The 72089-nt window shown below is 44.5% G+C and overlaps 1 protein-coding gene and 1 non-coding gene across 5 annotated transcripts; both read right to left on the bottom strand.

The window, feature by feature from the left end:
- Window positions 1-18852: 18852 nt before the first annotated feature.
- LOC141048111 (P2R1A-PPP2R2A-interacting phosphatase regulator 1-like) lies at window positions 18853-51804 on the bottom strand. 4 transcript variants are annotated; one of them, XM_073543519.1, is made up of 10 exons: window positions 51394-51804; window positions 50021-50099; window positions 38639-38695; window positions 35480-35523; window positions 27233-27287; window positions 26492-26584; window positions 26035-26123; window positions 25113-25171; window positions 24562-24655; window positions 18853-23512 (listed from the first exon to the last, which is right to left on the bottom strand). In XM_073543519.1, the coding sequence occupies exons 1-10, from the start codon at window positions 51486-51488 to the stop codon at window positions 23368-23370; spliced, it is 810 nt and encodes a 269-aa protein (XP_073399620.1). In that variant the 5' UTR covers window positions 51489-51804; the 3' UTR covers window positions 18853-23367. The 4 variants fall into 4 exon arrangements, with proteins under 4 accessions (XP_073399620.1, XP_073399619.1, XP_073399617.1 ...); XM_073543518.1 differs by having other exon boundaries at window positions 25113-25174; window positions 51394-51803; XM_073543516.1 differs by lacking the exon at window positions 51394-51804 and adding an exon at window positions 50738-51157.
- Window positions 24848-24983, bottom strand: LOC141048238 (small nucleolar RNA U109). The gene has a single exon (XR_012220010.1). It is a non-coding gene; the product is annotated as a small nucleolar RNA U109 (small nucleolar RNA).
- Window positions 51805-72089: the final 20285 nt, after the last annotated feature.

Raw genomic sequence — 72089 nt, forward strand, 5'->3', positions numbered from 1 at the left:
TCCGTGTACCAGTAAGAGAAAATGACATGCTGCGGATTTGAAACCCGCACCGTGGGTCAGTTTATGATGCATTTAAAAGAGGCACAGTGGGCAGGAGATCTCTGTAAATCTCATCCACTTTGCTGGAACTATAACTGCTTTTTGATGCAGCAAAAATATGTAGCGTCAAAAACTCCCCAAAAACTCAAGAACTCATTGTGGGAGTGTAAGGAGGAGAACCGGGTTGTGGGTACCTGTCCTATGCCGGGTCCGGAACTGTCGGGGCTGTCAACTCTGTTGTCCAGGGAAAGGAGTAAGAGATCGGACAGACCTTTGCACTCAGAAACAGGGGGTGTGGCTAAGCGGCAAGAGCTACAGCGCATGCAGAAGCAGTCAGTCTTGGCAGGAAGAGGCAGCGCGCTAGAGAGAAAAGTGCTCCGTCCCTTGAGCACCGGGACTGCGCCGGCCCCGTCACCAGTTGGGATTGCAGAGAGCGAAATGCAGCGTGCCTGGTAACTGGCAGAGAGCGAGTTTCCGGGCGCTTTGTGACCGTGAGTACAGCGCACGTTCCGCATAGAGAGAACCGGACAGACTTTTGTGGCCCACCTCTCCGGCATATCCCTGCCCGCCCTCGATGGACCCTGATAGTGCTGCGGCCTTGATTGTTCCGGCCGCATATGCTCATCGACTAGGGGCTCAGTGAAAGGTGCCGGAGACCGACCGCTGCCGCCAGAAGACGGACTGCTGTTGCCAATACAATCTCCTTGGACCAACACCTCACCAGCCGTTGCATGTGTAACCAACCCCAAGTAATACCTGCAGTCTGAAGAACTCCTGACACGATAAGTGCACCAAAGAACTGCTGTCACTTTGTTTATTAACCCTTCATATCCTTTGCAATTGGACTGCTATTCTTCCATTTAACCCTTCACCTCTCTGCTAGGAGTTAACCCCCTGTTAAATTAAAACTGTTAAATTTGTTAACCCTTGCTCTGCATTGTCTGCCACTGCATCCTGCAACCTGCTTTCTGTCACAATGGCCTTACTGCTGCATATATTGAGGGTGAATACACATCCATTTATGTTGCGGATATTTTGTGCAGTATGTGGTGGAGATTTGTTAAAATTTCTTGCACAATTCCAGGTACTGTAAATCGCAGCCGTTCTTCAGGATGGAAAATCCGCTGCATTAACACTACATGGGAAAATACCCTAAGGCCATGTTCACATGTGTTTTTGCAGCCTCTTTTTCTGCAGTCAAAACCCGATCTCTTGGACGTAAAGAAGCTGCTTATGAAAAGCAGGTTTTGCTGTGTGTTTTGCTGGAGTTTTTCTGGTGCGTTTTTTTGGTTGCAAATTAAATGTGTTATTTATCTATAGTACATGTTTTAATAGAGTTCGATTTATTCACCAAGAACACAGCAAAAACACGATCACTTTTCTTGCAGCGTTCTTGCACTTTCTCATTACTTTCTATAGGTGAAAAAAAAAGTTCAAAAAACACTGAAGGAATTGACATGCTACAGATTTAAAAAACAATGCAGTTTTCCAATTCAGTCAGGAACAAAAAACAAGTTTGTGTATGAGATTTCCGAAATCTCATAGATTTTTCTAACTTTCAATTTGCATTAAAAAAAGGTGCAAAAATGCAAAGTGTGAACACAACCTTAGGGTATGTTAACACTGTTTGTTTTTTGCAGTATTATTTTTTCACATGAAAAATGCAGAGCACTGGCAGGAAAACTGCTGAACACGTTCTTCACTTTTTTTGCATTTCTTTTTCAGTCAATTTTTCTGCATTTTTCTGCATTCAGTTGAATAGATAAAGAAACTGAATAAAAAAAGCGCTGAAATAATTGATATTCTGCCCTTTTAAAAACAATTGTAGGTCAGGTTCAGACAGTTGTACTAAACTCCGGAATGGCTCAGTGTGCTGTCTGCTGAGCATATAGACAATGGAGTTGAGCGAATTTCTTCAGTTCCCCGCTTATTTGACAAGCTGTAGTGCTTGACGAATAAGCTACAGCGGGAACCTGGCTTCCTGGATCGCGCTGGCTGAACAGCTGATCGCCGCCACAGCTGCATGTGTTGCGGCTGCATCACTGTCACAGCACATGCATGGAGAGCCCAACCCACAGTCCTTCATAGTCTTCCATATAGATTAATGCACCGCACAGTCTTCCATATAGTATAATACCTTATAGTCCTCCATATAGTACAATACACGTCCCATAGTCCTCCATATAGTATAATACACTCCCTCTAGTTCTCCATAGAGTACAATGCATTCTCAATAGCCCTCCATATAGTATAATACACTCTCCATAGTCCTCCATATAATATAATGCACTCTCCAAAGCCCTCCATATAGTATAATGCACTCTCCATAGTCCTCCATACAGTATAAGGCACATAGTCATCTATATAGTATAATGCACTCTCCATAGTCCTCCATATAGTATAATGCAATCCCCATAGAGTATAATTCAGACCCCATAGAGTACATATAGTATAATGCACATCCCATAGTCCTCTAGAATTATGGCCACCACAATGTACTTACTGATTTAAAAATAAATTCAATACTCACCTCTCCTCGTTCCCCCAAAGCTCTGGTCTCTGCAACGCTTCTACTCAGCAGCTCCTCCGCCCAGCACAGTGTGGTACACTATGAAGTGATGTCATCACACCCTCTGCATCAGAAGCAGAGAGGGAATGATGGGAGAGGCAGTGTCACCTGACGCTTTCTCCTCCATGATTAACTTCAACTGCCAATACAGTTCAATGCGCGATGCGGGGACGTCCGGAGCTGGCGCTGGCACTGGGCCCCTCTGACTCATGGGCCCCATAGCGGCCACTGGCTGAGGGCCCCCGAGGGAGTGGGGGGCCCTAGACAAAAGCCTAGTTTGCCTTTCCCTACGGCGGGCCCTGCACCCTTGGCATTGCTAAGAGCTTAGTGCACCACTACACCCCTTCAATTAATATTTTGACGACTTTGATTGTCAGTGTTAGCTTCCTGAGAGCAAGCACTGCCTGAACTCAGTCTGCGTGTCTGTGCAAGTGCACTGACACTGCTGCACACACAGTGTCAGTGCACACATAGTGTAGGTGCTCATGTTCTTTCCTTGGATACCACTAGCTATCTTTCTGGGTTTATCAGTGTAGCAAGTGGTGGTTGCAATGAAGAGCCAAGGAGGAGAACACGACCGCCCATCTACATATACAATGCTAGTATAATTTTTCTATGGGCTAAGTCCCTCAACAGCATTGTACAGCTAGTTTAACATGCATTTTGGGGTAAAAGACTCCTTTTAAAAATGTAAGTGATGGATTTTGACAGGTTCTCTAATCTAACAAAACCCAAGACAGATTAGGACCATCTCAAATGTGGTACACTGTTATGAATGGGTCACCGAGGAGGATGGCAAGAACAGGCTAAGCCACCAGAAGACCAGAGAGGTTGGTAACTAAGCGGATTGCAGACCCTTGATCCTATCCACACAACTAGCAGTAGCTGTGGGGCGTACCTACGATGTCCTAGATGCCTCGGCACAGCCAGAGAACTAACTAAGCCTAAAGCCAGAAAGGTGAAATGTAAACTGCCCCGGAGCAGATCCCCAAAGGAATAGACAGCCCCCAAACATATATTGTCTGTGAGACAAGATAAGACACAAACACAGGCAGAGAACAGACTGAGCAAACGGTGGGGCCTAAGCTGTCTAGACAGGACAGGACAGAAAAGATACTGTCTGCAATCACGCACAAAACCCTAAAAAAGTCCAACACTTCTGATATACAAAAAACCTGAGATCACACGACCTCACCCCCGCTAGATCAGCACTCTGGTATAAACTGGAAGCAAAGCAAAAAGATACTAACATAACGGGGGACTGAACAAGCTGCAACATATGAAGCAGGGCCCAGCGCTGCCCCCTGCAGGGAGCACGCTGAACCCTAGCAACAAAGCAGAAAGCAAAAAAAAGGCAAAACCAGATTAGATGCAAAGGATTAGCAAAAGAATCACTTAGCTGAACAATGGAGATCAGGCAGGGGACAAAAGAACACCAAATGCACAGGGAGGAAATCACCAGCAACCTCCAAGAGCAGCCAGATCAATTATATGCACCTAGCCAGTAATCCCAGGCTTCCAATTATCATCGTCAGGTGGGGAACTTCCATCCACCTGGCCAGCTCCACTACTCTCAGTAACCACCAGAGGGAGCAGAGGGAGCTTTGGCTCAGAACTTCGAGCAAGAGAATTCACAACAGTACCCTCCCTTGAGGAGGGGTTACCAAACCCTCATCCATGCCACCAGGCCGATCAGGATGGGCCCGGCGAAAGGCACAAATCAATCTCTTGGCATGGATGTCAGAAGCAGAGACCCAAGAATTATCCTCCTGGCCATAACCCTTCCACTTGACCAAGTACTGAAGTCTCTGTCTAGCCAGACGAGAATCCAATATCTTCTCTACCTCATACTCCAAATTACCCTTAACCAGTACAGGGTCAGGGGGCGCTGCCATGGGAACGACTGGCTCCACAAACCTTTTCAACAAAGATTTATGAAAGACGTTATGAATCTTAAACATAACTGGAAGAGCCAAACGAAAAGAAATGGGGTTAAGGATTTCCAAAATCTTATAAGGTACAATAAACCTTGGCTCGAATTTTGGAGATGCAACCTTCATGGGAATATTTTTTGAGGGCAACCAAACCATATCACCCACTTTAAACCGGGGACCAATGGTCCTATGACAGTTGAATAACCGTTGAGCCTTTTCCTGAGAGTGGGAGAGGCAGAAGCTTCTACCTGCCCCGAAGAGAATTGAGGATGAAACCCAAAGTTACAAAAGAAAGGAGACATCAAAGTGGCAGAGCTAGCCCTATTGTTTAGCGTGAATTCGGCCAAGGGCAAAAATGAGACCCAATCATCTTGATCAGCAGATATGAAACATCTCAAATAGGACTCCAAAGTCTGGTTTGTTCTCTCAGTCTGCCCATTAGTCTGAGGATAAAATGCAGAGGAGAAAGACAACTGAACTCCCAGTTTGGAACAAAAAGCCCTCCAAAATCTGGAAACAAACTGGACCCCTCTGTCTGACACAATGCTCTCAGGAATCCCGTGCAAACGAACCACTTGTTGTAAAAACAAGGGCGCCAACTCAGAAGAAGATGGCAACTTTGGGAGTGGTACAAGATGGACCATCTTAGAAAATCTATCACAGATCACTCAAATAACAGACATTCTCTGAGAGACAGGGAGATCAGAGATAAAATCCATTGAGATATGGGTCCATGGCCTCCTGGGCACCGGCAGAGGCATAAACAAACCACTAGCACGAGAACAGGGCTTAGACCGAGAACAAGTCCTACAGGACTGCACAAAATTCCTGGCATCATGAGATAAGGCAGGCCACCAAAAAGACTGACTCACCAAATCTCTGGTACCAAAGATACCTGGATGACCAGCCAACACGGAGCAATGAATTAAAGACATTACTCTTTTCCTCCACTGGTCAGGGACATACAATTTTCCTATAGGGCATCATTCAGGTTTATCCTCCTGAAATTCCTCCAGGGCACGTCTCAAATCAGGGGAGATGGCGGAAAGAACTACACCCTCATTTAGAATGGTCGTAGGCTCGATCACGTCAAGAGAATCCGCAAAGAAACTCCTAGAAGGGCGTCCGCCTTAACATTCTTAGTGCCCGGAAGAAAGGAGACCACAAAATTAAAACGCGTGAAAAACAAGGCCAACCTAGCCTGTCTAGAATTCAAGCACTTGGCTGATTCAAGATAAATCAAATTCTTGTGATCGGTGAGGACCACAACTTGATGTCTAGCTCCCTCCAACCAATGTCTCCACTCTTCAAATGCCCACTTCCTGGCCAATAATTCCAGATTCCCCAAGTCATAGTTACGTTCAGATGGAGAAAATTTTCGAGAAAAGAAGGCACAGGGATTCATCTTAGAGGTTACCGGATCTCTTTGAGACAAAATGGCTCCTGCATCAATCTCAGAAGCATCTATCTCCACCTGAAATGGGAGTGAAGCATCAGGTTGCCGTAGAACCGGAGCAGAAGTGAATCTCTGCTTAAGCTCCTGAAATGCCGAGACTGCCTCTGGAGACTATTTCACCACATCAGCGCCCTTTTAGGTCAAATCTGTCAGAGGTTTAACAATACCAGAAAAATTACTTATAAATTTACAGTAGAAATTAGCAAAACCCAAAAACTTCTGAAGAGCCTTCAGAGAAGTGGGCTGAACCCAATCATTAATGGCCTGTACCTTGAACGGGTCCATTTCAATAGCAGACGGGGACAAAATGAATCCCAAAAACAAAATCCTCTGTACACCAAAAAGACATTTCGATCACTTAACATACAGAGTATTTTCCCTCAAAATCCGGAACACAGTCCGGACATGTTCCAAATGAGAATCCCAATCACTGGAAAATAAATCAGAAATCAGGGGTAACGGTTACTGATATTTAACAGTGATTTTGTTAAGGGAACGATAGTCAATATATGGCCTTAATGAGCCATCTTTCTTGGCCACAAAGAAAAAAACAGCACCCAAAGGCGAAGAGGATGGTCTGATATAACCCTTCTCCAATGATTCCTTGATATAAGATTGCATAGCATCATGTTCAGGTACAGATAAGTTGAAAAGCCGACCCTTCGGAAATTTACAACCGGCCTTAAATCAATTGCGTAGTCATAACTCCTATGAGGAGGCAAAGACGCAAACTTACTCTCACTAAATACATCAGAAAAATCAGCCAAATAGTCAGGAACGTCCTGAGACTGGGGAGAGGTGGAGAAAACAGGAGTGTCACTAAGAACACACTGTCAACCCCAACTCACCACAGACAGAGATTTCCAAAACAGGATTATGGGTTTGCAACCAAAGAAAACCAGTACAATAGTATCATGTAAATTGTGCAACACCAAAAATTTACAATTCTCTTGATGGTCCGGGGCGACCTGCATTACCACCTCAGTCGAAAACTGGGGTTTATTCTCCGCCAAAGGGGTAGCATCAATCCCCCTCAAGGGAATAGGGGTTCTCAGGGGCACCATGGGCAAAACCACAACGCTTGGCAAAGTCAAGATCCATCAGATTCAAAGCTGCTCCTGAATCAACAAAGGCCTTAGCAGAAAAAGTAGACAAGGAGTAGATCAAGGTAACTGCCAACAGGAACTTAGGCTGTACACTGCCCACCACAAATGCGTGAGCAAAACGTTTTTCTCGTTTAGGGCAGACAGTAACAACATGAGAGGTGTCCCCACAAAAGAAGCATACTTATTACGCCTCCTGAAATCTTGACGTTGCGCCATAGACAAAACCCTATCACATTGCATGGGTTCAGAAGTTTGTTCAAAAGGCAGCATCGCCTCTTGCGTACTTTTACGCTCACGTAAACGTCAATCAATTTGAATGGCTAATGGAGTCGTTAAGACCAGAGGGGACAGGAAATCCCACCATAATATCTTTTACGGTTTCTGCCAGACCTTTCCGAAAGAGCTGATAGGGCATCATCATTCCATTTAGTAAGGACATCTGTTATGAATGGGTCACCGAGCAGGAACAGGCTAAGCCACCAGAAGAACAAAGAGAGGTTGGTAAGTGGATTGCAGACCCCGGATCCTATCCATATAACTAGCAGTAGCCGTGGGGCGTACCTACGATGCCCTAGACGCCTTGGCACAGCCAGAGAACTAACTAAGCCTAAAGCCAGAAAGGTGAAATCTAAACTGCCCCGGAGCAGATCCCCAAAGGAATAGACAGCCCCCAAACATATATTGTCGGTGAGACAAGATGAGACACAAACACAGGCAGAGAACAGACTGAGCAAACGGTGGGGCCCAAGCTGTCTAGACAGGACAGGAAAGAAAAGATACTGTCTGTAATAATGCACAAAACCCTAAAAAAGTCCGACACTTCTGATATACAAAAAACCTGAGGTCACACGACCTCACCCCCGGTAGATCAGCACTCTGGTATAAACTGGAAGCAAAGCAAAAAGATACTAACCTAACAGGGGACTGAACAAGCTGCAACATATGAAGCAGGTCCCAGCACTGCCCCCAGCAGGGAGCACGCTGAACCCTAGCAACAAAGCAGAAAGCAAAAAAAAGGCAAAACCAGATTAGTTGCAAAGGATTAGCAAAAGAATCACTTAGTTTAACAATGCAGATCAGGCAGGGGACAAAAGAACTCCAAAATGCACAGGGAGGAAATCACCAGCAACCTCCAAGAGCAGCCAGATCAATTATATGCTCCCAGCCAGTAATGCCAGGTTTCTGATTTTCGTCGTCAGGTGGGGAACTTCCATCCACCTGGCCAGCTTCACTACTTTCAGTAACCACCAGAAGGAGCAGAGGGAGCTTCGGCTCAGAACTTCGAGCAAGAGAATTCACAACAGTACACCTTGACGTGTTGGAATGGCTTTTACACTTTTTGTTATAAAAAAAATACAGCATTTATTAAGTACCCTATGCTATCCATATGCACTATTGCTTTTCATTTACAGCAGGGTATGTTTTCATTTTGCTCATGTCTTAGGTTTTGTCTGTTTAATGGCCAATGTGAACATGCTCCTAATTTGCATGTATACCAACTTATACTCCAGTTCATTTTTTTTTTTTTCGGTTTAGTTTCAGGTGTCTGCATTTAGTGCAGGTAAGCATGTGGCCTCCCTTTCTTTGAGCTGGACAAAATGTATAAAGCAAGAGGAAGAAAAAAAAAAAAGTGATCCAGCTGGAGACGGAGGCGGCTGCAATTTACAAAGCTTTATTGGACAACTTAAAAATATGTTGATTCTTTAAAAAAATGTTATAGCAAACACCAAGCACACCAGTTTTTTTCTTCCTCTTGCTCCTAATTCACGTGGATGCTCACCACAGTCCGTGCTGGGCGTTGGCAGGCTTGCGGATTGCTTTGCAAACGGGTAAGCTGACTACAACTTTTTTTTTTTTTTTTTTTAACTTATTCAAAATGTATAAAGCCTCTCATTTGCTGGGTATCGATTTGGGACCCAGTCCCTTATTCACACTGACGTCACTATGACGCATGGTAAGGTTTTAATAGTAGAGGTTAGGACCATCCCAAATTTGGCTACACCTTGACGCTGGTGGGATGGCTTTTACGCTTTTTTATCAAAAGCGGTGTTCACTAACTACACTATGTTATCTATATGCCCTATTGCTTTTATTTATTTACTTCCAGCAGGATGTAGTGTATTTTCTTTTCATCTTGGCTTTTGTCTGTTTTATGGCCAGTGTGAACATGCTCCTATTTTGCATGCATGCCAACTTATACTCCACTTAATTTTTTTTGCTTAAGTTTCAGGTTCTCTAATCTGCAGCATCCTTTATCTGTTGTAGAAATCCTGCAGATTTTCCCCAGAATAAAACATATCTATAATCCCGCGGCCAGATTCTGATTTATATTGACTGCGGTTCAGGCAGCATGGATCTACTTATAGGTTTCCTACATTGTAATGGGAAAGCTGTATATCTTTGTACCGTGTTAGCCAGTAGGTAGAAGAATATTTAGAATTGAGAGTCGTCAGTGGTTGATACCTTTTAATGGCTAACTGAAAAGATGGTAACAAATTGCAAGCTTCCGAGACTACTCAGGTCTCTTCATCAGGCTAGACTAGACTTCTTCAGATTTTGTATTAGTCTACGCCTGATGAAGAGACCTGAGTAGTCTGGAAAGCTTGCAATGTATTACCATCTCTTCAGTTAGCCATTAAAAGGTATCAACTACTGAGGACTCTCAATCCTGAATATTCTTCTACATTGTAATGAAACTTCTAAAATGCCTTGATCAGGTTTTCTTACCCACTATATTGCTGCACAAACTTATAAGTATAACCAGAAAAATTGTAAAGTGAAGCAGCGTTACTGAACGCCGTGAGCAGCTCCACAATGACATCTGCAGGCAGATCTGCTAATGAACCCTATTCTTTTCCCCTCTTGTTACTATACACACTGACAGAAGGAAGGAAACAGCAGGGGCTGCAGGTGCAGCCGGGCTCTGAGCGCTTGGCGGCTGCAAGGCTCCATTGTTATACCCATGGCTTTGTTTCTGATTTTTTTTTTTTAAGAAGTCCTGGGGGCTACAGGGGAGATTGACGGCAGCAACTGTAAAGTGATGAAGATGAACTGATAAATATTTAATTAATTTTTCCTATCTACCGTATAATGTTTGTAATCGTATAGAAACAGGTCCATAATCATATAAAAAGATATATGTAAAACCGTTTCAGACAAGTGTATAAAATATGGTGATTCCTACAGAAAAAAATCAGAGAATTTTTCACCCATATTTGGCTTTTTTTTTACATTCCTATATTTTACATAAACAAAAAATACACATCCTATATAATTACTGCTATAGGTCCATTAAGAATGGTTGCCCTACAGATGGTGACCGTAAACCACTAAGTTTAACAACAAAGTTAGATCAGAAAAAAACAGATGAGAATAGATCATGCCTTTGGTCCCTGTGTAGTCCCTTCGGCACACGGACAGTGTAGGCGCCACAAAGTCTATGGATGCTAAAGGTACTGTCACACTTAGCGATGCACCAGCGATATGACGCGGTCAGGATCGCTGGTGCATTGCTAGGTGGTCGCTAGTGAGCTGCCACACAGGCAGATCTCACCAGCGACATCGCAGGGGTCGGGGGTCGCTACTTACCTGTCAGACGAGGCAATCCTGACGTCCTCCCGCCCGGCTCCACGCTCGTCGCTCGTCTCTCCACAGGAAGCGCCGCAGGAAGCTGACGACGAGAAACAGTCCTGGAGGTTCTCGCACGATCAGCAATAATCAGCGGGGGAGCGGTTGGCGGTAAGTATCAGACTTGGCGATATTGCTAGCGATATCGCTTAGTGTGACAGGCCCTTAATGTACATGTGGATTTCCTGAAAGAACAGAAAAAAAGATTTAGTGGCCGGTGTAAAAATTCCAATATTTGTAACAAAAATTGCAAAATTGGAAACAAAAACTAAAAAAAATAAATAAAAATAATACATTTAACACAAAAACTTGATTGAAGCAGTAGGTCATTTTCTGATCACAGTTTTCCTTTAAAAGACAGAAATACCAGTATTCTACATTTTTTCAAAACTAGTGCAAAGGAAAGTGAAGTAGTATCCTGTCATTTGATCAGCTGGTTGGTTTCTTTTTTTGTACTGGTTAGTCTGCCTTTAAAAACACATCTACATATCTTACATGTGATTTTTCATGCTCCACGTGGAAACCGATAGGGAAACAATGTACCAAATAAAAGCAGAATTCAACCGCGGACGACAAACATCCTATATGCAAAGCACTAGGAAAGTTTGGTGTGTACTGGCAATGGGGGTCCCTTAGAATAAGTTTATCTAGTTTACAAGCGCTCCTTACTTATTCTTTTACTTCTTGGCTGCTCAGCTAGTGTGCACCCACTGGTGGATATTCACGTGAACAATGCTGCAACTGGACTAGAAAGAGCACTGATGGGTTATTATGAAGGGTTAACTAATCTACTCTATAATGAGGCCTCATCAGCTCCAACCCCTCTAAAGACAGTAGCTAAAGTGTGGGCAATAGCACAGAATATATCGGGGGGCTCACATACGCTACCCGGTGTTATCCAGGGTGCCCCCTTGGTTTAATCCTCACCTATCACATTTATAATCTTTACCTCATGTGGTAGTCTGGACGAGGTATGGTGGCAAATTTGCCTTTCATATTTTCTCAGATACCTCAGAATTGTTTACCTTTGAAGATTTCCAAGCTAGCTATGGGGTTCCTAAGATATCTTCCCCTGTTCTGCCGCTGTTATTTAATGTATAGAAAAAAAAAACCCTTTATACTTACCAGGGACAAACATAGAAGTCATGGGGCCCCATAGCAGAAATATGAGGCACTCCCCATAGTCCTACTTATAGTATAATGCACCCCCCATAGTCCTCCATATAGTATAATGCACCCCCCATAGTCCTCCATATAGTATAATGAGCCCCCTCATAGTCCTCCATATAGTATAATGAGCCCCATAGTCCTCCATACAGTACAATGCACAGCCCATAGCCATACATGTAGCATAATGCACAGCCCATAGCCATACATGTAGTATAATGCACAGCCTATAGCCATACACGTAGAATAACGCACAGCCCATAGCCATATATGTGTAGGGTGGGCCATTTATATATGAATCATAGAATCGTAGAGTTGGAAGGGACCTCCTGGGCCATCTGGTCCAACCCCCTGCTCAAAGCAGGATTCGCTAAATCATCCCAGTCAGATGTCTGTCCAGCCTCTGTTTGAAGACTTCCATTGAAGGAGAACTCACCACTTCTCGTGGCAGCTTGTTCCACTCATTGATCACTCTAACTTTCAAAAAGTTTTTTCTAATATCTAATCTGTGTCTCCTCCCATTCAGTTTCATCCCATTGCTTCTAGTCTTTCCTTGTGCAAATGAGAATAAAGTTGATCCTTCTACAATGTGACAGCCCTTTAGATATTTGTAGACAGCTATTAAGTCTCCTCTCAGTCTTCTCTTTTGCAAACTAAACATTCCCAAATCCTGCAACCTTTCCTCATAAGACAGGGTTTGCAGACCAGTCACCATTCTGGTCGCTCTTTTCTGAACTTGCTCCAGTTTGTTGATGTCTTTTTTAAAATGTGGTGCCCAAAACTGGACACAATATTCCAGATGAGGTCTGACCAAAGAGGAGTAGAGGGAAATAATGACTTCACGTGATCTAGACTGTATGCTTCTGTTAATACATCCTAGAATTGCATTTGCCTTTTTTGCTGCTGCATCACACTGTTGACTCATATTCAGTCTGTGATCTATTAGTATACCCAAGTCTTTTTCACATGTGCTGTTGCTTAGCCCTATTCCTCCCATTCTGTATATGCTTTTTTCATTTTTATTGCCCAGATGTAGTACTTTGCATTTTTCCCTGTTAAAAACCATTCTGTTAGTTGCTGCCCACTTCTCCAGTTTATTTATATCTTTTTGAATCCTCTCTCTCTCTTCTCTAGTATTAGCTATCCCTCCTAGCTTTGTGTCATCAGCAAATTTAATCAGTTTACCCTCAATTCCTTCATCTAAATCATTGATAAAGATGTTGAACAATACAGGGCCCAGGACAGAGCCCTGTAGTACCCCACTTGAGACATTCTTCCAACTGAATGTGCAGCCATTTACGACCACTCTTTGGGTCCGATCACTAATCCACCTAACAGTTGCCTTGTCCATTCCATACTTAGTCATTTTTTCAATAAGGATTGTATGAGATACTTTGTCAAATGCTTTGCTGAAGTCAAGATATACTATATCTACAGCATTTCCTTGATCCACCCAATCAGTGATTCCGTCATAGAAGGAAATTAAGTTAGTCTGACATGACTTATTAGTTACAAACCCATGCTGACTCTGTTTAATCACTTCATTCTTATCCAGGTACTGACATACATGTTGTTTAATAATTTGTTCAAAGATCTGTCCTGGTATAGAAGTCAGACTCACCGGCCTATAGTTGCCTGGGTCCACCTTCTTCCCCTTTTTGAAGATAGGAACAACATTTGCTCTTCTCCAGTCTTCTGGGACTTCTCCTGTTCTCCAAGAATTTTCAAAGATTATGGAGAGGGGTTCAAAAATTTCTTCTGCCATCTCCTTCAGTACTCTGGGGTGTAATTCATCTGGACCTGGAGACTTGAATTCATTTAGGTTAGCTAAGTGTTTCCTCACTATCTTTCTGTTTATAGATATCCTGGATTCTTCTATACCCTTAATAGGACAGTGAAGAACAGTTGATGTTACGTTTCCTTTCTGAGAGAAAACAGATGCAAAATAGGAATTTAAAAGTTCGGTCTTCTCAACATCCTGTCTTACCATTTCATCATTTTCATCCTGTAAAAATCCTATAGCATCTTTGACTTTTCTTTTACTTTTGACATATCCCCAAAATCCTTTATTACTGCTTTTGACATCTCTTGCAAGCCTCAATTCATTTTCAGCTTTAGTAATCTGATTTGTGCCCTGCAGGTTCTGCAGACAGCATTATATTCTTCTTTAGATATGCCTCCCTCTTTCCATTTTATAAACATTTTTTTCTTCCTTTTTAGCATGTGCTTAAGTTCTGTGTTCATCCATCCTGGTTTCCTTAAATGCTTCCTATTCTTCCCTCTTTTCGGAATTGTTAACAATTGTGCTTTGAGAATTTCATTTTTCAAGATTTCCCATCCTTCCTGGACATTTTTGTCTTTAAGGATATCCAGCCATTGGATCCCTCCAATTCTCTTTCTGAATCCCTTAAAATCTGCCTTTCTGAAATCTAACCTTGACGTCTGAGTCTTCACAGGTCTTCCTCCTCTAGTTATCCAAAATTCTAAAATAGCATGGTCGCTACCTCCTAGGGTCCCAGCCACTTTTACCTCCTCAACCATTTCCTCCCTGTTTATAAGGATTAGATCCAAGGTAGCAGTTCCCCTTGTTTTCTCCCCTACCTTTTGGAAGATAAAGTTGTCAGCAAGAGAGGATAAGAATTTCCTTGACCTGTTAGTTTTGCCTGAGAGAGATTCCCAACAAATGTCATGGGAGATTTCAACTATCTAGACAACTATGTCATATTTTTTGGAGAACTTGGCCATTTGATGCATAAAGAGTTCATCCATATCTTCAGCTTGCACAGGCGGCCTGTAGTAAATGCCTACAATGGTGTCCCTTCCATTGTTCTGTCCTTGTATTCTTACCCAAACAGTTTCCACAGAACTCCCAGTCTCTGAAGCTTCAATCTCTGTGCAGATATACGCGTTTCTAACATACAATGCGACACCTCCTCCTCGTTTATCAAGTCTGTTTCTTGCAAATAAGTTGTATCCTTCTAGTCTTGTATTCCAATCATGTGTATCGTCCCACCAAGTTTCAGTGATTCCAATGACATCATATTTCTTTTCCAGTGTTAGTAGTTCCAATTCTCCTTGTTTGTTGCCCATGCTTTGTGCATTAGTATAGAAACATTTTAGTTTGTGATTGGTTTCTCTTTCTCCAATTTTTTTATTAATTAGATTCTTTTGTCTTTGTTCTTCCTTTCCACTTCTAATAGCAGAGTTCTCAGTAGCATTTGTCAGGTGTATGTCTTTTTCTGGTCTTTTGCTTCCCTTCCCACGTTGTTCTATACACCTAAATAAAATGGGAATAGTTGGTGATATCAACTTCCTGTTTGGGGCACATTAGTATATGGGAGGGGGAATCTTTTCAAGATGGATGGTGACCATGGCGGCCATTTTGTAGTCTGCCATTTTGGATCCAACTTTATTTTTTTCAATGGGAAGAGGGTCATGTGACACATCAAACTTATTCTGAATTTCACAGGAAAAACAATGGTGTGCTTGGTTTTAACGTAACTTTATTCTTTCATGAGTTATTTACAAGTTTATGACCACTTATAAAACGTGTTCAAAGTGCTGCCCATTGTGTTGGATTGTCAATGCAACCCTCTTCTCCCACTCTTGACACACTGATAGATATTTCTCCAATGTGCTATATTGGGTGCTATCACCTCAATATATGGGATACTGAGGGACATATTAGGCCCTTCAGGGAAGGGCAAAATATTTCACAAATGGGAAAAACATACATGATGAAGAACTTGAGCATAAGATTCTGCGGGGCTGGGAATTGGTAAGAAAGCATATCATCAATGAACAATGGAGAGATAGTTCAGAATAATGCATAAAACAATATGTGGCTTCAATATACCTCCGACTCCGCAGAATCCTGAATAGGCAGACAAGTTGCCCAAAATGTACAATGCCCAAAACAGACACAGAACATGGATTGTGGTCATGTCCCAGGACACAAGAACTCTGGTTAAAAGTCCAGGATATGTATCTGAAGATATGTGGGATATGGGTAGAAGTAGATCCATTATGTTGGCTGTTTCACTTTACCACGGGTAAAACAAGAGGGGGACAGCTACATGACTTGTTTCACACCATTGCAATGTTGATAAAATGTCTAATTCTGCAACACTGGCTAGCTAAAACACTCCCAGGGATAAAAGAGATCAAGAAAGGTTTAATATCGGTCTTAAGCCCGTTACACACTGCGATATCACTAGCAATATCGCTGTAAAGTCACTGATTTTGTGACGTTATAGTGATATTGCTAGCGATATCGCTATGTCTGATACTTACCTCCGACCGACTCCCCCGCTGGTCGCGCGAGAAGCTCCTGGATTATTTCTCGTCAGCTTCCTGCTGGGCTTCCTGTGGCGCCGACGAGCGATGCGGGCGGGAGGACGTCAGGATCGCCGCGTCTGACAGGTAAGTAGCGACCCCTGCTATGTCGCTGGTGAGATCTGCCTGTGTGGCAGCTCACTAGCGACCACTTAGCGATGCACCGGCGATCCATATCATTGTCGGGATCGCTGGTGCATCGCTAAGTGCAACGGTACCCTTATTTTTGGAAAAAGGAGAAACAGAAAGAAATAAAGATAAAAAGAAATTTTTTTTTTTTAAAAATGGAGAGTGTTTATAGAAATGTAACTGACCACCAGAGAAATTCAAGACTTAATGATCGCCTTTATGTATTCGGATTGGTATCTGTTAGAGGATTTGAGTGGTAATCTGGGTAAACTGAAATGTGTTAAAGGCCCGTCACACTAAGCAATATCGCTATAACGTCACTGGTTTTTGTCACGCAGCAGCGATATCGCTATGTGTGATACTTACCTCCGACCGCTCCCCTGCTGGTTATCGCTGATCGCGCGAGAACGTCCTGGGCCGTTTGTTGTCGTCAGCTTCCTGCTGGGCTTCCTGTGGCGCCGACGAGCGACGCGTGGACGCGGGCGGATGTCAGGATCGCCTAGTGTGACAGGTAAGTAGCGACCCCCGACCCCTGCGATGTCGCTGGTGAGATCTGCCTGTGTGGCAGCTCACTAGCGACCACTTAGCGATGTACCAGCGATCCTGACCGCCTCATATGGCTGGTTGGGATCGCTGGTGCATCGCCAAGTGTGACAGTACCTTTATATGAGCTGTATGCAGGATAAGGTGGAGCTGGAGATAAGGTGTCTGATCTCAGTCAAAGTAATCATGAAAATGTGGACTTAAGGGGGTTTGATAATTTTATATTTGTTAAGTTTATTTTTGCTTGTATTCAGGCTTAAAGGGAATCTGTCACCCCTTTTTTGAGATATCATATAGTGATATCATTCAATTGTGTGTCACATAAGGATTCTCTTAGTACTTTTGCTTCCCCCTGACCCCGCACCTTTCATGAATAAATACCTTTTTTATATCGGTTCAGATGTATGTAAACTGCCGCTGTCCGGTCCGCTGGGCGGGGCTTATTCAACTGCTCCCCCCCTCCCTGTCTTGCTCTGCACATTTCTTCTTCTACTTCTTTAGATGTATCCATATAAATGGCCCACCCTGTAATGCACAGCCCATACAGTCATACAGTCTCTCAATTGGAGAGGCACTTATGTGCCTAAACAGTGATAACCCCCCACAAGTGTCCCCATTTTGGAAACCACACCCCTCAAGGATTTTATCCAGAGGCACCCCTCAAGGATTTTATCCAGAGGTATAGTGAGCATTTTGAACCTACAGGTACAACACAGAATTTGATAACATTAGGAATATTTTGTCATTAGTGTTGAGAACAAGTGCTCAGAACTCGAGTTTATACATCGGGCACACATCGAATATCGCGGGTGCTCGAGAGACATTCTCGAGTCCCCACCCCGCATGTTTCACGGCTGTTAGACACCCAAAAAATGTGGGGATCCGCGATACTCCATGCATACCCAAGCACCCAATGCAAATTCGAGTAGCGAGCACTTGTGCTCAACTATTTTTTCTTTTGGGTCTATCACTGTGATCAAAATTAACCAATAGGAAAAATGTACTATTGTTGCCAGGTAGCGGCTGGCAGATCTCAGCAGGTGCAATGCGCATGCACCAGCCATTTTCTTCCAGGAAGGTGACGCGGAGGGCCGGAGGACGGAGCAGGGTCCGGGGATGGCAGAGGTATCGGGGAGGCTCAGGGGACCCCATTTCTCTCTTTTCTGATATGCTAGATCATATCAGAGGAGAGAAATGAATTGTAAATAAGTTTTTTTTGTGATCGCCATTATTCGGTGGACAGGTTACCGTAAAAACCAGCCATTCTCCCTCCTCCATAGAATTTTATAGGCGCCAACTGTCATGTTATCACTGAATACGGGTTTTACACATTAACTGAATGAAAGATGAGGAGATAGAATGAAAGAAGAAAAAAAAGCAGATTTCTCTGATAAGATCTATTGCAAAGCTCCTTAGTATCATGTGCACAATTGATTGAGAAAGGCTCTTTGGAAGCGGAAACGTTGCCTACCATGTGGGTTTGAAATAAAATACCACATTCTTTCTACTTTTCTAAAAAAGGAGTGCTGCCTTCATTTTTTCACAATTGATTAATGAACTATAAAAAAAATAAATAAAGGTTAATATGATGGGTGGGGGGGGGGACAAAGAGGTCCGACAGTCACCCAAAACAATGCACATCTGGCATCCAACACCTTAAATGATGCCATAAGAAACTGACATGAGCATTTAAAAGATTAAACAGCAGTGATCAGAGCTTAGCGGGCTCAGAACCCGAGTGTGCTGTATACATATGCAGAACATGGTGTGTGCCTGTCGGGAATGAGGTTCAAAGGGTTGCACAAGTTGGCTTTGCAAATGTAGTGGGTACATAAAGGACACTTCCCCATACACTAGACAAGGTTCTGTGTCTGTGCACGTAGCTGTTATCTTACAATTCAAATAGTAAAATTTGCTTTAATTTCCAGAGACTTACGAGATGAAAAGTTTGTTTGCTTTAAAGATTTTTATTTCACACACACAGTAGCATTACTATTGTATTATGAAAACATCGGAAATACATAACACGTTGCTATGATAAAGCAGCATCATTGCTTGAACAGATCTGTACACTGACACTGTATACTCCAATACCAATCATGCATAGTACAATGCAGAATTAACACTCCCCCCACCCCCATAAAAAAAAAAAAAATATATATATATATATATATATATATATATATATATATATATATATATATATATATATATATAAAATAAAAAATTAGTGGAACAACAACTATACAGCAGCTGAAACTCACCAAAACAATCTTCGCCAACAAACGTTTACAGGACAAGCCTTCACTGAAAACACTTATATACAGACACATTTGCACTATGTTACAGCCACCTTCATACATACAGGTTATATTCATATTAAAAAAACAAAAATAAAAATTTTGGCACCACTAGCAGAAAGCTAATGTGATTAAGTGACGATTGCATTCATAAAGCAGCAGCACGTTAACGCAGCCATGGCACGGAATGGTTTGTGTACCCGGTGAGGAGCTGGCTCACCAGATAAATGCACAATTAATGCAATAAGGCACTGCAGAGGTTAACCCTGGAGACACGCTAGCCCAGGGTTGGCTTTACTAAAGGTTAGGAAGGTCCAGATTACACGACCCAGATTTGTGGCCAATATTTCATCCTTATTTTTGCAAGGTGGGCAAAAAAAAAAAAAAAAAAATCCAAAAAGGGGAAAAAATATTTGATTTTTGTTTTGAGAAAGGGAACACAAAAAAACCCCACCAGAAATATGTCCGGGTACAGGGTTTACAGTCCCTAAATGATCTGTTCACCTTTGGCAACTTACAGAGAGGGTAAAAAAAACCCTAGACCTACGCACTCACTTTGGTTACAAAAAAATAATTAAAAATGGTCCCAAAAGAGAAAAAGAAAGTTCCCCCATCACTTACCATAATAGGAAAAGTAATTGTCTGACTACCTCATGCAAAACTTTCTGGCCCCATGAGGCATCTTGTGTGCAAGCCAGTGACAATTTGGTCCCAAACCATTAGTGCTTTCTGGGATTATTGGGCAAAACCTCATTAATAGGGCATTTAATGGCACAATACTACTATTTTATTTATTTTTGTTACCTCGCTCAGATTTTGTAAAAATCCATAAGGGAAAACCCTCCATAAATGACCTCATTCACATGGTGGCATTTTCCACTTTTGGCTTACAAATACAAAATATGTATTAAATGAAGCCTACCGCCATAGCAGATACAACCATACAGCGGCCGCATTATTTCATCAGTATTACAGCCTCACGTTCTCGCCTGCCCATTACGCCTATTCTGCTGTTATTCGGGGGGGGGGGGGGGGGCACGGAGACCACCAGGCAGGTCAGACATGGCACCTGTAATTGCCATAATTAAAAAAAAAAAAAAAAGGCAACATATTAGAGATCTATCCAGCAGTCCGCCATTTGGCCACGTCCAAGAGCCCTTCTCATGATTGTTTCACCAAACTTCAATTCAATTAGTTAACGACACACACTAAAGAATATACAGAACCTTTCCTTTTGCAAAAGGACTATACACATGACCAATTGTAAAATATATATATTATTTTTTTTGCCAGTCTTAACAAACGGATGTTGCAGATGTTAAACAAAAAAACAACTCCAGACATTCGACTTTGCAACGTGCCACGATATTGACAGTCATTGTGACGGTTCAACAAAGTACAGATCGCCCCTCACCATTGTGCAGTTCCTATGTACGGAGCAGCCTTCATAATAAATCTCTTAAAAAGACACAAGTTCTACAGATTTATTTCATACAAAAATTTACTGCAAGAAAAAAAAAAACCCACAAAAAATAAATATGATGGCAAAAAAAAAAAATATCACACTTTATAGTAGATTTTATGTAAGGTGACTGTAGAAAGCAAATGTTGTAACTTATATATTTGCAGTCACATATACAAAATGTTGATGTACCGTAAGCCTCATTACACTGCAGGTACCTACACTGAACAGCGGCGGTCATCACAAATCCAGGATGAATGTACAGCCTAGCATTTTATATACAGCGGTACCGACAGATGGCAAAATCCTACACAAAAAAAACAACTATATAAAACTTGGGGTGGGAAGATTAGCAGCTTCTACTACTGAATCATTATAGAACAGCTTCATCTAATAATATGCCAGTTTTTACTCAGTATAACGGACATTTTATTACACATGCCATATGAAAGGGCAGGAACCCAATAGAGGGTACTTTTAGGCTGGGTTCACACGTGGCGTTTTTTTCGCATTTCCGCGGCGGTTTTTACAGCGCGATTTTGCTGCGAAAAATAAGCATCCCATGCATTCCTATGGGATTCCGCAATGCTGTGCTAATGCTGCAGTTTTTACCACGGTGGAATTGCTTCGCGGTAAAAAACGCAGCATGCTCATTAATTTCGCGGAATTGCGGTGATCCCGCACCATAGGAATGCATTGTTCTGCTTACTTTCCGCATGTGGCTGTGCCCACCATGCGAAAAGCAAGCAGAACATTTGCGGATGGTACCCACGGTCCGGAGGAGAGGAGATTGTCCTCCGGGCACCATATCCCTGTAAAAAATAGAATTTAAAATAAAAAATATTGTTATTCTTACCTTCCGACGTCCCGCGCAGCCTTCCCACCTCTCTCCACGATCCCGTTCCCAGTAAGCCTTTGCGAGCGATGACGTCCGTTCTCGCGGGATCGCGAAGTCTCGCGGTCACTCGCGAGACGTCGCGAACCCGCGAGAACGGACGTCATCGCGGTAATTGTCGCAAAGGATTACTGGGACCGGGAGCGTGGAGAGAGGCGGGAAGGCTGCGCGGGACGTCGGAAGGTGAGAACAAGAATTTTTTTTTTTTTTTTTTATTATTATTTACATTCTATCTTTTACTATTGAGGCCGCATAGGCGGCCTCAATAGTAAAAAGTTGGTCACACTCTTCAAACACTATGTTTGACGAGTGTGACCAACCTGTCAATCAGTTCTCCAAGCGATGCTACAGATCGCTTGGAAAACGCTAGCAATTCTGCAAGCTAATTAGGCTTACAAAATGCTAGTTTTTCTGCGGGAAAATCGCGGGAATTTAAAATACGATTTTCCCGCGGAATGGAATTTCGGAATTCTCGCGGTAATTTCCGCGAGAGTTCCGCTACGTGTGAACCCAGCCTTACAGGTCTTAAAGAGGTCTACGGGAGTAGAAAAACATGGCTGCCTTCTTCCAGAAACAGGGCCACACCTGTCCTTGTGCAGTATCTGGTACAGCAGCTGGCATCACAGTACAGGGCCTGACCGGCGGGTCTCCTGACCGGAGCGTAGAGCTGCATAGGTATAGATGTGACAATTAGTAGGCCACTGGTCGGCCTGGGTTTCTCACAGTAGTGTGAACCTTGGTCTAAGTCTGATGATATCAGCCATGAAGGTCTAAACCCATAAGTTTAAGAACTTGTCAAAGATACCGATTGTTTTATTACACTTAAAGTTGGGCTAAATAAATAGGCTTCCCTAATGATTAGATGAAGGGTGCGGGTGCATTTCTGCACTCTGCCTAATTTCTGTTAATTAGGGCCTATAATAAACTGTTCATTCTCCAGAAGGGTCAATGCTTCCCCATAACCCTTTATTCTGGAGAGTTTCCTTTCCATATTGTATCAGATATTCTACATCTATATATTTACTAGGCCTCATTTATAAAATGACGAAAAGAAAAGCTGGTCTTTAGCAGCCAGTCAAAGCCCATTTTGCATTTCTATGAAAAAACTAAAGCCGTCCTGTGACCGGTTGCTTTGTGCATTAAGAACAATTTTCCCTATACATCCTTTTGATAAATGAGGCCCCTGGTAAGTAGTGGTCAGTATTTTTATTGCACAGGTCTTGTATGATAACACTCGGCCTCAAAGAAACAGTCGCAATAGGGCAAAGCATTAGTGCTCAGTACACGAAATCCCAATCAATAAAAGAAAACATGAGCCGAGCAACTTATAGGGAGAGAAAAGCGAAGTGATGGATTGCATAAATGCCCAATGAGAAGATAGAAAAAGGGTTGCTGTTAAATTCCCGCCAACTTTACTGTAAATTAAATAACATTCCTAGTCTGTAAATTGTACAATTTTGTCAAACAATAAATAAAAGAGCCAAACCAAAAAAATACTTAAAAAAAAAAATCTGGTTTTGGATCAATACCTGGAACAAGCAGGCAAAATGACATTGTACTGTACACACATTACAACCCTCCACGCCATGGTGCAAGAGTCCTGTAACAAACCATCAGGCTGGAGGCAGGAAGTATATACATACAAAACAGGAGATGTAAAAAAAAAAAAAAAATATATATATATATATATATATATATATATATATATATATAACACACAGGTTTTAAAGGAGAGAGGAAGACCAGAGTGTTTCCTTCATAGTCTTTCAATAATGGTGGTTGTGAACACTTGGGTCCAGTGCCGCTCACTTGGGAGACATGTCGTCCAGCGATATGAATGAAGAGCAGGAGTTAGAGCAAGCGGCGGGAGAGTCAGTCACACAGCCTTCCTTAGCTGTAGAGTCAGAAGAAGAACCGATACTACTGCTGCTGTCAAGGTCCAAGGAAAGGCTGCAACAATCACAAACAAGCACATAAGTCTAATAACCTGCAATCAGCAGCCACAGCATATACCACATATCAGACCATCACACCTTACATGACAAGACATTACCCTTTTGGCCGCAGTACAACAGATATTTTTTTTTTTTAGCTGTATGGAATAGTGCACTCCCTATTACATACAAGGGTACCCCTTTAATAAAGTATATGGTGCATTATAGGGAGCCTATGGGTTTATGCTGCTGTCACATACATTGGGAGAAGCTGGTATACAAGCATATCTAAGTCTGATGAACGTACAAGATGACAAGAGGAGATGTACACAAACTACACAACTTTTGCAAAATAATTGGCTCATTCTTTAGGACCTATTTAGTAGATTGCAGGGTTTTTTTTTTTTTGTTTTTTTCAGCAGATGTCCACAAGGAATTAATCCTCAAGGCCTGGTCCCTCGGCCTTTTCTATGATCTGTGGCCGCTGGATGGGAACTCTGAGAACCACCTCTCCAACCAACGACATCCGCTGTTTTTTGTTTTTTGATGAGCCGTGGATGCTGGCGGTTACGAGGTGGTTCTCAGAGCTCCTGTTCAGCAGCCACTGACCACTGAATATGACGATGCATCTGGTCCTGTGGATCAATTGGCACCATTACTAGACTCCACCAACAGCTCATGTTTTCAGGATATCCTTAGTATTGCACAGGTGATAATGCTTGAGCAGGTGTTGAAATTAATTCCATCACCTATGCAATAGTAAGGGAATCCTGAAAACAGGACCTGTTGGTGGCTCAGAGTTGAGAAAAACTGGTCTATACAGAGTATTTCATGTCACGCAGCCCTATACGGCGAAGGGTGATCTCTGCATAGTCTGCTCAATTCTTCTATATCTGGCTGTGTGTCATAGTTCCCTCTACACTCCAAAAAACAAGCTCCCATTAAATCAGCCCTAGACTTGGGGTGATTTTGGGCTGAGAACTTAAAAAGTGTAGAAAGCAAAAGATGTTGGTGTAATTTTTATGATATCACTCTGCACAATGGTTAAAAAATGTCTATACTTACCAACTATAATCTGACAGATGGGTGAGGTCAGGAGAAAGCATGTTGGTTGTACCTTGAAACAGTCTTTTTGGTTGATTTTCTATTTCCATTTCAACTAGTAGAAAGAAAAACAAACTACAGTAAGAAAAACACTTAGATGTATAACAATGGAATTTCAGTCACAAAAGTTTCATCAACAAGTCTGCCTTGTGCGAATAGATATACGCTTGGTATATAGTGTGGCGTAGTAAAAGGCGACAGTATAGATTTATTGTAGCAGAAGGGTCCCCAATAACACAAAGGACAACATTGTAGGAGTAATATACTACTACGCAGTCTGCACTGCACAACTGGCAGCCCTGATAACTCCTGATGTACTTTCTCTAGCATGCCTCGGATACACTGATGTACTATAGAGCACACGAGTAACGTCCGTCATGCACATATGGTCCAGCGTTCTCCGAGCTGCAGATGTCAGGGGATGATGGGAGTTGTAGTAGTCCAACAGCTGGAGAGCCATAGATTTAGGAACACAAATACAGTCTACCATGCACGCAAACACAATATAATACCTTTCCTCTTTATAGGGCCGAGAACACTGGGACGTATACAATTAGGACTCTGACTTCTCCTACTGGAGAGAAGAACATACAAAATTTTTAGGGAAAAAAAAAAAACAAAAAAAAACACAACAAGAAATCTATGATTATAAGGATAAACTTAGGCTAGAATATACTATACATTACTATAGCATTAGCACTGAGACCAAGAACAAATATATATTCAGTAAGAGATCAGATGGTGGAAGGTGATGGTCCTTTAAGACGGACAGATTTTATGCTAGCAGAAATATCATTATAGAGAGCCCCATGTAAAACAGGGAATGAGCTGCTGACAATATAACACTGTAAAGGGACAGAACAATATTATAGTCCTTTCTAGTCCCAGCAGTTTTTGGCAGACCAACCATAAAGGCAAACACAAGTGTGATCGACTTATTTAAAAGTCTTGGTAGCTAGGTGCCAGCCATACTTCTGACTTCCCCCATACACAGGAACACATGGGTGTGGGATCGGCTGTTGAAACTACAGTAGGACCCTTCTGCCTCATTCTCTGAAAAAAATCACCAACAGAAAACCCTGCTGGCAACTGATCTTCAAAGTGATTAAAAGACCATAAAGACTGAACACAAACAGCAAGTCGTTTTGACATTGCAGTGCATGTTAATTCTTTTACGTTTTTTGACGCTTTTTGAGGTGGAGTCTGCCATAAAATAAGACCATGTGCACATATCCTTAGGCTGCTTTAATTTCAAACAATCCCTTTCTTCTCAAGACAGATATTCTGCTGCCAGAGCTGCCTGGCAGCTACTTTATTTCCCTCTTTTTGCTGAGCACGTGTAGGATGTGTATGGGGTATTCGCTAAACCCAAACTTAAGTAATGATTTTCCAGTTTCTATACTTTTAATACACCACAAGATTTAAGCTACTTACGTGGTAAAGCGCCTTGTTGGGCTGGGGATCGGGCTCGGAGGTAAGCCATTACTGCTCACAAACATTTGCAGAGACGGAGAAAAACATTGCTGTTGGTGGAAAGGAATAATCATTTTAGGACCAATATGTGCATATTATCAGACTCACAGGCTACATGTTGTAAATAGAAAGATTTAGGCATGTCTAAAAAGGTCCTGTCAAACAGGGTTGGTATTTTAAGTGCATAAAGCAAATGTTTAAAAAAAAAGCACAAATAAACCAGCAGTCCTGCTAGCTCCTTAGCTTTAAATTGAATGGAGGTTTCTCATTTCTTTGTATGACACCAACCAGTCTTCAACATGCACAAAGTCAAACAAAATCACACAGCAACAGTACTACCCATCACAAACGTTTGGACAACATAAGAAGTCACAAGCATTTAACCATCTACAATTAAAACACAAAATATTTAAAATACCTTCCCGATTCCTCTGGTGGGTGAGGGGGCCGGTGACACTGGTACAAAGTCAATACGCTTTGGAGAGGAATATTTATCAAGATCATTGTCACTCTGTAGAGAGAAATATATATATATATAAAATAGGTGTAAGAAAAAGTTATCTACACACCAAAAAAAAAGGATTTCAGAGTAAATGTAAAATGTGCCTATTATTCCAGGTGACTTCAGAATAAGCCAACATGTGTTGCACATTTGGGATAACACTATTCCGCTTGCATTTTTTTTTTACTTGTTTCCACTCTGAAGGCTCTATCTCTACTTGTCTTTGAGCAAGTGCGGGGGGACCCCAGCTGCTGATGCACACACAGAAGAGGAGGTCCAGCCACTCTATACAGCACATCGTCATCAGAGCAGGCATGGAAGACTTTATACTGAGCCATGCTACTGTGAGTCTAGCACTAGGGTGTGTTAAAACACTTACTAGAATGCAACGATTTTTTTCTATATTACGATTCTGATACTGCAGCTTAGGTCCAATCATCAAACCAGCCTTGTGCATATCCATTACACAAGGCTGGCACTACTTGTGAAAAGACAAAGGTGTTCTCCTAATCCTGAATAACCCCCCCCCCCCCCCGGTTAGTAAAAAAAAAAAAAAATTATATATAACACACACACACATATATATATATATATATATATATATATTTTTTTTTTTTTTTTCCCCCACACTAAAATTTAGATTGACAAGAATCTTACCAGACTGAAGTTCTCCTCCCAGGACAGGCTCATCTGCATCGCACTCTGGATCTCTCTTAAAAAAAAAAAAAAAAATACAGGGTGAATGAGCATCATAGAAAATTCTGCCATTTTGGACTGTGATGTACAGTTGTCCAGACTAAATCACACTTTGGTCAAGTGAAAAAGCTTACATATCCTAAAATGTCTTTTTACATGCAGAAGGCATTAGATACTTAGGCCTGTTTCACACTTCCGTTTTTTCAAATCCGTCAAAATCCGTTGTTTTCCGTAAAAAAACGGATCCGCCATTTTTTGCAGGATCCATTTTTTTTGTCCCATAGACTTCCATTACGGTTACCGCGGATCCGTCAAAAAAACGGATCCGTTTTTAAAAAACGGATCCTTTTGCATCAGTTTCCGTCAAAAAAACGGAAACGGATCCGTTTGGCGGACACAAAAACGGAAGTGTGAAACAGGCCTTAGTGTGTTCATTGGACCCAGTGCATGCCTGGCTTACACCTCAAACAGTCTGCGTTCCATCTATCCATAAACCCGAAAACAGGGATTTTTATGTACTCACTGTAAAATCCTTTTCTCTGAGCCACTCATTGGGGGACACAGGACCATAGGTGTTATGCTGCTACCACTAGGAGGCTGACACTAAGTAAACACAAAAAGTTAACTCCTCCTCTGCAGTATACACCCACATGCTGGCTCCAGCCAAACCAGTTCAGTGACAAAGCAGTAGGAGAACGTGAACAACATACGAAGGTACAAAAACGTCAAACCAAAGAAGTATTCAAACAGTCAGGCTAACAGGGTGGTTGCTGTGTCCCCCAATGAGTGGCTCAGAGAAAAGGATTTTATGGTGAGTACACAAAAATCCCTGTTTCTCCTTCGCCTCATTGGGTGATACAGGACAGTGGGACGTCCTAATACAGTCCCTGGGCGGGAAAAATGATTGAAAAAGTCAAACCCCACGTACCAACTGTCTAAAGATGAGCTACCGCCGCCTGCAAAATCCATCTGCCCAGGCCAGCATCCGCGGAAGTCTGAGTGTGGATGTTGTAATGCTTCGTGAATGTATGCAGACTGGACCAAGTCGCAGCCTTGCAAACCTGTTCCGCTGAAGCCTGGTGCAGAGTGGCCCAAGAGGCTCCTACCGACCGAGTGGAGTGTGCCTTAATCCCCGCTGGGATAGGATGGCCCCTGAGGCGGTAAGACTCTTGAATAGCCGAGCGTATCCAGCTGGCTATAGTGGACTTAGAAGCAGTGAGACCCTTCCTGTGACCCTCAGTAAGAACTAACAAGGCATCAGTCTTACGGAAAGAAGACGTCCGAGAGACATAACGTCTGAGAACTCTCACCAGAACTCTCAACCCAGTGTACTGGTGCTGGGCAAAACGGGGGGACAAAACAATGTCTTGGTTAAGGTGGAACGTGGATACTACCTTGGACAAGAAGGACAGGGATGGTCTGAGAACCACCTTGTCCTGGTGAAAAACTAGTAAAGGGGCTCTACAGGACAGGGCAGCCAGCTCCGGGACCCGCCTGATTGACGTCACAGCGACGAGAAAGGCGACATTCCAGGAAAGGCAGGCCAGTGAGAAGTCAAGCAGCACCTCGAAGAGAGACTCTTGAAGAGCCCCCAGGACCAAGTTAAGGTCCCAGGCATCCAACGACGTTCGATAGGGGGGCACCATATGGCAGACCCCCTGCAGAAACGTCCTCACCTGCAGTTTGGAAACGATCCTGCACTGGAACAAAACAGATAATGCCAAGATCTGGCCTTTGAGAGAGCTGGGCGCCAGGCCTAACTCCAAACTAGTCTGGAGGAAGTCCAAAATGGTTGGGATGGAAAAGACGAGAGGAGGACGACCGCGCTGGCAGATCTGTTGAAAGACCTCTGGATGAAGTTCCCACTCTCCCGAGGCGAGACCCTGACGGCTGAGTTTGTCTGCCGCCCAGTTTTCCACACCCGGGATATTGCGGCCCTCTTGATGGTTGATGTATGCCACGGCCGTGGCGTTGTACAATTATATGCAGACAGGGCGACCCGCCAGGAGTAGATGGAATCGCAGCTGAGTCCGTCGGACTGACCGAATATCCAGTATGTTGATAGGAAGGCACGAGTGCTGAAGTGACCAGCGCCCCTGAGCAGTGTAGTGACGAAAAACGGCTCCTCAGCCGAGAAGACTGGCGTCGGTGGTGAATACCAGCCATTGAACCGGGAGAAAAGATTTTCCTTGGGAGAGAGAAGACCGCAAAGTTCACCACTTGAGCGTCTTCCTGACACACGGAGACAAGCAGCACCGCAGGTAGAGGGAAAACGGGTTCCTGTCCCAGGCTGTCAGAATCGCATGCTGCAAGGGGCAGAGGTGAAGTTGGGCAAAGGGGACAGCATCTATCGCTGCCACCATCTTGCCCAAGACCCCCATGCCGAATCAAATGCACTGCGGGTATGGGCAATAAAGTGCCTAGGCTCCCTGCTGAAGGGAGAGGTATATTTATCCAGGGTCCAAGGTCATTCCCAAGAAGCATATCTGCTGGGCTGGGACCGGAGAAGATTTGTACAAAGTTTATCAGCCAGCCAAAAAGAGAAAGTGTGTCCAAGGTGATACGGACGCACTCTGCGCAGGCTTGGAAAGATGGCCCCTTGATCAGGAGCTCATCTAGGTATGGTAGAACGACCATTCCCCAAGAGTGTAGAATGGACATGACGGCTACCATGACCTTTGTGAACACTCTGAGGGGCGGTGGCGAGCCCGAAGGGTAACGCTGCAAACTGGAAATGTTCCTCGCGCACAGCGAAGCGTAGGAACCTCTGGTGAGGGGGAAGATCAGGATATGAAGATAAGCATCCTTGATGTTGATGGAAGCTAGAAACTCCCCCTTTTCCCATCAAGGAGATGATGGAATGGAGGGACTCCATTTTGAGGTGTCGGACCCTGACAAATTTGTTTAGGAGCTTCAGGTCCAGAATGGGCCGCACCGTTCCATCTTTTTTAGGAACCACAAATAAGTTCAAGTTGAAGCCCTCGAACCTTTCTTTTTCAGGGAACGGAGTAATCACTCTGGTTTGGACTAGCGAATCGATGACCTGGTAAAAAGACTGGGCCAGTGTCTTTGTCTTGGGTGGGCGAGAGGGGGAAGAACAGAGTCAGGGGGTGGGAAGAAAACTATTTTGTATGTGGCGGACCCCAGTACCCTGACCCATTCGTCGTGACGACAGAGCCAGGCGAGACGAAACAGAAGTAGATGACTGCCTACCCTGCTGGTGTCTACAAGTCATTGCGCCGAGAATCTATGGGACTTGGATCCCTTATATCTAGATTGTTTAGGTCGGATCTTCCAGGACTGGTTAGCCCTTGTACGAGCCCTGGGAACCTTTTTCCCCACAGGGGGAGAGCTCTGATCTGGAGGAGGTGGTTGTAGTGGACCAACCGGGATTGGCACGAAAGCACCGAAACCAAGTCTATTGCTGACGACGGAAGGGTCGCCTTCTCTGCTGTGGGATTTCCCCCTTTAGTGTCAAACATAAGCTGATCCAGCTTCTCTCCAAAAAGATGCCCACTCTGGCAAGGCAGAGACGTTAAGGACTTCTTGGACGCTGAGTCCGCTTCATAGAGGCATGAACCAGATAGTTGCCTGCCAGAGATTTGATTGGCCAGATCCACTGCTCCGGGGGAAGGTTACTGTCCTGAATGGTTCCGGTATCTGCTAAACAGACCATGGCTTTTGCTCCCCACTTTGTGGCATAAGAGGGAGAGAGAGTGCCGAGTCGAAGGCTTCAAACACTGAGCGGGCAAGGTTCTCTGACAGTCTGCGAGTTCTGTAATGGAGGAACCATGTGGTAAGTACAGGAGTGTTTTGGCGGCCAGACGAGATACAGGTGGAACCACTGGAGGGGATTCAGCCCATTCCTTCCGCAGATTCGCTGAAAAGGGGTGTCTCGACTCCAGAGGTTTCTGACTTGTGAAGCGCTAGTCCGGTCGCTCACTATGCCACCAAACTATTTCCTGAAACTCGAGAAGCGCGAGAAGGCCCGGGAGACGAGCTATGGATTAGTTTCCTGGATGCCGGTGTATTTTTTGAGTGAGAGCGACCCCTGCTGGCCAGCGGTTCCCCTGAAGCAGGGGAACTCTCTGAGACAGGCAGACAAATGCCCCGACCTGTGGAGGGACTCAATTGCTTTGGTTAGTGAAGCCATGAACTGCGCCAGTGATGAAGCTCACTCAGGGGGACTAGGTACACTGGGTTCGGTAGGGATCCTGTGTGCATTCGGGATCACAGCCCTTGCAAAATGTTGTAGTCTACCCTTGATGCAACGCAGTCTGGCAGATGGTACAGGAGGCTAAAAACACTATGTGATTTGTTAGCCTTCCTGGATGTCTTAGGAAGAGACATGGTGTACCTCAGTATGTCACTGTTCCTGCTACTGTGTCCCAATAGGGAGAATGGATTAAGGACAGAAGGACCCCTGTGAGGACTGCAGAGAAGGGCCAATCTCCCTGATCTGGGGTATGCAGCTCTTACCCCGGTCCCGTGGCCCTTTCGGTCCTCCCGGCGCTGTGCTCCTCTGAGTAGGGGAAATGCGGTAGAATAAGCACTGGTAAATGCTCTGCTGATCCTGGAGGTACCGCTGGCTTTAGTCTACCCAGGCGGTGTGTGTTGCAGCTCAAAGCATGCAGTGAGAGCTGCACGTGTGAGGAAGTGCCAGGGAAATAGTAACGGCCGACGGGAATGGTGGAGGCAGTCTCGCGATGGGTGAGAAGCGCCAAGACAGTGGGCGGAGCCACCGGGCTGCAGCCTAGCCAGTACCGAAGCCGGGGCCTAAGCTTGCAGGCACCGGCTGGAGTATGGGGATAGTACGAGCTGCAGGAGCCCTCCTGTCGAAAGAGATCTAGGACCCCACTTACCCGCGGAGTTAGGTGAGAGATCGCCAGCGGCAATCAGAGGGACCAGCATCTCTGCTACAGGTCGGCTGCTGTAGCATGGCCGATGCAGGTAGCCCTCCATCCACCATCCCTTTGACAGGGAGGTGGAGAGGGACCGTCCGCCTCCTTCCATCATCACTGTTCTATCAGCGGTGATGCAGTGGGGGCTGCACGGACAATAACAAATGCTTCTGGACATCCAGGGGTTAAATCCTCCAGGATGGGACAGGGCTGAAGTCCGGCGAAGAAAAGGCCTGGCTGCAGAAGGGGGTACATGGAGGCGACACTCCATGTTCCCATCTGTTGATGGTGTGGAGAGAGCGGGGCCCTTAAGAGACCCATCACCCCTAAAAAAACTCAGGCATATCTTTAAACGATGCAGTAGGGGGTACGTGGAGGCGACACTCCACATTCATGCCTGTTCTTTGGTTTGGGGAGATCGGACCTCTGAAGGGATCAATCGCCCCTGTCATCCATTAAAAGATTAACATTAAAAATTAAAATGGTAAAAAAGAAAATAAATTATGGTGTGAATAGCAGACCAGTGTGCCTCCTGCGGACACTAAGCATGAACTGGTTCGGCTGGAGCCAGCATATGGGTGTATACTGCAGAGAAGGTGTTAACTCTTTTTGTGTCAGCCTCCTAGTGGCAGCAGCATAACACCCATGGTCCTGTGTCCCCCGATGAGGCAAAGGAGAAAAAAGGAGCTTAGGACAACTGGCTATTCCCTGTCTATACATGTACCAAATGGGATTAAAAAAACAAAAGTAAGACTAACATACACATATTAATCATGTATGCCCACAGGGACAGGAATTAAGCCATATATAAATGAGTGAAAAAGATACATCCTCATACGTGTGCATATACCGTACTAATGTATAGTGACCCATCGATAAAGAAACATGAAAAAACAAAAGGTGGGAAAAAGAACGATGTATATGCCAAGTATGATAAAGTGTAAATATATAACAGCTTTATTGATCAAGCAATCGATACACAGAAGAAATGCAACCAGAAAATAAAAAGAAAAAAAAAAAAAAACGGAGTAGGAAAGTAAACATGAATTAAATAATCAAGAACTATAAAATGGAACATCAAATTTTATATATCAGAAGAAACTGCTGGGTATCAGAAACACTTCTAAATGATATACTGTGCACCTATGGTTAAATCAATTAATACCACATATACAAAAGTATCATTGAAATAGGTTTATAAGAATGTAATAGCATAATAGGTACTGGGCTAACAAAGTTAAACGCCGCAACGCGCATCGGTGGGCACATTGTCCTAGAAGTGTCTGCTGTCCTCATACAGGTATATATTTACCTCCACCAGCTTCCTCATACAATACTCACCTGTACTGAGCTGGTGTTTCTGTAGGTATCCATGTACTCCTGCACTTTATAAGTCCCATGTACACATCACATGCATGCACTTTTCCCTATGGATACTACAGTATACCATTACATGCGCACGAACATATTTCAACGATGCTTTTGCATATGTGGTGTTACATAGTAACATAGTTAGCAAGACATTTGTCCATCCAGTTCAGCCTATATTCCGCTAGTATAAATCCCCAGATCTTCTAAAGAACCTAATAACTGTAAGATATCCAGGCCTCTCTTGAATCCCTCGACTGAGTTCACCATCACCACCTCCTCAGGCAAGGAATTCCAGATTCTTACTGCCCTAACAGTAAAGAATCCTCTTCTACGTTGATGGCAAAACCTTCTCTCCTCCCGACGCAGGGAATGCCCCCTTTTGACCATCAACTTCCTTGGTATAAACAGATTCTTGGAGAGATATTTGTATTGTCCCCTTATATACTTATACATGGTTATTATATCGACCCTCAATCGTCTTTTTTCTAGACCAAATAATCCTAATTTTGCTAATCTATCTGGGTATTGTAGTTCCCCCAACCCCTTTATTAATTTTGTTGCCCGCCTTTGTACTCGCTCTAGTTCCATTATATCCTTCCTGAGCACCGATGCCCAAAACTGCCCACAGTACTCCATGTGTGGGCTAACCAGGAATTTGTACAGAGGCAGTATAATGCTCTCATCATGTGTATCCAGACCTCTTATAATGCACTCCATGACACTGTTTGCCTTGGCAGCCACTGCCTGGCACTCGCTGCTACAGGAACGTTTATCATTAACTAAGATCCCCAAGTCCTTCTCCTTGTCAGATTTACCCAGTGGTTTCCCGTTCAGTGTGTAAAACCGGAGTCACATTGCGAGAAACTCAAGCATCAATACCCGGCACTCGGGACCAGAGTGTGCGGCTGCATAGAAATACATGGAGCCGCACACTCCGGTCCAAGTGTCGGCAGCAGTGCTGGGTATTGATGCACGTTTCTCACATGTGTGATCCCGGCCTAATGGTGTTATTGATTCCATCTTCTCATGTGTATAACCTTACTTTTATCATTTTTAATCCGCATCTGCAACCTTTCAGCCCAAGTTTCCAACTTATCCAGATCCATCTGTAGCAGAATACTATCTTCTCTTGTATTGACTGCTTTACATAATTTTGTATCATCTGCAAATATCGATATTTTAATGTGTAAACCTTCTACCAGATCGTTAATAAGTATGTTGAAGAGAATAGGTCCCAACACCGACCCATGCGGTACCCCACTGGTCACAGCGTCCCAGAATATACCATTTATAATTAATTGTTGCAACCATAGGTGCACGCTATACAATTTATAAGTGTGTTTCTTGTACCCAGCAGTTTCTTCTGATACATAAAATTTGATATTCCATGTTAGGATTGTTCATTACCGTATATAATTCGTGTTTCCTACTTGGATGAGCGCCTGATTATCTTCTAGCTTCATTTCTCCTGTGTACCAATCGCTTGATCAATAAAGTTGTTACACATTTTTAATCTATCATATTTGGCCTCTTTTGGTTTTTCATGTACCAAATGGGTAGCACAAAAAAAGGATAGGCTGTGCCCCAAACACCTTTGTATCCTGGAAATGTCTAATCAGCCCACTGACGTAATGATCTTAGTAATCCCTTTTGGTTAAATGAAGCTACCCTCTTCAGACAAGCTGCTCTCAATGTAACCTATTAAAACATGTGAAGTTTATATACTAGCTACTTCAATGAGCCCAAATCTAAATTATAGTTTCAGAAATGTCCATACAGATAGACCAGCGATTTCAAGGGAGGTTGTTGAACGCCTCATTCCCTTCACAGAAATGATCAGTAGGCATTCACAACTAGCTAATCATATTCCACTTATGAAACAGAAAACGAGTTCTCCAAAGGAAACAAGCTGAAAATACCTAAAGGACACACTCACCGCTCACGTGCAGTCTCACGGTCCATCAAGTCCACACCTTCCTCCTTTTAAAAAAGAAATAAAAAAAAGTTGTTAATTGGTTTTATAACAAAAAGTGATCATAATCTGTTTCTATACATTGTATGTATTGATACTTCACAATATAGTTTTTTTAATCTAGGTGCTACTTATATTTTAACTTTTCTGCGATAAAAATGAAAGTATCCAGCGATACCTTCCTGACATGTGAGATAATAGTATATCACAGGTCGTGCCCAAACCACTCCAAGAAAATGCCGGCCATTTTATATAACCGACATCTTCCTTTAACAGCAGAGAGCAACAACTGACTGCAACACTTAAATAGTATGACTGCCGAATCTATGTATGTGCACCAGCCTCCATCAGCCATCAGCGACGTGATTTCGGGGAACCCTCACATGGCGGCGGGGTTACTGATGAAGAGCCCCATAGTGCCACCTTTATGTATGGTTGAGTTTCATAGAACAACATTATTTTAACTATATGCTGTAATACTATTGTATGAGCGCAGTTCAAAGCCCTCATAAGTAGGGATGAGCGGAAGTGGAAGTTCAGGTTCAAGTGAACGTTAGTCCAAAGTTTAGTTTCGGTACCAGAACTCTACTCGAACCCAATTATGAGAGGAACTTTGGTGTTGTAAAATAATCGAAGTGCTAAGGGTCTCTCTCTCCCCCATCCTGAACTTCTCCTTGAACTCCAAACACTAAAATGGGCTTCCGGGAGAAGTCCTTGTTCAGAGTTCAGCACCAGACACCAGGTGTCCAATACGTACAAACTTCACAGTTCGGGTTTGCTCATCTCTACAGATAGATAGATATGCCAAACTGTCATGTCTGATGCTGCATGACCCCTGGAGCAGTGTGCACGCGCATCTCACTGTTATGTCTGTCAGGTCTGTTATGGTGCATGGCCCCTGGAGCATTGTGCACGCGCACCTAATCTCATGGCTGCCTGCCGTTGCTGGTGTGCACTCATGCTCATGGCTATACGCCATTGCTTGTGCACACATATGCTTCATCTCATGGCTGTGCGCCATCGCTAGGGTGCACGCATACCTCACCAAGGCTGCATGCCTTTTCTGTGCACATGTGTGCTTTACCTCATGGCTGCATGCCGTTGCTGTGTGTGTGCCCGTCTGCTCTACCTGCCGTGATCCTCTCTATGGTCCTGGAGGACCCGACCATGTGATCCTCTCTATGGTCCAGGAGGACCTGACCCAGCAATCCTCTCTATGGTCCTGGAGGACTCGACCATGTGATCCTCTCTATGGTCCAGGAGGACCCAACCCTGTGATCCTCTCTATAGCCCAGGAGGACCGGTCCCGGAAGTCCTCCCCATGGTCATGACCCGCAAATACAGCTGCTAATGCCCTATATCAGACTGCCCCTTCCTATGGTCGAGGCCCGAGTATCGTGTTGCTTCCCTGCTAGGCTGTTTGGTCTGCTCGGTTGCTCCCTGTATGCTGTGCCCCTGCACACTCTGCCCTGTGGTGCTTCTTCGTACACGCTCTGTGCTTGTACTATGTCTGGTGTCTTGTGCCTTGTCTCGTGTCCTGTGCATTGCCTTGTGTGCTTTCTTTGTACTCTGTCTTATTGTGCTCCTTTAGCACAAGCTCTGCTTCTCTCCTACACTCTGTCCTATCGTGCTCTCTTGCACAAGCCTGTTTCCGTACTGTGCCTCGCCCTGCGGTCTGTACACGCTTTGGCCATGTACTCTGCTTTAAGCCTTATCTTTGTATTCTGCCTTCCCTTGCTCCTTTAGCACAAGCCCTGTCTTGTACTCTGTGCTTTGCCATACGCTCCGATTTTACCTTGTACCCGGCTCTGTGCTTCAACATACGTTTTGCTACCTGTCTGTACTTTGCTCTATGTCTCTGACCCGGCTCTGTGCTCTAGCATACGCTCCGCTTCTCTTTCTTGTACCCGGCTCTATGCTTCAGCCTACTTTCTGCTCTTTGTTCTGTGCTTTACCTTGCCTTGTTTCTCCGCGTGCCCTTTGCAAGCACCTGGCCTCGTCCGCCTGTTTGTGCCTCAGCCGTGCTCGCCTCAGTCTTGCCCGCCTGTCTGAGCCTCAGCCTGACCAGCTAGCCAGTGCCCCAGCCATGCTCTCTGTGCTTCATTGCACTTACGCTGTCACTGCACTATGCATAGCATGCCTCCTGGCACGCGCAGGCCCTAGCCTGCTCCTTGGCATACCTCCCCATGCTTCTCTGAAGCACTCACAGGACCTGCCATGAACACTGGCGTGCCTCCTCGCACGCACAGGCCTTAGCCTGTACCCTGGTGTGTCTCTTAGCACGCACAAGCCCTAGCCTGAACCCTGGCGTGCCCTCTAGCACGCACCCCGCCTTGAACCTTTGACTCTGGAGTGTCTCCTAGCACGCATCCTGCCTAGAACCCTGTCTTGGACCCTGGTGTGCCCCCTAGCACGCACTCTGCCTTGAACCCTGGTGTGCTTCCTAGCACGCACCCTGCCTTGAACCCTGCCTTGGACCTTGGTGGGTCTCATAAACATGTACCATGTCTTGAACTCTGGCGTGCCTCCTTGCCTGATCCCTGGCTTGCCTGCCTTATGCCCGGAGCGTGCCGATCGCTGCCAGAGGTCCGGAACCTGATGACTGTGGCCTGATGTCCGGAGCCTGTCGATCGTTGCCAGATGTCCGGAGTCCGATGCCATTTAGCCCTTGCTAACGCCGGAACCCTGGCGTGCCACCTAGCACGCATCATGCCTTGGACCTTGGCGTGCCCTAACACGCGCCTTGTTATGTATCACTTTGTCCTTGTAACTACGTCTTGCTCCTGATTAAACCCTGAGACCACGCTTTATTGAAGAAACCCTGTGACCATGCTTTATGTCTTGTACCCTGCACGTTCCCTGTTGCCAGACACACACACTCGTGTCTTCCTTGAGTTGGCTGTCTGGTTCCAGCAGTTGTGGTGGCTCACCCCTTGGTCTTGCCACTGACACTCCCTGTATAGGGGGTGGTTCCTCACAAGGTCAGCTCGCCCTAGGTGGGTGGGTGCCACGACCCAGGGGGTCCACTCTAGAAATCGACTCAGCAGAAGCTGACTCCGTCACACAAACTGACACCATGACATGCAAACAGTTGAGGGTTGTTTTAAAGTCAGTAATTCTCACCCTTTTAATCTGATACAGCCTGCTGCTTGGAATGCGGATAGGAGAAGATGATGGTATCTGCAAGATGAGAGGACAGAAATCACAATATGTAAGAGTGTATAAGAGAACATGAACATTAAACCACTTCTTGCTCCAAACATTCTCACATAAAAAGTTAAGGCCCCCATATTCATTAGACTTACTGTCAGTCTAACCCACCAATATTGATGTGTTCATAAAACATGCGAATGAAGGCCCCTGACAGACGGTAGTTGGGCAATAGTTAAAGAGAACCTGCCAACAGATTTTCCCAATGTAAAGAATCAATATCATCCAAACTGAAGTAATTATACAAAAAGAAAAAAATTGTAAGGTCATGAGAAATAAAATAGCCTACCAATGTGAAGGGTAAAAACTCCTAATATTGAATATATATCCTATAAAAAGTTCTTGGCGTCAAGAATCCACCAATTATAATAAGCAGTGAAATTTATTAGAAAACTAGTAAGCTAATGTATTACATACCTGAAGAGAGTAAAAAGAACTCGTTAAACAGTAAAGAGATCATAAAGAGCTTACCCATGGCTCCCTGTGTTTGGAGCGCGTGCCCAAATCCACTGGGCACCAGCAAGAGGTCTAAACACAGGGACCAATGGGTAAGCTGGATGGTTTCAGAAACTAACAATGTGATTTGCTAGTGCTAATTGTTCTTTGTCAGATCATAAGTGACATACTGATTTTTTGCTATCACTGTAGGTACTAAATTATCTTACTCCATGCTAATCACACCCTCCCTTCACTTTGTGTGCGGACCCCATCCCCCCTTTTCTATAACAGAGTCATGATCGCTGATTTTATCACTATGTATACAAGTCGGTTACTAGTTTTGTAATATCTAATTTCACTGCTTACAATTTTCCCAATAGGGAAAATAGGGCCAGCACCTTTAAGCCCTCTTTTACAGCATTCTTGCATGCTTTATGCATGTCCTCAAATCCCGCCCAAAAATGTTTTATACTCATAGACGGCGTGGTCTAGTCCGATAGACGACAATGGTCTTGGTCCGGCGCCTCCTCTCTTCTTTCAGTCACTATCCTCCTTCCCTGCTTCATGTGGATGACTCATCCTAAGTCATCCACATCGTATCCCAACCTCACTACTGCGCAGGCGCACTTCTCTACCCTGCCGATGATAGAGCAAAGCACTGTAGCACACATGTAATGGATTTACTTCCGGGTCATTGGCACTTTTTGCCTTTTCCCATACTTGGCAGGGTAGATAAATGCCCCTGTGTAGGAGCGAGACTGGGACACGGAGTGGATGATGTAGCACGCGTCATCCACATGAAGCAGAGGAGAAAGTGATCTTGTAAGAAGAGAGGAGGGGCCGTCCGAGACGAGAGACGCCCATTGGACTGAACTGAGATGTCTGTGAAATTATAAAAGGTCTTTACTGTGCCTTGCATAGGGAACTTATATATAATTTAATAAAATGCTGTAAAAGAGGCCTTAAAGGTGGTGACTGTATTTTATATTGGCATGTCCAATTTCAGATTGCAGATCCTTTGTTCTCAAAGGCTACGTTCCCACAATCAGTTTTCATGAGTTTTTTTATGCTGCATATTTTATTAAAAAATGCAAGTAACATATTTAACTTAACAGGTGCAGAAAATCTGCAATATCAAAAGCTCAACAAAAGCCTATCGTGGGAACGTAGCCGGTTTGCCAATTCTTCAAGCAAAATATAAAAGCAGCTCTTTTCACCCAAAGACATGCATTTTTCCTGACAACACTCCACAATTCGCAGCAGGTTTACAGCTGCAAATAATGAATGTGTGCACTTGACCCAAGATAAGCCAAGAATTAACCAATGATCATTTTATAAACACACAAAATATGCATGCAAAAAAACAAAAATAAAAAATTATGCATTTTACACAGCATTTTCTGGGCAGAGATTTTTGCACACAAATATTTGTGGCAAAAATTTCTGCAACCACAAAATAAAATACATGTATTTTTTAATGTTTTTTTTTTTTTACATGCAGAATTTAGGCATTTATTTCCGCACACATTTGAATGGGTGAAAAGCGCTGCAAAACTTCTGAAAAAATTGACATACTGCAAATAAGAAACTGCTACAAATCTGCAAGGAAAAAAGAAGCAGCATGTGTACGAGGTTTGAACACTAAAGTCCACAGCACATAATTAATGGCGCTAGACGCTCCAATTTACTCAAATCCCAAGCAGTGATAGTGAGGCTATGTGCACACGCTGCGGTTTTTGCTGCGGTTCCGCTGCGGTTTTGGCCCTGCGGAACCGCAGCAGTTCTGCAGACATGGTACTTTACCATGTTACCCTATGGGTTTTCAAAACCGCTGTGCTCACGCTGCAGTTTTTTCCGCGCGGTTTTGCTGCGTTTTTTTACGCAGCATGTCAATTGTTTGTGCGGTTTCCGCAGCGGTTTCACATCTTTAACATAGTAGAGGTGTGAAACCACAGGCCAAAACGCAGCAAAACCGCAGGTCACTTTACCTGCGGTTTTACCTGCGTTTCCGCGCGGAAAAAAACGCAGCGGAATCCGCAACGTGTGCACATAGCCTTACTCACCTCAGGACAGAGAGATTCCAGCAAAAATTTCTTCAAAAAAATTAGGTTTTATTCATAGATATTTAAAAGAATATACACAAGATACACAATAGAAAAAGACACTAAAAAACAGGGTGGGGATAAACCTCCAAACAAGGAAGGTGTTTACATGAAGATATAGCTGTGTCTCCTGGCTGCTGTAATATGCATATTATTTAGCCACATTAGTCTGACAGCAATACAGCTTCAGATGACAGTCTTTCACCCTTATAGATAACATATGATCAGAACATAGGGTTATTAGCATATATCAAGCCGATAATATACATCTTATTTACCCAAACAGTCTTACAACAACAAAGTGGCAATCCTCTTCTCTTGTTAGTAACATATGATCAATATCAGGGCATAGGGTCATTAACATATGACCAAATAGTTTATTGAAACAACACCATAGAGTTGCTGCTGAATGCAAACCCTTATTAACCCCTTCATGACCCTGCCTATTTTGACCTAAATGGCCATTTTTTGCAATTCTGACCAGTGTCCCTTTATGAGGTAATAACTCAGGAACACTTCAACGGATCCTAGCGATTCTGTTTTTTCGTGACATATTGGGCTTCATGTTAGTGGTAAATTTAGGTCAATAATTTTCACACTTATTTGTGAAAAAAAATGGAAGTTTGGCGAAAATGTTGAAAATTTCAAATTTTGAATTTTTATTCTGTTAAACCAGAGAGTTATGTGACACAAAATAGTTAAAAAATAACATTTCCCACATGTCTACTTTACATCAGCACAATTTTGGAAACTAAATTTTTTTTGTTAGGAAGTTATAAGGGTTAAAAGTTGACCAGCAATTTCTCATTTTTACAACAAAATATACAAAATAATTTTTTTTAGGGACCACATCATATTTGAAGTCAGTTTGAGGGGTCAATATGGCAGAAAATACCCAAAAGTGACACCATTCTAATAACTGCACCCCTGAAGGTGCTCAAAACTACATTCAAGAAGATTATTAACCCTTCAGGTGCTTCACAGGAGCAGAAACATGGAAGGAAAAAATGAACATTTAACTTTTTAGTCACAAAAATGATCTTTTAGCAACATTTGACTTTTTGAATGGAAAATTAGCTCCAATTGTTAGCGGACACCATGTCGTGTTTGGAGCTCCCCCCACAAATGACCCCATTTTGGAAACTAGACCCCCTAAGGAACTTCTCTAGATGCATAGTGAGCACTTTGAACCCCCAGGTGCTTCACAAATTGATCCGTAAAAATGAAAATGTAATTTTTTTTTCATTTTTTCATTTTCACATGGGCAACAGGATAAAATGGATCCTAAAATTTGTTGGGCAATTTCTCCTGAGTACAACGATACTTCATATGTGATCATAAACCATTGTTTGGGTGCACGGCAGGGCTCAGAAGGGAAGGAGTGCCTTTGACTTTTTGAATGGAAAATTAGCTCTAATCGTTAGCGGACACCATGTCGCGTATGGAGAGACCCTGTGTGCCTAAACATTGGAGCTCCCCCACAAGTGACCCCATTTTGGAAACTAGACCCCCCAAGGAACTAATCTAGTTGTGTGGTGTGCACTTTGAACCCCCAAGTGCTTCAGGAGTTTATAATGCAGAGCCGTGAAAATAAAAAATCATTTTTTTCCCCTCAAAAAAATCATCTTTTAGCCCGCAATTTTTTATTTTCACAAGGGTAACAGGAGAAATTGGACCCCAAAAGTTGTTGTCCAGTTTGTCCCGAAAACGCTGGTACCCCATATGTGGGGGGGAACCACTGTTTGGGACACGTTATGTCGGAAGGGAAGTAGTGACGTTTTGAAATGCCAATTTGATGGAATGGTCTGTGGGTGTCATGTTACGTTTGCAGAGCCCCTGATGTGCCTAAACAGTAGAAACCTCCCCACAAGTGACCCCATTTTTGAAACTAGACCACCCAAGGAACTTATCTAGATGTGTGGTGAGCACTTTGAACCCCCAAGTACTTTACAGACGTTTATAATGCAGAGCCGTGAAAATAAAAAATCATTTTTTTTTCCACTAAAATTTTTTAGCCCCCAATCTTTATTTTCCCAAGGTTAACAGGAGAAATTAGACCCCCAAAGTTGTTGTGCAATTTTTCCTAAGTACGCTGATACCACATATGTTGGGGTAAACCACTGTTTGGGCACACGGCGGGGCTCGGAAGGGAGGGAGCCCTGTTTTGACTTTTTGAATGCAAAATTGGCTGGAATCAATGGTGGCGCCATGTCGCGTTTGGAGACCCCCTGATGTGCCTAAATAGTGGAAAACCCTCAATTCTAACTCAACCCCATCCGAAAAATAAAAATAAATATATTTTCTTTATTTCATTATTTTTTCCCTACCTATGATAAGGGGGGGGGGTTAACTTTTTTTTTTTTTTCCGGGTCTATCAGTGATCAAAATGTACCTGAAATGAATGAAGCTATGTGCACACGTCCGGAATTCCCGCGTATTTTATGCGTTTTTGCCGCGTTTCTTTCGCCACAAAAACGTGACGAAAACGCATAAAATAAGCAAGCCATTGTATTCAATGGCATTCTGCACGTGCTGTGCTAATGCAGCGTATGTTTCCACGGCAAAAATCGCATCGCGGAAAAATCAGCATGCTCATTCTGTGTGCGGGATCACGGGAATTACGCACACATAGGAATGCATTGTTCCGCTTACTTTCCGCATGTGGCTATACCCAACATGCGCAAAGTAAGCGGAAAATGTGCGGATGGTACCCAGGGTCTGGAGGAGAGGAGATTCTCCTCCAGGCTTTGGGTACCATATTCCTGTAAAAGTAGAATTAAAAAAAAAAAAAAAAAATAAAAAAAAATATCAATCTTGTTATTCTCACCTTCCGGCGTCCCTCGCAGCATCCCCAGGCCTCAGCGATGCTTCCGCCAACTCCCGTTCCCAGCGATGCCTTTTGACAATGACCTTTGATGATGTAGCGGTCTCACGAGACCGCTACATCAAAGGTCATGTCGCAAGGCATCGCTGGGAACGGGACTAGACCGGAGCATTGCGAGGACCGGGAACGCTGCGTGGGACACCAGAAAGTGAGAATAACACGATTAATTTTTTTTTTACTATTTTTAACATTATATCTTTTTACTATTGACTCTGCATAGGCAGCCTCAATAGTAAAAAATTGGGTCACACTTGTCAAACACTGTTTGACGAGTGTGACCAACCTGTCAGTTTTCCAAGCGATGCTACAGATCACTTGGAAAACACTAGCATTCTGCAAGCTAATTACGCTTGCAAAATGCTAGTTTATCGTGAGAAATACGCAGGAATTACGCATGCGGAATTCTAGCGTATTTCCCGCGGCAAGGAGTTGCGGAATTCCCGCGTAAATTTCCTGCGATCGGAAGGCGGGGGGAGCGGAGGGCAGGGGAGGGGGAGCAAATACTTACGGCGGCGGATCACCGCGGCCAGTCGGTGGGAGGTCAGATTGCGGTCTCCAGCCATGGCCGATGATATTGGAGATTGGCACCGACTTTCATGATGCCTATGTGGTGTCAGACGTTGGGAAGGGGTTAAAGGCTAATTAGGTAGCTCCCAGCATAAAGACAGTGTCAAGTAAAGGGAGTAAATCAAATAAAGACAATCACCTGACAGGAAAAAGTGCATCAGGAGTGCAAATCTCTACAAATCTTTGTTAAAGATTAACCAATTAGCTCCCAGCATAAACATGTAGTGTCAGATAAAGGGAGTAAATTAAATAAAGACTACATCACCTGAAACAAGGAAGGTACACCAGGAGGTTAAGGCAGCCACACATCCCTAACCCCAACATCTAGCTAATTTGTTAATCTTAATAAGGGTTTGCATTCAGCAGCAACTATATGGTGTTGTTTCAATAAATTATTTGGTCATATGTTAATGACCCTATGCCCTGATATTGATCATATAGAATCATAGAATCGTAGAGTTGGAAGGGACCTCCTGGGCCATCTGGTCCAACCCCCTGCTCAAAGCAGGATTCGCTAAATCATCCCAGTCAGATGTCTGTCCAGCCTCTGTTTGAAGACTTCCATTGAAGGAGAACTCACCACTTCTCGTGGCAGCCTGTTCCACTCATTGATCACTCTAACTGTCAAAAAGTTTTTTCTAATATCTAATCTGTGTCTCTTCCCATTCAGTTTCATCCCATTGCTTCTAGTCTTTCCTTGTGCAAATGAGAATAAAGTTGATCCTTCTACAATGTGACAGCCCTTTAGATATTTGTAGACAGCTATTAAGTCTCCTCTCAGTCTTCTCTTTTGCAAACTAAACATTCCCAAATCCTGCAACCTTTCCTCATAAGACAGGGTTTGCAGACCGGTCACCATTCTGGTCGCTCTTTTCTGAACTTGCTCCAGTTTGTTGATGTCTTTTTTAAAATGTGGTGCCCAAAACTGGACACAATATTCCAGATGAGGTCTGACCAAAGAGGAGTAGAGGGAAATAATGACTTCACGTGATCTAGACTGTATGCTTCTGTTAATACATCCTAGAATTGCATTTGCCTTTTTTGCTGCTGCATCACACTGTTGACTCATATTCAGTCTGTGATCTAATAGTATACCCAAGTCTTTTTCACATGTGCTGTCACTTAGCCCTATTCCTCCCATTCTATATATGCTTTTTTCATTTTTATTGCCCAGATGTAGTACTTTGCATTTCTCCCTGTTAAAAACCATTCTGTTAGTTGCTGCCCACTTCTCCAGTTTATTTAAATCTTTTTGAATCCTCTCTCTCTCTTCTCTAGTATTAGCTATCCCTCCTAGCTTTGTGTCATCAGCAAATTTAATCAGTTTACCCTCAATTCCTTCATCTAAATCTTTGATAAAGATGTTGAACAATACAGGGCCCAGGACAGAGCCCTGTGGTACCCCACTTGAGACATTCTTCCAACTGGATGTGCAGCCATTTACGACCACTCTTTGGGTCCGATCACTAAGCCAGTTATGAATCCACCTAACAGTTGCCTTGTCCATTCCATACTTAGTCATTTTTTCAATAAGGATTGTATGAGAGACTTTGTCAAATGCTTTGCTGAAGTCAAGATATACTATATCTACAGCATTTCCTTGATCCACCCAATCAGTGATACCGTCATAGAAGGAAATTAAGTTAGTCTGACATGACTTATTAGTTACAAACCCATGCTGACTCTGTTTAATCACTTCATTCTTATCCAGGTATTGACATACATGTTGTTTAATAATTTGTTCAAAGATCTTTCCTGGTATAGAAGTCAGACTCACTGGCCTATAGTTACTAACAAGAGAAGAGGATTGCCACTTTGTTGTTGTAAGACTGTTTGGGTAAATAAGATGTATATTATCGGTTTGATATATGCTAATAACCCTATGTTCTGATCATATGTTATCTATAAGGGTGAAAGACTGTCATCTGAAGTTGTATTGCTGTCAGACTAATGGGGCTAAATAATATGCATATTACAGCAGCCAGGAGACACAGCTATAACTTCATTCAGTTGGAAGAATGTCTCAAGTGGGGTACCACAGGGCTCTGTCCTGGGCCCTGTATTGTTCAACATCTTTATCAACGATTTAGATGAAGGAATTGAGAGTAAACTGATTAAATTTGCTGATGACACAAAGCTAGGAGGGATAAATAATACTAGAGAAGAGAGAGAGGATTCAAAAAGATATAAATAAACTGGAGCAGTGGGCAGCAACTAACAGAATGGTTTTTAACAGGGAAAAATGCCAAGTACTACATCTGGGCAATAAAAATGAAAAAAGCATATACAGAATGGGAGGAATAGGGCTAAGCAACAGCACATGTGAAAAAGACTTGGGTATACTAATAGATCACAGACTGAATATGAGTCAACAGTGTGATGCAGCAGCAAAAAAAGCAAATGCAATTCTAGGATGTATTAACAGAAGCATACAGTCTAGATCACGTGAAGTCATTATTTCCCTCTACTCCTCTTTGGTCAGACCTCATCTGGAATATTGTGTCCAGTTTTGGGCACCACATTTTAAAAAAGACATCAACAAACTGGAGCAAGTTCAGAAAAGAGCAACCAGAATGGTGACCGGTCTGCAAACCCTGTCTTATGAGGAAAGGTTGCAGGATTTGGGATTGTTTAGTTTGCAAAAGAGAAGACAGAGAGGAGACTTAATAGCTGTCTACAAATATCTAAAGGGCTGTCACATTGTAGAAGGATCAACTTTATTCTCATTTGCACAAGGAAAGACTAGAAGCAATGGGATGAAACTGAATGGGAGGAGACACAGATTAGATATTAAAAAAAACTTTTTGACAGTTAGAGTGATCAATGAGTGGAACAAGCTGCCACGAGAAGTGGTGCGTTCTCCTTCAATGGAAGTCTTCAAACAGAGGCTGGACAGACATCTGACTGGGATGATTTAGCGAATCCTGCTTTGAGCAGGGGGTTGGACCAGGTGGCCCAGGAGGTCCCTTCCAACTCTACGATTCTATGATTCATGTATACACATTCCTTGTTTGGAGGTTTATCCCCACCCTGTTTTTTAGTCTCTTTTTTTTCTATTAGATATCTTTTGTATATTCTTTTAAATATGTATGAATAAAACCTAATTTATTTTTTTTTTAAGAACTTTATGCTGGGATCTCTCCATGTCCTGAGGTGATTAACTATCACTGCTTGGGATTTGAGTAAAATGTGTATGAGGTTTCAGAGATCTCATTCACTTTAAAAATACTGCAAACTGCAGCAGAATTTCTCCTGCAAATACTCAACGTGTGCACATAACCTAATGCTGTAAAATCGTTAAGTGTAAATGCACCAATTGGTATACATAAAGCCATGGAGCTCAGGTCAGAAAGTCACAGGCCGTACTCAGATCACAATACACCTACGCCTGAATATGGGATTTTATGACATCTTTCTTAAATGTTTAACAATGTGGCTAGTCTTATGTGCAGCGATTATTTCTACACATGGAAATGTTACAAAGTTTATTTGCCTTCCTGTTAAAAGGAATTGTCTACAACTGCTTAGGCCTGTTTCACACTTCCGTTATTTTGGGTCAGTTAAAATCCGCCAAAATGGCGGAAAGCGGATCCATTGCTAACTGATGTGAACGGATGCCACCGGACCGTTTTTTGACGGATCCGCCGAATGAAGAATTTTAAAAAGAGCCGCTGCCCGGGAAGGAGAGAGAGAGAGAAAAAGACAGAGAGAGAGAGAGAGAGAGAGAGAGAGAAAGAAAAAGACAAAGAGAGAGAGAGAGAGAGAGAGAAAAAGACAAAGAGAGAGAGAGAGAGAGAGAAAAAGACAAAGAGAGAGAGAGAGAGAGAAAAAGACAAAGAGAGAGAGAGAGAGAAAAAGACAAAGAGAGAGAGAGAGAGAGAAAAAGACAAAGAGAGAGAGAGAGAGAAAAAGACAAAGAGAGAGAGAGAGAGAAAAAGACAAAGAGAGAGAGAGAGAGAAAAAGACAAAGAGAGAGAGAGAGAGAAAAAGACAAAGAGAGAGAGAGAGAGAAAAAGACAAAGAGAGAGAGAGAGAGAGAAAAAGACAAAGAGAGAGAGAGAGAAAAAGACAAAGAGAGAGAGAGAGAGAGAGAAAAAGACAAAGAGAGAGAGAGAAAAAAAAAAAGACAAAGAGAGAGAGAGAGAGAGAGAAAAAAAAAGACAAAGAGAGAGAGAGAAAAAAAAAGACAAAGAGAAAGAGAGAGAAAAGAGAGAGAGAGAGAAAAAGACAGAGAGAGAGAGAAACAGACAAAGAGAGAGAGAGAGAGAAACAGACAAATAGAGAGAGAGAGAGAAACAGACAAATAGAGAGAGAGAGAGAAACAGACAAAGAGAGAGAGAGAGAGAGAAACAGACAAATAGAGAGAGAGAGAGAGAAACAGACAAATAGAGAGCGAGAGAGAGAAACAGACAAATAGAGAGAGAGAGAGAAACAGACAAATAGAGAGAGAGAGAGAGAGAGAGAGAGAGAAACAGACAAATAGAGAGAGAGAGAGAGAGAGAAACAGACAAATAGAGAGAGAGAGAGAAACAGACAAATAGAGAGAGAGAGAGAAACAGACAAATAGAGAGAGAGAGAAAAAGACAAATAGAGAGAGAGAGAAAAAGACAGAGAGAGAGAGAGAGAGAAAAAGACAAGTAGAGAGAGAGAGAAAAAGACAGAGAGAGAAAAAAAGACAGAGAGAGAGAGAATTTTTTTCGTCCGCCAGAAAGGATTTCAGGGTTAAATTTCCGGCTGACTTCCTTTCTCCGGGCACGCGCACTGTAAAATGCGGATCCTGCAGCAAAAAAAACGTTGCAGGGTCCGTCCAGGCATGTTGGCGGACGCAAAAAATTTGGCAGATCCGCAAAAAAACGGATCCAACGGATGGCCATCCATCATGATCCGCCAGTGATGCAACTCAATGGGGAAAAAAAAGGATCCGCCAAAAAAAAATAAATGGCGGATCCGTTTTTTTTCAAAAACCGGCGGATTTTGACTGATGGTCAAAAACGGAAGTGTGAAACAGGCCTTATCCGTTCATTCTCTATGGTGCCGCCTGAAAAATCCGAGCACAGCAATCTGTAGCCCCGTAAGGAATGAATGGAGCGCTGGTCAAGTGTGCACTGTCCTCCCATCATAATTAGGATAAAGGCTTCCCAATCTGAAAATCAGTGAAGGTCCAGCAGTCAGACCCCACTCAACAATTGGTAACAAATTGCTTTCCCTGGACAACCCATTTAATACCACAAAAAAAGGAGACATATATATATATTTTACACAAACACACGGCCATGTGATTACTTCACTATAGTTTGGCCTTACCACACTCTGGCGATGTACTACAGTGGTGCTGTTCCTGCGCGCTCTGGATCCATATGGCTGAAACGCTTGAGTGTGATCACTGGGAAAGAAGGAAAAACAAATATACACGTTTAATCTATAAATCTGTTCTGTACAGCAGAATTCAATCTATTGTTCCCCGTTATCAGGCTGGGGACAAATTAACTGTGCGTCCTTTAACGTAATTAATGATTAAACTAATAGTGAAAGTCTAGAAAGGCTCCCCAAGATTGTGACTTTATCTCCAGTGCCAAGTACATTTCTGTAGGGGAATCAGATCTGCAGCTTGCATCATTTACCAACACTTATTTAAAGCCACCAACAGGTGTTTTTTTTGCAATTGGGTTTCATTGAAAAATGTTGCACTGTTTGGCGTTTACAGGCTCTTTGTTTTTTGGAACATTTAACTGATGCGGTCTATGGTCATAAATCAGCTGAGAAAAAGGCAAAACAAAATATATAGAAATAGTGGTAAACTACTCTTTCAGACTTTAGTTTAAGCCTCAATTATATACATTTAAGAAAAAGAAAATTCCTCAAACATGGTTCATTCCTTTAAGCTATTCCTCCTGCCATACATGTCCAACATAGCAGAGATATGTTCTGCAGAGGAGAGAAAGCGCCCGCAAGAAAACAGATTTTCAGTACAAACAGTAGGATTGAGCATAATGATACTGAAAAGCCGAAGCCCTCGCTTACCGAAAACCTGTGGCCTGGAGAGAGTTGGATGCCCACCAAGAACTCATGATGCAGTCAGCAGGTCCTACTAGCAGCAGGCGCTCACACAGTGTGTCTGGCAGCTCTGCTGATGTCCCAAAAAAAGATGGGACAAAAAAGGTAGAACACTCCCATTTACCTCCCATTAAATGCTAACTGCACAGTCCTGGGGGAGGGGTGCAGCTGCAGGTTATGGCCATCTCGTTAGAAGAACCAACATTTGGAAGGATGTGAACTTTACAACCATCCTGATCTAATCTTTGTAATGGGAACCATTTTATAGGACTTCGAAAAGGAATAAAAAACATAAGCCAACAGCATGACTGCACCTCCGACCGGCATCACAAATATATTACAAGTGTACGACCCCTTTATACAGAGCAGTCAGGACATCAATATTTGCCCCAATATTTAGAAGTGCTTATATCAGTGCTCTCCAAACTACAATTCCCAGCAGCCCTGACACCTGCACACTGCAAAGGCTGGCTTGGGAATTGTAGTTTTGGAACAGCTGGAGTCCACAAGCTGCACATGAGCTATGTATGACCACTACACAGCCGCCACAGGTAGTCACAGCTCCTACCTCCCCACTATGTGCCCCCCACAGCCTCCCTCTGTGCTCCCACCCCCGACCTCACCTCAGCCCGTTAATATGGGGGGCGCTGTTGGACCTCCTCAGGCCTCCGTCCGCTGGAATCTCCACCACGTCCAGCTCCATCTTCTCCTGAGCCATGATGTCGGCGCTGCTCCCGGTCTCCCCGGGGATGTGCGGGTCCCTCTCTCCCTCAATGGCTCATTCCCGCCTCAGGCCGCAATGTCTCCGGGGCTCCCGGTGCTGTGAGCTCAGGGCTCCATGCTGTCAGTGGAGAAAACGATCTGTCCGCCGCTTCCCTGCTCCAAGCTGCTGCCGTGTGTGAGGCCGAGACCCCGGGACACCTCAGGCCCAGTACAATCACCAGAGCCCTGCAAGACACGGCTGCCGCCTGCGCATGCGTAGTAGTGACCGACTCCAGACTGACAGAGTGGAGACTATGTGAGGTTACTGAGGAGACTGCGCTGTACCGTCCCTCACCTCACTATATACCCCTGTACTGTACACTGTACCCCCTCACCTCACTATATACCCCTGTACTCTACACAGTACCCCCTCACCTCACTATGTACCCCTGTACTGTACACTGTACCCCCTCACCTCACTATATAGCCCTGTACTGTTCACACACACTGTACCCCCTCACCTCACTATATACCTCTGTACTGTACACTGTACCCCCTTCACCTCACTATATACCCCTGTACTGTACACTGTACCCCCTTCACCTCACTATATACCCCTGTACTGTACCCTACTTACCTCACTATATATCCCTGTACTGTACCCTACTTACCTCACTATATACCCCTGTACGGTACACTGTACCCCCTCACCTCACTATATACCCCTGTACTGTACACTGTACCCCCTTCACCTCACTATATACCCCTGCAGTGTACACTGCACCCCCTCACCTCACTATATACCCCGGTACTGTACCCTACTTACCTCACTATATACCCCTGTACTGTACACTGTAGCCCCTCACCTCACTATATACCCCTGTACTGTAGACTGTACCCCCTCACCTCACTATATACCCCTGTACTGTACACTGTACCCCCTCACCTCACTATATACCCCTGTACTGTACACTGTACCCCCTCACCTCACTATATACCCCTGTACTGTACATTGTACCCCCTCACCTCACTATATACCCCTGTACTGTACACTGTACCCCCTTCACCTCACTATATACCCCTGTAGTGTACACTGCACCCCCTCACCTCACTATATACCCCGGTACTGTACCCTACTTACCTCACTATATACCCCTGTACTGTACACTGTAGCCCCTCACCTCACTATATACCCCTGTACTGTACACTGTACCCCCTCACCTCACTATATACCCCTGTACTGTACATTGTACCCCCTCACCTCACTATATACCCCTGTACTGTACACTGTACCCCCTCACCTCACTATATACCCCTGTACTGTACATTGTACCCCCTCACCTCACTATATACCCCTGTACTGTACACTGTACCCCCTCACCTCACTATATACCCCTGTACTGTACATTGTACCCCCTCACCTCACTATATACCCCTGTACTGTACACTGTACCCCCTCACCTCACTATATACCCCTGTACTGCACACTGTACCCCCTTCACCTCACTATATACCCCTGTAGTGTACACTGCACCCCCTCACCTCACTATATACCCCGGTACTGTGCCGCCCCTCACCTCACTATATACCCCTATACTCTACACTGTACCCCCTCACCTCACTATATAGCCCTGTACTGTTCACACACACTGTACCCCCTCACCTCACTATATACCCCTGTACTGTACACTGTACCCCCTTCACCTCACTATATACCCCTGTACTGTACACTGTACCCCCTTCACCTCACTATATACCCCTGTACTGTACCCTACTTACCTCACTATATACCCCTGTACTGTACCCTACTTACCTCACTATATACCCCTGTACGGTACACTGTACCCCCTCACCTCACTATATACCCCTGTACTGTACACTGTACCCCCTTCACCTCACTATATACCCCTGCAGTGTACACTGCACCCCCTCACCTCACTATATACCCCGGTACTGTACCCTACTTACCTCACTATATACCCCTGTACTGTACACTGTAGCCCCTCACCTCACTATATACCCCTGTACTGTACCCTACTTACCTCACTATATATCCCTGTACTGTACACTGTAGCCCCTCACCTCACTATATACCCCTGTACTGTACACTGTACCCCCTCACCTCACTATATACCCCTGTACTGTACATTGTACCCCCTCACCTCACTATATACCCCTGTACTGTACACTGTACCCCCTCACCTCACTATATACCCCTGTACTGTACATTGTACCCCCTCACCTCACTATATACCCCTGTACTGTACACTGTACCCCCTCACCTCACTATATACCCCTGTACTGCACACTGTACCCCCTTCACCTCACTATATACCCCTGTAGTGTACACTGCACCCCCTCACCTCACTATATACCCCGGTACTGTGCCGCCCCTCACCTCACTATATACCCCTATACTCTACACTGTACCCCCTCACCTCACTATATAGCCCTGTACTGTTCACACACACTGTACCCCCTCACCTCACTATATACCCCTGTACTGTACACTGTACCCCCTTCACCTCACTATATACCCCTGTACTGTACACTGTACCCCCTTCACCTCACTATATACCCCTGTACTGTACCCTACTTACCTCACTATATACCCCTGTACTGTACCCTACTTACCTCACTATATACCCCTGTACGGTACACTGTACCCCCTCACCTCACTATATACCCCTGTACTGTACACTGTACCCCCTTCACCTCACTATATACCCCTGCAGTGTACACTGCACCCCCTCACCTCACTATATACCCCGGTACTGTACCCTACTTACCTCACTATATACCCCTGTACTGTACACTGTAGCCCCTCACCTCACTATATACCCCTGTACTGTACCCTACTTACCTCACTATATATCCCTGTACTGTACCCTACTTACCTCACTATATACCCCTGTACGGTACACTGTACCCCCTCACCTCACTATATACCCCTGTACTGTACACTGTACCCCCTTCACCTCACTATATACCCCTGCAGTGTACACTGCACCCCCTCACCTCACTATATACCCCGGTACTGTACCCTACTTACCTCACTATATACCCCTGTACTGTACAATGTAGCCCCTCACCTCACTATATACCCCTGTACTGTAGACTGTACCCCCTCACCTCACTATATACCCCTGTACTGTACACTGTACCCCCTCACCTCACTATATACCCCTGTACTGTACACTGTACCCCCTCACCTCACTATATACCCCTGTACTGTACATTGTACCCCCTCACCTCACTATATACCCCTGTACTGTACACTGTACCCCCTCACCTCACTATATACCCCTGTACTGCACACTGTACCCCCTTCACCTCACTATATACCCCTGTAGTGTACACTGCACCCCCTCACCTCACTATATACCCCGGTACTGTGCCGCCCCTCACCTCACTATATACCCCTATACTCTACACTGTACCCCCTCACCTCACTATATAGCCCTGTACTGTTCACACACACTGTACCCCCTCACCTCACTATATACCCCTGTACTGTACACTGTACCCCCTTCACCTCACTATATACCCCTGTACTGTACACTGTACCCCCTTCACCTCACTATATACCCCTGTACTGTACCCTACTTACCTCACTATATACCCCTGTACTGTACCCTACTTACCTCACTATATACCCCTGTACGGTACACTGTACCCCCTCACCTCACTATATACCCCTGTACTGTACACTGTACCCCCTTCACCTCACTATATACCCCTGCAGTGTACACTGCACCCCCTCACCTCACTATATACCCCGGTACTGTACCCTACTTACCTCACTATATACCCCTGTACTGTACACTGTAGCCCCTCACCTCACTATATACCCCTGTACTGTACCCTACTTACCTCACTATATATCCCTGTACTGTACACTGTAGCCCCTCACCTCACTATATACCCCTGTACTGTACACTGTACCCCCTCACCTCACTATATACCCCTGTACTGTACATTGTACCCCCTCACCTCACTATATACCCCTGTACTGTACACTGTACCCCCTCACCTCACTATATACCCCTGTACTGTACATTGTACCCCCTCACCTCACTATATACCCCTGTACTGTACACTGTACCCCCTCACCTCACTATATACCCCTGTACTGCACACTGTACCCCCTTCACCTCACTATATACCCCTGTAGTGTACACTGCACCCCCTCACCTCACTATATACCCCGGTACTGTGCCGCCCCTCACCTCACTATATACCCCTATACTCTACACTGTACCCCCTCACCTCACTATATAGCCCTGTACTGTTCACACACACTGTACCCCCTCACCTCACTATATACCCCTGTACTGTACACTGTACCCCCTTCACCTCACTATATACCCCTGTACTGTACACTGTACCCCCTTCACCTCACTATATACCCCTGTACTGTACCCTACTTACCTCACTATATACCCCTGTACTGTACCCTACTTACCTCACTATATACCCCTGTACGGTACACTGTACCCCCTCACCTCACTATATACCCCTGTACTGTACACTGTACCCCCTTCACCTCACTATATACCCCTGCAGTGTACACTGCACCCCCTCACCTCACTATATACCCCGGTACTGTACCCTACTTACCTCACTATATACCCCTGTACTGTACACTGTAGCCCCTCACCTCACTATATACCCCTGTACTGTACCCTACTTACCTCACTATATATCCCTGTACTGTACCCTACTTACCTCACTATATACCCCTGTACGGTACACTGTACCCCCTCACCTCACTATATACCCCTGTACTGTACACTGTACCCCCTTCACCTCACTATATACCCCTGCAGTGTACACTGCACCCCCTCACCTCACTATATACCCCGGTACTGTACCCTACTTACCTCACTATATACCCCTGTACTGTACAATGTAGCCCCTCACCTCACTATATACCCCTGTACTGTAGACTGTACCCCCTCACCTCACTATATACCCCTGTACTGTACACTGTACCCCCTCACCTCACTATATACCCCTGTACTGTACACTGTACCCCCTCACCTCACTATATACCCCTGTACTGTACATTGTACCCCCTCACCTCACTATATACCCCTGTGCTGTACACTGTACCCCCTTCACCTCACTATATACCCCTGTAGTGTACACTGCACCCCCTCACCTCACTATATACCCCGGTACTGTACCCTACTTACCTCACTATATACCCCTGTACTGTACACTGTAGCCCCTCACCTCACTATATACCCCTGTACTGTACACTGTACCCCCTCACCTCACTATATACCCCTGTACTGTACATTGTACCCCCTCACCTCACTATATACCCCTGTACTGTACACTGTACCCCCTCACCTCACTATATACCCCTGTACTGTACATTGTACCCCCTCACCTCACTATATACCCCTGTACTGTACACTGTACTCCCTCACCTCACTATATACCCCTGTACTGCACACTGTACCCCCTTCACCTCACTATATACCCCTGTAGTGTACACTGCACCCCCTCACCTCACTATATACCCCGGTACTGTGCCGCCCCTCACCTCACTATATACCCCTATACTCTACACTGTACCCCCTCACCTCACTATATAGCCCTGTACTGTTCACACACACTGTACCCCCTCACCTCACTATATACCCCTGTACTGTACACTGTACCCCCTTCACCTCACTATATACCCCTGTACTGTACACTGTACCCCCTTCACCTCACTATATACCCCTGTACTGTACCCTACTTACCTCACTATATACCCCTGTACTGTACCCTACTTACCTCACTATATACCCCTGTACGGTACACTGTACCCCCTCACCTCACTATATACCCTGTACTGTACACTGTACCCCCTTCACCTCACTATATACCCCTGCAGTGTACACTGCACCCCCTCACCTCACTATATACCCCGGTACTGTACCCTACTTACCTCACTATATACCCCTGTACTGTACACTGTAGCCCCTCACCTCACTATGTACCCCTGTACTGTACACTGTACCCCCTCACCTCACTATATACCCCTGTACTGTACACTGTACCCCCTCACCTCACTATATACCCCTGTACTGTACACTGTACCCCCTCACCTCACTATATACCCCTGTTCTGTACATTGTACCCCCTCACCTCACTATATACCCCTGTACTGTACACTGTACCCCCTCACCTCACTATATACCCCTGTACTGTACACTGTACCCCCTTCACCTCACTATATACCCCTGTACTGTACATTGTACCCCCTCACCTCACTATATACCCCTGTACTGTACACTGTACCCCCTCACCTCACTATATACCCCTGTACTGCACACTGTACCCCCTTCACCTCACTATATACCCCTGTAGTGTACACTGCACCCCCTCACCTCACTATATACCCCGGTACTGTACCCTACTTACCTCACTATATACCCCTGTACTGTACACTGTAGCCCCTCACCTCACTATATACCCCTGTACTGTACACTGTACCCCCTCACCTCACTATATACCCCTGTACTGTACATTGCACCCCCTCACCTCACTATATACCCCTGTACTGTACACTGTACCCCCTCACCTCACTATATACCCCTGTACTGTACATTGTACCCCCTCACCTCACTATATACCCTGTACTGTACACTGTACCCCCTCACCTCACTATATACCCCTGTACTGTACACTGTACCCCCTTCACCTCACTATATACCCCTGTAGTGTACACTGCACCCCCTCACCTCACTATATACCCCGGTACTGTACCCTACTTACCTCACTATATACCCCTGTACTGTACACTGTAGCCCCTCACCTCACTATATACCCCTGTACTGTACACTGTACCCCCTCACCTCACTATATACCCCTGTACTGTACATTGTACCCCCTCACCTCACTATATACCCCTGTACTGTACACTGTACCCCCTCACCTCACTATATACCCCTGTACTGTACATTGTACCCCCTCACCTCACTATATACCCCTGTACTGTACACTGTACCCCCTCACCTCACTATATACCCCTGTACTGTACATTGTACCCCCTCACCTCACTATATTCCCCTGTACTGTACACTGTACCTCCTCACCTCACTATATACCCCTGTACTGTACACTGTACCCCCTCACCTCACTATATACCCCTGTACTGTACACTGTACCCCCTCACCTCACTATATACCCCTGTTCTGTACATTGTACCCCCTCACCTCACTATATACCCCTGTACTGTACACTGTACCCCCTCACCTCACTATATACCCCTGTACTGTACACTGTACCCCCTTCACCTCACTATATACCCCTGTAGTGTACACTGCACCCCCTCACCTCACTATATACCCCGGTACTGTACCCTACTTACCTCACTATATACCCCTGTACTGTACACTGTAGCCCCTCACCTCACTATATACCCCTGTACTGTACACTGTACCCCCTCACCTCACTATATACCCCTGTACTGTACATTGTACCCCCTCACCTCACTATATACCCCTGTACTGTACACTGTACCCCCTTCACCTCACTATATACCCCTGTACTGTACATTGTACCCCCTCACCTCACTATATACCCCTGTACTGTACACTGTACCCCCTCACCTCACTATATACCCCTGTACTGCACACTGTACCCCCTTCACCTCACTATATACCCCTGTAGTGTACACTGCACCCCCTCACCTCACTATATACCCCGGTACTGTACCCTACTTACCTCACTATATACCCCTGTACTGTACACTGTAGCCCCTCACCTCACTATATACCCCTGTACTGTACACTGTACCCCCTCACCTCACTATATACCCCTGTACTGTACATTGCACCCCCTCACCTCACTATATACCCCTGTACTGTACACTGTACCCCCTCACCTCACTATATACCCCTGTACTGTACATTGTACCCCCTCACCTCACTATATACCCTGTACTGTACACTGTACCCCCTCACCTCACTATATACCCCTGTACTGTACACTGTACCCCCTTCACCTCACTATATACCCCTGTAGTGTACACTGCACCCCCTCACCTCACTATATACCCCGGTACTGTACCCTACTTACCTCACTATATACCCCTGTACTGTACACTGTAGCCCCTCACCTCACTATATACCCCTGTACTGTACACTGTACCCCCTCACCTCACTATATACCCCTGTACTGTACATTGTACCCCCTCACCTCACTATATACCCCTGTACTGTACACTGTACCCCCTCACCTCACTATATACCCCTGTACTGTACATTGTACCCCCTCACCTCACTATATACCCCTGTACTGTACACTGTACCCCCTCACCTCACTATATACCCCTGTACTGTACATTGTACCCCCTCACCTCACTATATACCCCTGTACTGTACACTGGACCCCCTCACCTCACTATATACCCCTGTACTGTACATTGTACCCCCTCACCTCACTATATACCCCTGTACTGTACACTGTACCCCCTCACCTCACTATATACCCCTGTACTGTACACTGTACCCCCTTCACCTCACTATATACCCCTGTAGTGTACACTGCACCCCCTCACCTCACTATATACCCCGGTACTGTACCCTACTTACCTCACTATATACCCCTGTACTGTACACTGTAGCCCCTCACCTCACTATATACCCCTGTACTGTACACTGTACCCCCTCACCTCACTATATACCCCTGTACTGTACATTGTACCCCCTCACCTCACTATATACCCCTGTACTGTACACTGTACCCCCTCACCTCACTATATACCCCTGTACTGTACATTGTACCCCCTCACCTCACTATATACCCTGTACTGTACACTGTACCCCCTCACCTCACTATATACCCCTGTACTGTACACTGTACCCCCTTCACCTCACTATATACCCCTGTAGTGTACACTGCACCCCCTCACCTCACTATATACCCCGGTACTGTACCCTACTTACCTCACAATATACCCCTGTACTGTACACTGTAGCCCCTCACCTCACTATATACCCCTGTACTGTACACTGTACCCCCTCACCTCACTATATACCCCTGTACTCTACATTGTACCCCCTCACCTCACTATATACCCCTGTACTGTACACTGTACCCACTCACTATATACCCCTGTACTGTACATTGTACCCCCTCACCTCACTATATACCCCTGTACTGTACACTGTACCCCCTCACCTCACTATATACCCCTGTACTGTACATTGTACCCCCTCACCTCACTATATACCCCTGTACTGTACACTGTACCCCCTCACCTCACTATATACCCCTGTACTGTACATTGTACCCCCTCACCTCACTATATACCCCTGTACTGTACACTGTACCCCCTCACCTCACTATATACCCCTGTACTGTACATTGTACCCCCTCACCTCACTATATACCCCTGTACTGTACACTGTACCTCCTCACCTCACTATATACCCCTGTACTGTACACTGTACCCCCTCACCTCACTATATACCCCTGTACTGTACACTGTACCCCCTCACCTCACTATATACCCCTGTACTGTACACTGTACCCCCTCACCTCACTATATACCCCTGTACTGTTCACACACACACTGTACCCCTCACCTCACTGTATACCCCTGTACTGTACCCCCTCACCTCACTATATACTCCTGTACTGTAGATTGTACCCCCTCACCTCACTATATACCCCTGTACTGTACATTGTACCCCCTCACCTCACTATATACCCCTCTACTCTACACTGTACCCCCTCACTATATACCCCTGTATTGTACACTGTACCCCCTCACCTCACTTTATACCCCTGTATTGTACACTGTACCCCCTCACCTCACTATATACCCCTGTACTGTACACTGTACCCCCTCACCTCACTATATACCCCTGTACTGTTCACACACACACTGTACCCCTCACCTCACTATATACCCCTGTACTGTACACTGTACCCCCTCACCTCACTATATACCCCTGTAGTGTACACTGTACCCCCTCACTATATACCTGTAACCCCTATACTGTACACTGTAACCCCAGTCACCTCACTGTATACCCCTGTACTGTACCCCCTCACCTCACTATATACTCCTGTACTGTAGATTGTACCCCCTCACCTCACTATATACCCCTGTACTGTACACTGTACCCCCTCACCTCACTATATACCCCTGTACTGTACATTGTACCCCCTCACCTCACTATATACCCCTCTACTCTACACTGTACCCCCTCACCTCACTATATACCCCTGTACTGTACACTGGACCCCCTCACCTCACTATATACCCCTGTACTGTACATTGTACCCCCTCACCTCACTATATACCCCTGTACTGTACACTGTACCCCCTCACCTCACTATATACCCCTGTACTGTACACTGTACCCCCTTCACCTCACTATATACCCCTGTAGTGTACACTGCACCCCCTCACCTCACTATATACCCCGGTACTGTACCCTACTTACCTCACTATATACCCCTGTACTGTACACTGTAGCCCCTCACCTCACTATATACCCCTGTACTGTACACTGTACCCCCTCACCTCACTATATACCCCTGTACTGTACATTGTACCCCCTCACCTCACTATATACCCCTGTACTGTACACTGTACCCCCTCACCTCACTATATACCCCTGTACTGTACATTGTACCCCCTCACCTCACTATATACCCTGTACTGTACACTGTACCCCCTCACCTCACTATATACCCCTGTACTGTACACTGTACCCCCTTCACCTCACTATATACCCCTGTAGTGTACACTGCACCCCCTCACCTCACTATATACCCCGGTACTGTACCCTACTTACCTCACTATATACCCCTGTACTGTACACTGTAGCCCCTCACCTCACTATATACCCCTGTACTGTACACTGTACCCCCTCACCTCACTATATACCCCTGTACTGTACATTGTACCCCCTCACCTCACTATATACCCCTGTACTGTACACTGTACCCCCTCACCTCACCATATACCCCTGTACTGTACATTGTACCCCCTCACCTCACTATATACCCCTGTACTGTATACTGTACCCCCTCACCTCACTATATACCCCTGTACTGTACATTGTACCCCCTCACCTCACTATATACCCCTGTACTGTACACTGTACCTCCTCACCTCACTATATTCCCCTGTACTGTACACTGTACCCCCTCACCTCACTATATACCCCTGTACTGTACACTGTACCCCCTCACCTCACTATATACCCCTGTACTGTACACTGTACCCCCTCACCTCACTATATACCCCTGTACTGTACACTGTACCCCCTCACCTCACTATATACCCCTGTAGTGTACACTGTACCCCCTCACTATATACCTGTAACCCCTATACTGTACACTGTAACCCCAGTCACCTCACTGTATACCCCTGTACTGTACCCCCTCACCTCACTATATACCCCTGTACTGTACACTGTACCCCCTCACCTCACTATATACCCCTGTACTGTAGATTGTACCCCCTCACCTCACTATATACCCCTGTACTGTACACTGTACCCCCTCACCTCACTATATACCCCTGTACTGTACACTGTACCCCCTCACCTCACTATATACCCCTGTACTGTTCACACACACTGTACCCCTCACCTCACTATATACCCCTGTACTGTACACTGTACCCCCTCACCTCACTATATACCCCTGTAGTGTACACTGTACCCCCTCACTATATACCTGTAACCCCTATACTGTACACTGTAACCCCAGTCACCTCACTGTATACCCCTGTACTGTACCCCCTCACCTCACTATATACTCCTGTACTGTAGATTGTACCCCCTCACCTCACTATATACCCCTGTACTGTACACTGTACCCCCTCACCTCACTATATACCCCTGTACTGTACATTGTACCCCCTCACCTCACTATATACCCCTCTACTCTACACTGTACCCCCTCACCTCACTATATACCCCTGTATTGTACACTGTACCCCCTCACCTCACTATATACCCCTGTATTGTACACTGTACCCCCTCACCTCACTTTATACCCCTGTACTGTACACTGTACCCCCTCACCTCACTATATACCCCTGTACTGTACACTGTACCCCCTCACCTCACTATATACCCCTGTACTGTTCACACACACACTGTACCCCTCACCTCACTATATACCCCTGTACTGTACACTGTACCCCCTCACCTCAATATATACCCCTGTAGTGTACACTGTACCCCCTCACTATATACCTGTAACCCCTATACTGTACACTGTAACCCCAGTCACCTCACTGTATACCCCTGTACTGTACCCCCTCACCTCACTATATACTCCTGTACTGTAGATTGTACCCCCTCACCTCACTATATACCCCTGTACTGTACACTGTACCCCCTCACCTCACTATATACCCCTGTACTGTACATTGTACCCCCTCACCTCACTATATACCCCTCTACTCTACACTGTACCCCCTCACCTCACTATATACCCCTGTATTGTACACTGTACCCCCTCACCTCACTTTATACCCCTGTATTGTACACTGTACCCCCTCACCTCACTTTATACCCCTGTACAGTACACTGTACCGGCCCTCACCATATACCCCTGTACTGTACCGGCCCTCACCTCACTATATACCCCGTAATGTACCCCCTCACCTCACTATATACCACTGTACTGTACCCCCTCACCTCACTATGTATCCCTGTACAATACACTGTACCCCCTCAACTCACTATATACCTCTGTACTGTACACATTGTCATGTCTCTGCTCTTTTTTTATATATTCCCTGTGCAAATGAGAATAAGGATGATCCCTCTTCACTGTGAAAGCTCTTTATATATTTGTAGACAGCTATTAAGTCTACTCCTTGCCTTTCTAAACATCCCCAGATCCTTTAACCTTTCTTCGTAGGACATACTTTGCAGTTCACTCACCATCCTGGTAGCTCTTCTCTGAATTTGCTCCAGTTTTTCAATGTCTTTTTTAAAATATGGTACCGATAACTGGACACAATATTCCAGATGAGGCCTGACCAAGGAGGAGTAGAGGAGGATAATTACTTCACGTGATCTAGACTCTATGCTTTTCTTAATACATCCTAGTACTGTGCCTTTTTTGCTGCGGCATTACACTGTTGACTCATGTGCAGTCTGTGATCTATTAGTATACCCAAGTCTTTTTTACACATGCTGTTGCTTAGTTCTATTTCTCACATTCTATAGATGTAATTTTTCTTGCCCAGATGTAGAATCTTGCATTTCTCCAAGTTAAATACCATTCTGTTAGTCGCTGCCCATTGTTCAAGCTTATGTAGACCCTTCTGAATCCTTTCTCTGTCTTCTCTAGTGTTAGCTATCCCTCCTAGCTTGGCATCGCCTGCAAATTTGATTACTTTACCTTCATTTGTAAAAATGTTGAACAGCACTGGGGCCAGGACAGAGCCTTGTGTTACCCCACTTGAAACACTCTTGCAATGGGATGTCCAGCTATTTATTACCAGTATTTGAGTACGATCACTGAGACACTTTGTTATACCAAGCCTGATTAAGAGACCTAAGAAGTCTTGAAAGCTTGCTTTGTGACATCATTTATTTTATTTTTGGTAGGCATTAAAAGGTATTATAACTACAAGATTATTATTTTGTTTTTCCCACGGACAGCTATCTTTTTCAACTGACTAATACGGTACCAAGGTTGAGAAAACCTCTTGCACACAAAAAATAAAATCTGATGGAAAAAACGAACATACTGACCGAACACCGTTAAAAAAATGGTCTTTTTTTGCATAATAGAAAAGTCAGTGTTATTAGGATGAGCTATAACTTGTATGTAATGTGTAGGAGCACTGTATTTCTTATCTCCAATGTCACAGTGAAATCCAGCAAAGAATGAACTGTGTAGGTGGTGACATCGCAAATGTTATATGCAGTGCTTTCCCAAAAACCATGTGCATTTTTGCTGTGTTGCATCATTGTGCCCAAGTCATAAAGCAGTTTTTGGACATAAAAATACAGTTGCTAAACATTGCTAAACTTCTGCACCCAGTCTGTGTATGCCCCCATAAATAACAGGCAATGTCAGCATAAACTGGATACCTTTGTACAGAGATTTTCCCAGAGTTTCATCCATATGAATCACAAATAGCTTCATCTCTAGACAGGATCAACACCAGATTCTTTGTCGCTTTCTTTCAGACAATAATGGCTACAGATCTTCACTGTTTTAACTCCATTAGCATCTACATTCAGGAGTGATTTCTCTCACCATTAGGGCTGCCCCTATGTGTACAGTAAAAACAGTAGATAAAACAGATCAGAGAAGCCCTGATTGCCTTCCAGATGCAAATGACATATTCAATGCAAAAAAAAACACAATCTCCTCACTAGAATATAACATCAGCAGGAAATAGACAGTCACCACCATGAGTTTTCCTATTAATTATGTTCATATTTACATAAAACTAATCACAGGTCATGACACTGAAAATAATGCAGTTTTGCAGTAGCATATTGTATATTTTCTTCCTTATGTACTAGAAAAAATAATTTTAACATCCTGACCTAGCCGAATCATCAGGTAATCCGTTCCCTCCCCTCCTCCTTTTGCTGGTAACAGCTCCTTTAAGTAGCACAGTCTGTAGGGGCAAAAAAGGTCTTGAGCCCTTTAAAAGTCCCTCAATCTGGCAGGGGTGTGCGCAAAAGAAACTGAGAGTGGGAAAATCTAAAAACTCTTTGGCCGTCTTGGCCAGCATTCAGGGATTCTTGGCACACTTCAGGGCTTCCAGCCCTTAGGAAAGCCAAACAGTACCTTTAAAGGGAACATGTCAGCTTTTCACCTCGGACCAAGTGGTTCAAGGAGAAATTTGAAGACATGTCTGATTTTGATCCAAGTGTCGAATCAAAATCAGCAATACAATTCTATGGGTCCTTGAAAAACATTGAACAACACTTGGATGACATTTGAATGTGGTGCGATTTTCACTAACTGTCAGAATAGGGGAAGAGACGTTTTTTTTCTCCACGTTTGAGAAAACCTGATGCCACTCTGATCAAACTCTGATCAGAATAATAGGACTATTTTTCTTGGTTAGAGTGAAAATGGTAATGTAACCCTTAACCCCTTTCCGACATCGGGCGTAAATTTACACCATTGTCAGACTCCCTCCCTTTGACGTGGGTTCCGGCAGTGAGCCCACATCTTTCCCGGCACATATCAGCTGTTTTGAATAGCTGACATGTGCCCGGTACAGCCACGGGTGGAATTACGATCCACCCACGGCTATTAGCCCGTTAAATGCCGCTGTCAAACTAACAGTGGCATTTAACATGCGCCTCCGGCACATGAACACAGTTCACCAATGGGTTGGCATGACAACCAGAGGTCTCCTGGAGACCTCTATGGTTGTCAGTGCCGGATTGCTATGAGCGCTGCCCAGTGGTCGGCGCTCATAGCAAGTGAGTAATTCTGCTACATACAGGTTATCTGATCATGGCCTGTATGTAGCAGAGTCGAGCGGGCTATGGCAGCTTCTAGTCTCCCATGGAGACTATTGAAGCATGCCAAAAGTGAAAAAATGTTTTCCAAAATATATAAAAAAATATTAAAGTTGAAATCACACCCCTTTCGCCACATTCAAAATAAAACAATAAAAAAAAAAATCACACATATACATTAGGTATCGCTGCATTCAGAATTGCCTGATCAAGTTTTTGGGTCGCCGCGACATTGCAATGAAATGCAATAATGAGCGATCAAAAGATTGTATCTGCACCAAAATGGTATCATTAAAAACACAGCTCGGTGTGCAAAAAATAAGCCCTCACTCAACACGAGATCATGAAAAATGGAGACGCTATGAGTATCAGAAAATGGTGCAATTTTTTTTGTTTTTTTTAACAAAGTTTGGAATTTTTTTTCACCACTTAGATAAAAAAGAACCTAGACATTTTTGGTGTCTTTGAACTTGTAATGACCTGGAGAATCATATTGGCAGGTCAGTTTTAGCATTTAATGAACCTAGTAAAAAGCAAAACAAAAAAAAAGTGTGGGATTGCACTTTTCTTTGCAATTTCACCCCACTTGGAATTTTTTTCCCATTTTTTAGTACACGACATGGTAAAACCAATGGCGTTGTTCAAAAGTACAACTCGTCCCGCAAAAAAACAAGCCCTCACATGGCCATTATGGCCCAAAATTTAAAAAGTTATGGCTCTGGGAAGAATGGGAGCAAAAAATGAAAATGTAAAACCAAAAATACCTCTGGTCGTTAATCTTATTAACATCTACAGTCAGGAGTGATTTAAATTACCATTAGGGCTACGCAGGGGAGAAATTAATGCGGTCACAACTGCGACCGGGCCCGCTCCGACAATGCCAATCCCTACTTTAGCTGAATGTGCGTCCAAGGACGTACATTCAGCTGAAGTGTATTTCAGCATACAGATGTATCAGATCTGGCGACACACTATACGATGCCGGCTAATCAGAGGCCAGCAGCTGACGTCGAAGTGCATGGCCAGCTTCAGAAGCGGACATTACGCAGCGTGGGATCGCTTGGAAGGTGAGTAGGACTGTTTATTGATTTTTCTTTCCTCTGTATTGAACAAAAGTGGAGCCATATACCAGAATGGGGGTCATGTACCAGGATGGGGACATACAGGTGTGTTAAAAAGTGTTTTCCCCTTCCTGACTTCCTATTCTTTTGCATGTTTGTCACACTTAAATGTTTCAGATCACCAAGCAAATTTAAACATTAAACAAAGATAACACAAGTAAAGACAAAATGCAGTTTATAAATTAAGGTCTTTATTAAGGGGAAAAAAACAAGCCTACAGGACCCTGGGTGAACAAGTGATTTCCCCTCCCCCCTTTTAAACATAAGTTATCTGTGCTTTATCACATCTTTGGGAAGCAGAGTTCAAATTCCCAGCTACACCCAGGCCTGATTACTGCCACACCTGTTCTCAATCAAAATATCACTTAAATAGGACCTGCTTGACAAAGTGATGTAGACCAAAAGATCCTCAAAAGCTAGGCATCGTGCTGAGATACGAAGAAATTCTATAACAAATGAGAAACAAAGTAATTGAGATCTATCAGTCTGGAAAAGGTTATAAAGACATTTCTAAAGCCTTGGGACTTCAGTGTACCACAGTGAGAGCCATTATCCACAAATGGCGAAAATATAGAACAGCAGTGAACCCTACCAGGAGTGGCCAGCCGACCAAAATTACCCAAAGTGTGCAATGACTCCTCCAGGATGTCACAAAAGACCCCACAACAGCATCCAAAGAACTGCAGGCCTGACTTGCCTCAGTTAAGGTCAGTATTCATGACTCCACCATAAGAAAGAGACTTGGCAAAAATGACCTGCATGACAGAGTTCCAAGACGAAAACCACTGCTGACCAATAAGAACATAAAGACTCATCTCAGTTTTGCCAGAAATCATATTGATGATCCCTAAGACTTTTGAGAGAATACTCTGTGGACTGACAAGACAAAAGTTGAACTTTTTGGAAAGTGTACGTCCATTACATCTGTTGTACAAGTAATACACCATTTCGGAAAAGGAACATTATATTAACAGTAAAGTAGTGTGATGGTCTGGGGCTGTTTTGCTGCACTGGCCCCCATCAGACTCTAGTTACACCACTGGGGCTACGCCTATGTGTACAGTAACAACAGGCCATATAAATCACATAAGAAAAGCTCTGATTGCCTAATAGATGCAAATGACATATTCAATCCAACAGAAACAAAAATACACAAACATCTTATCACTAGAATGTAGCATTGGCAGGAAATAGACAGTCACCATAAGTTTCCCTGACTATGTAATAGTATTTAATATTTACGTAAGACTGATATGAAGTCATGTTTTTTCTTTAGGAACTAGAAATGCTATGTATACCTTGTATATTTGTGGTGCATTGCATTCATTTTATGTTTTCATACACTTTTGCATGCACACCTGATCTATCCCAGGGCTGCCATCACGGCATTTCTGCCCTTACTGCTGTATGGGGACAGGTGAGCAGCAGTACAGAGTGGGGCCCGCCTCTTATGCTTCTGCTCACCGGGCCTCATCGTGCGCTAAAGTGATGTGAGCTGCGGCGCACCCGTCGGCGCTGGAGCCTGGGAGTGTTCTCCAAGCTGTGCACGGCCATCTAAAATTGGATGCTGAGCAGCTCCAGCTCTCTCCGGCTTCTCTGGAATCCGGTCAGGTGACAGCGTTGGTCTGTGAAGTAAGTATGAAAAACGTTTTTGTTTTTCTTTGTAAAATTAAATAAATGGGTGAGGGGAGGAGGAGGGGGGACTGCACATGATGAAGTGTGTCTGGGGGGGATTGCACATGATGAAGTGTGTCTGAGGGGGGCACTGCACATGATGAAGAGGGGGGACTGCAAATAATGAAGAGGGGGACGGGGGACTGCAAATGAAGACGTGGGGGGACTGCAAATGATGAAGTGAAGGGGATAGGAAACTGCAAATGATGAAGTTAGGGGGGATGGGGGACTGCAAATAATGAAGTGAGGTGGAAGAAGGACTGCAAATCATGAAGTGAGGGGGGGATGGGGACTGCAAATGATGAAGGCAGGGGGACTTCAAATGATGAAGTGAAGGGAGAATGGGGGACTGCAAATGAAGATGTGGGGGGGACTGCAAATGATGAAGTGGGGAAGGGGGACGGGGGACTGCAAATGATGAAGTGAGGGGGATGGTGGGCTGCAAATGATGAAGTGGGGGAGGGGGACTGCAAATGATGAAGTGGTGGGTGAGGGGGACTGGAAATGATGACGTGAGGTGGATCGGGGACTGGAAATGATGAAGTGGGGGCAGGGTGACTGCAAATGATGAGTTGAGAAGGGAGGGAGACTTCAAATGAAATGAGGGGTGGGGGACTGCAAATGATGAAGTGAAGGGGATAGGCGAATGCAAATGATGAAGTGAGGGGGGATGGGGACTGCAAATGATGAAGTGAGGGGGAGGGGGACTGCAAATGATGAAGTGAAGGGGATAGGAGACTGCAAATGAAGTGAGGGGGGATGGGGACTGCAAATGATGAAGTGAGGGGGAGGGGGACTTCAAATGATGAAGTGAAGGGAGAACGGGGGACTGCAAGTGATGAATTGATGGTGGACAGCAGTTGAGTTTAGGTGGGGAGTAGGGAGAGCAAATGGTTAATTGAAGGTGGGGGTGGGGAGATCAAATAATTATGAATTTTGATGGTGGGGTAGTAAATGATGTATTGAATGTGGGGGAGAGCAGTTGATAAGAGGGTGGGAGAGAGAGAAGACATGACAATGAATTGGGGCGGAATGGGCATGTAAATATAATGAATGAAGGGAGCGGGAGGTACATAGTGGGGGACGTTGAAGATGCAGTGACTGGTAATGAATTGGGGGAAAGAGTAAAGGTGATAATTTATATATTTATTAGGTGGGTAAAGTGGCTATGTATAGTTGGGGGGGGCACAGTGGTGGATTATAATTTATATTTTGAATGGTGGGTTGCATAATAACTAATTACGTATTAATGGTGGGTGCACGTCTGTATTCAGCTGTGTAGTGTAGAAGAAAGGGAAAAAGTGGGGCATGCGCTCTTGATGCTGGGCTCTAGGTAACTATGTGTTATTTTATGCACAGATGAGTCCTGACTGGAAGAACTGATGGCGGTCTGCGCTGCATGAAAAAGAAAAGCAAAGATGAAGGACTTTAGTTAGAGATGTCACTGTGTTAGGCCGGGGTCACATCACACTTGCGAGAAACTCGCACGAGTCTCGCGCCTCAATACCTGGCACTCAGGACCGGAGTGTGCGGCTGCATTTAATTTTATGCAGCTAAGCGCTCCGGTCCGAGTGCCGGCGGCAGTGCCGGGTATTGAGACTCGTGCGAGTTTCTCGAAGTGTGACCCCGACCTAACCTGTACACTGACACTATACACTATATGCTATGTACAGAGCTCCTGTGTATAATTCCGCTGGTGATCACTGTATTACCTATACACTGACAGTCCTTTTTCCCTGCTTCTGAGCATGCTCACGGGACTAGCTCTCACTGGAGTTCAGGAGTCAGGTGCTCAGGTCCTGCTCCTGATTTGATTGGTTACGCTCGGGACTCTGGAGATTTCCGGCAGGTCCCGTACGCTATAAAAAGTGCGCATGGCCGCTATGCCATGCGCTTGTATTTTCCATACTTGCTGCTGTGTGTTTGGTGATGGATGCTTCGACTGGTGAATTACTTATTATGAAACCCCTTCCCTCTGATAATGCGAATGTGTGAGTGATTGGGATACAGCCAGTGTGTGCGCTAGCGCCAGCGCGCTCAAGCTCCACCAGTTGCAGCAGCCAGCGTCCTGCTTCGTGCCTGCTATATCGCGCTTGCAGCCCACTTTTGGCGTTCGCAGTTGCGACGCCGTGCACACGCCTACCTACGGTAAGTCCATTCGGGTGTAGTGCTGTTCTTAACTACTCCGGCTTTGGCTACCACATGTGTGCCGCTGAGTGTCTGTGAGGCTAATACAGACTCAGCGTTTTTTGAATTTGTGTTTTGGGTACAGCTCTGTGAGTTTTAACAGAGTTTGCTTTTGTGCACCAGGTTCAGTTCTTCCTGTGCACATTACCGTCCTGG

Source organism: Dendrobates tinctorius, unplaced genomic scaffold, assembly GCF_039654945.1.
Source record: "Dendrobates tinctorius isolate UK_male_01 unplaced genomic scaffold, ASM3965494v1 ptg000133l, whole genome shotgun sequence".
In the NCBI taxonomy this organism is placed as follows: Eukaryota; Metazoa; Chordata; class Amphibia; order Anura; family Dendrobatidae; genus Dendrobates; species Dendrobates tinctorius.

Coding starts and splice junctions, on each gene's coding strand:
- LOC141048111 (XM_073543515.1), bottom strand. CDS start 50,901: ATGGGAGGTAAATGGGAGTGTTCTACCTTTTTTGTCCCATCTTTTTTT. Junction 27,288..35,479: donor CGTGAGACTGCACGTGAGCG/GTGAGTGTGTCC, acceptor TTTTTTTTTAAG/AGAGATCCAGAGTGCGATGC. Junction 26,585..27,232: donor GGGAGGAGAACTTCAGTCTG/GTAAGATTCTTG, acceptor TTCTCTCTACAG/AGTGACAATGATCTTGATAA.